This window comes from Cryptomeria japonica, chromosome 6 (genome assembly GCF_030272615.1).
Source record: "Cryptomeria japonica chromosome 6, Sugi_1.0, whole genome shotgun sequence".
Classification (NCBI taxonomy): domain Eukaryota; kingdom Viridiplantae; phylum Streptophyta; class Pinopsida; order Cupressales; family Cupressaceae; genus Cryptomeria; species Cryptomeria japonica.
In genome coordinates, this window is record NC_081410.1 from 539417079 (window position 1) to 539489167 (window position 72089).

At 36.2% G+C, this 72089-nt stretch overlaps 1 protein-coding gene across 1 annotated transcript; it reads right to left on the minus strand.

The window, feature by feature from the left end:
- Positions 1 to 20997: 20997 nt before the first annotated feature.
- LOC131030248 (cyclin-U2-1) lies at positions 20998 to 22514 on the minus strand. The gene is made up of 2 exons (XM_057960976.2): positions 21826 to 22514; positions 20998 to 21715 (listed from the first exon to the last, which is right to left on the minus strand). Exons 1-2 carry the CDS (start codon positions 22212 to 22214, stop codon positions 21454 to 21456), a joined length of 651 nt encoding a protein of 216 aa, XP_057816959.2. The 5' UTR covers positions 22215 to 22514; the 3' UTR covers positions 20998 to 21453.
- Between the last annotated feature and the right edge of the window lie 49575 nt (positions 22515 to 72089).

Sequence of the window (72089 nt, forward strand, 5' to 3'; positions counted from 1 at the left end):
GGTTTCTGATTCTTCAACAAGTCACCAAGTTCTTCTGAGCTTTTCTTGAATTTTTCTTTGTGCTGATTTGCAGCAGCCAGTTCTCCTTCCAAGATACCTTTTTGTCTCATGAGTTCATTTGAGTCATTCTGTGCATGCATCAGATCTATCTTCAACATAACATTTTCATAACTAAGTCTTGTGTTTTCATTTGCAACATCATTCAATCTTCTAGTCAAGTCTTCTTCATTCTTCTTTCTATCTTCAATTTCTTTACAAAATCCCATAGTCATATCTTGCATCTCATTCTTTGTTGTCATGTTTTCTTGTTTCAGCTTATTCATCTGGTCACTGAGAGTTTCCTTTTCATCATTCTCATTTTGCATCTTTTCACAAAGTTATCTTCTCTTGTTTCTTGCAATGGTAAGATTTTCTTGAAGTGCTTGAATAATATTCTGTGTAGCTTTTAGACCATCTTCAAGTTTGATATTTTTCAATTTTTCTGCATCATAGTCTGAGAGAGTCGCTTCTAATTGCTTCATCAAGTTTTCCATCTCTACTGGTGTCAATATCTTCCTGAAGCTATTAGGCTTCTGAAAATAGAGGACCAAGCTTTGATACCAATTGTTAGGATTCCCACAGATACTTAGAGGGAGGGGGGGTGAATCAGTATCTAACCGGTTATAAGATTTTCTTAACTTAAAACATGTAGAGCATATCAATACTATATACCGGTAAACAAGAAATAATGCAATAAACAAAGATAACAACAACCACATGAAAAACACACCATAACATAGTATTTTAATGAGAAAACCCGGTGTGGGAAAAACCTCGATGGGATTTGTGACCCACAATATTCACTTACTAGCCAATAAGAGAATATTAATGCTATAGGAGGGGCCTACACATGCAGGTAGGCCAAGTGCCTAGAGCTCACTGCTCAATTACAAAATGGGAAGTCTTGCTGACTTACAAAATGGATTATATAAATCCAATGTCTTGTACTGCTTCAAAATAGCATCTACTATGCCAGATCCAGTACCAGTTTATAGCTCTGCTTCATACATAAACCCTTAGCCTATAATTCGCACAATAGGTCTACCTTATTTCGCCTATATATTTTCTTCCATCTATTATAAAGTGTTCTACAATGATCGCTTATATAAATGAGTCATTTTACAACTTGCCAAGTCCGCTTGCAGTGATTTTACAATAATTAACAAAATATTTTACAAACAAAATTCCTATCGGCTTCTGTGTCGGTATGCTTCCTTTTACTGTCGGTGGTCTTTGTGCCAGTGTAGAGTCTGTCTTTATCGGTGCTGATAAATTATCTTGCCAGTGTCATAGGATTGTAAGGTTGCCATCAATGACAAAACCTTCAATCACCTACAATATCTCATTAGAGTGTGCATTTGCCAACACCCTATAAGGACCACTCTGTGGGATTCTTTGTAGGTTGAGCTTACTTATTGTTTCTTCTGACACTATGTTATCAGTGGACCCTGAATCCACCACCACTCTACATACTTTACCCATAATCTCTCATTTTATCCTAAATAAGGATCTTCTTTGGTTAGGTTCCTCCTTAACCAGTTCTTTGATCAAGACTCTTCTCATCATGAGATTCTATCCAATCTCTGAATCTAAACTCACTTCTGATGCCTTCATATTTTCTGCATCTTCTTGAATATAGCTTACTCTCCTTTCACCTCCTTGGGATGAAGAAGACTTCTCAGGACATCTATTGGGTAGGTGTCCAAGTTGATGGAAATTGTAGCACTTCATTGTGGCAAAATAGGACCCTCTTCCTAATCCACTAGACCTTCCTCTACTAGAGTTTCTAGATCCCCTTCCTCTATAGCTGCTCTTGCTATTGGAATCCCTACTTTTCTCTACCAACTTGGATTCCCCTTGGGATATTTGGTCTACACTCCTTCCACCATAGCTACCTCTATGACCTCTGCCATCTCTTCCCCTACCTTGGCCTCTGTTGCTTTGCTCTTGTTTCTTTTTACTCTTCTCTTCCACCTTGAGTGCCAATTGATAGCACTTATGAATAGTACTAGGACACAACAAACTCAACCCTTCTTGTATATTCCATCTCAAGTCATTCAAGTACCTAGCTACCTTGATGCTTTTGTCTTCCACCACCTTGGATCTAAAACACAACTTCTGAAATTTCTCAGTGTAGCTACTCACATCTAGTTCTCTATGTCTCAAGTTTTGTCTCCTCTTGTGCAATTGAATTTCATAGTCTTCAGGGATATATGCTTCTTTCACCTTGGCTAGCATTCCTTTCCAAGTGGCAATTGGGTTCTTACCCTCCTTTTGTCTCTCCTCTTGGATGAACTTCCACCAAGTCAAGGTTGCTCCTCTCGATCTAGATTTGGCTACCTTCACCTTTTGTGCTTCACTAATCCCATCATATTCAAAGTGATTCTCCAATTCTTCAATCCATTCCATGACTACTTTTGGTTCCATTTTTCCACAAAAAAGTGGCTCTCCCAAGGACTTCCCTCCTAAGGCTTTGATGGCTCTAAGGAAAGGTTCTTCAGGTATAATAGGATCTAGTGCAGGTGTGCCATCCTCTTCTACTACTTATTTGCCCTTCCCTTCATTGATTTTGATTGTTACTTTCTCAGTCTTGTCTTCAACTGCGTCTACTTTGCTCTCCAAATGTTGTAATCTTACCCTGAGGATTCTTTTCTCTTCCTCTTGATCTTCTACCTTCTTGGCTAACTCTACATTGGTTGCCATCCTGAGGCTATTTTCTCCTACTGACTCAGTATCTGACATGAATTGGATTCTTCCCAAATCTTAGCTTGCTCTGATACCACTTTGATGGGCAGGGATTCTCAAAGAGAATCATACCTTGCTCAATAGGTAGTTGAATGATTTTTTAGTGGGCTCCTATCACTCTTCACTTGTCCATTAACAAGTCAAACACTCAAACTCTCTTGGAGTGTTCCCTATCAAATTGTGCTCAATAGTTGCTTCAAGCATGGTTGAGATTCACAAGGGTAAATCCAACTACTAAACCATCTAAACCTCCAACATGTACTTGCAGGGGTTTTAGGGGGTGTTCTATAGATGTTTCAACTCCATTCAAGTGGTTCTTCAATCGGCTTTTCACCATTTTCTCATCGCTCCCTCTTCCTCCTATTTTCTAGGCCTAGTAGCCCTAGAGCCCCCAATTAGCCCTACCTTGTTGGTTTTTGGGCAATTGCTCAAAAACCACTCAAAGAACCTTCCAACACATTTGGTGATCCGAGTACCCTTTTGGACAAAATTTTGGATCCACTAGGGTAGATAGTTTGGTCTGTCCATACGGGTATGAATCCCAAAAATGGCATTTTTAGAGGGTTTAGGACTTAGTAGTCTTCTCCAATGGGTTTTGTTGTTATCTTCACTCTGTCACACCTCTGCCTTTTCATAGAGACTCTTCCACACATCACTCTTTCATTCCAAACACTTGGCACCTTCACAACTGCTCATCCCTACAAGCAAATACAATATTTTCAATCATTTTCCTAACCGGGCTAGGACAGAGCTTGCCTAGGAAATGATGGCAAGTTTCTTCCCAACAAATTCTAGGACATTACAAAGAATATATAAATTTTACATGTGTTCCATGACTTGATTTCCAAGGGTCATTGAGCAAAACTCAAGGGATTTCAAGTTGGAACGATGACTGGGCTCTTGAACCCTTGCTAAGGCCGAGAGAAATTCAAATTTGTAAACACACTTCAAACCTGCACTAAAAGAAATTAAAAACACCTTCTAAGAAATAAAATAACATACATTAAACCCCCATGAAATAATGTTAGCAAGGTCAATCCATTTGGTACAGACTGCTACTCCAAAAATGAGAAAATACAAGGTAAAATCTAGAAAATGTCTTCAAAATCTATTCAAACTTGCTCAAGGATTTACCAACCCATTTACAATCATGCTCAGAGCATTTTATATTCCATTTTGGTCCTAACCAACTCTTCATTGGTTTCCTAACCACCAATTTGCTCAAAAATGCAAAGTTGCTCAAAAAGTTGCAAAAAGTTGTCAAGCAACAATGACAACTTTTGCTCAAATGTGCATTTTTGTCTTTCATGCATTTATATTCATGCTAAACCTCCTAGGATGACTCCCTAACATTAAAATGGCATTCCTAAATGCCTAATGAGGCTTTACAAGACATTTTACATCATAATGCAAATTTATGCCATTTTAGGCTTGCAAGGGCTCATAGGCCAGATTTGAGAAAACAAACAACCTAGGTGAAAATCATCGTTCAAATAACTATCAAACACACATGTAGACCTCTAAGTAGAACATTATTCAAACACTAATCCAAAAGATGGACTATCACACCAAAATTTTAAAAATGCATCCACAAATTGGTTAAAAACTAGGTGCTCCTACACCAAAGAGGCAGGTAGAGAAGAGTGAAGCAGGCAAAGAAGAATAAAGCATACAGAGAGTGTGTTGAAGGAGATCTGAAAAGGTGAAGAATAGAGAAGGGTTGAGCTGGTACTAAGGAATTTACTGGTAACCAGGTGCAAAGATAGACAACCGGTAGAGCCTGAACCGATAAGGCAATAGTAGCAAGCTAAGAAGAGAGAGGAAGAGAGTAGGAAGAGATCATATAGGAGGAGGCAGTGTGACAGGAGATGGCAGTGAACCAGTAAGGTAGTGGAGTGTGAACCAATAGAGAGGAGGTAGAGTGGAAGACAGAGAACACTACCAACAAAGCTGAGTAGGAGAGAAACCAATAAAGAGAGATTACTTGCAGAGGTTACATAACTCATTTGTAACCAGGATTCAACTATTGCATTATTTTGATATAATGTGTTGTTGTCATTGAGTTGGAGCTCGGTGCAGGCGTTGGTGCTCTTTGGGTTGGTACCCTAAAATTAGGGGTTCGTGCTCCTAGGTTGGTGCCCTAAAGAAGGAGTGGTACTCCTTGGGTTGGTGCCCTAAATGTTGTAACTGAGTGTTTCATTGTGAGGTTAGATTGGAGCAGTAGTCTCCAGTAGGTCTTCTCACTAAGGTTTTTCCCATCTTGGGTTTTCCTCATATATATCGGTGTCATGCGATATGCTTGTGTGATTACATTGTGAAGTCTTGCATTATCTTACCGGTAGGTTTACTTATGTTTGCTTTGCTAACCGGTACTCACTCTTAGGATCAAAAGGTTAATGAGTTTTGGAAACCATTAATTCACCCCGCCTCTTAGTGGTACATTATGTTCAACACCTCCTTCATCTAATTTGGAGACATTTATGGACTTGGATTCAGAACTTTCTAAAATTGGATACAATAGAAATGGTTTAAGGTGCATATAACAAGAGGTAAAGCTCTTGTTAAACCTACACCATACATTTTCAAAAGAGGTTTAGGTTTCCAACCTTTTCCTTTGTCTACATTCCCTATCCCATATCTCTATATATTCTTATTGTAGAGAAGAGAAAATGTTGTTGAAGTTGCTCAAAGTCCACTTGATTACTCTTCCTCCTTTGTGTAAAGCGGAAAATCGCGATCGAACCCTAGTTGTTCTCCCCTCTTCCAACTCCGAGGAGAGAGAAGGGAGGTTCGCTAGGATTCGATGGTTTTCACTTAGGAGAGAGACTTTACATTCAAAAGAGGGGTTGAAGCCCACAAGATCCAATCCCACGCAATGCAAGATTGGATGCTAAATGAGTTTCAAGGGTTAAGACAGCAAGGCTACCCTCTTTTGTAAAGAATGTTGATAGAAGAATTAAACTAAGCATGCATAGAAAATGACAAAGATTTGCTTATAAACTAAGTTCGGATTATAGGATGAAGCTGCGGACCTAGAATTAGCAGTAAAATGTCGATACGGCACTGTCCTGCAAATTTGAGCAAAAGTTGTCGGGACGATGGCGCCCGGCACCACGGTCCTCCGAAAAATCCGCGAAATGAAGGGGGATCTGTTCGTCTCTGCACAAGGATTCCAGATCTTCAATTTCAGCCGCGTACCTGCAACCTACACATAGAAAAGTGAAGACGATTGGGGGGTTAGGGATTAGGGGTTTGCCTTTAGGTCAAACCCCGGTTTTGGAATTAACCAAGAAATGAGCAAGAGCTGTAAATGTAAATGACTGTAAAACAAGTACTAATACCTTGTTCTAAGGATGTTTGTATCCTTATGTGCGAAGGTTTAGATGTTGTATGTTGTATGTTGTATGTTGTATGTTGTATGTTGTATGTAACATGTAGTATGTGATATGTGATCTCCTCTTCAATGGTTGAATCCTTGTCTTGAATGCAACACTTAGCCTTGAATGGAGACTTAGAAGGAATGCTTGAATGCTTGAATGCTTGAATGCTTGAATGTTTGAATCTTGTTTTCGCCTTTTTTTCCATCTATCCAAATGAGAGAGGAAAATGTAGTTTATATACTTGTCATTTAGGGCTGATAGACTGATTTTCCTGACCTTAGGCCGACCAGGAAAGTTAATTTCCAAATTGCAAACAAAAAGACCCGAGCCCCTTAGGAGACCGGGCCCAAAATAGGACCCAGGGACCAGGGCGCTGGGCGCCATGGTCCTGGGGACCAGGGCGCTGGGCGCCTTGGTCCTGAGGGACCAGGGCGCTGGGCGCTCTGGTCCCACCTCTCGGGACAGCAGGGTGCTTGAAAAATGCAGTTTTCAGTGTCGTGAGCAAGTTTCAGGGTCTCCATTCAGGTTGCGTGTTGCGTCGCCATCGTGAAGACCAAAATGCAGTCGAAATTGCAAGTGTCGCAATTTTAGGATGCTACATTTAGCCCCCACTTTAGCGGGAGTATGTATGTGCATACTTCCGGTAAAGTACAAGGAAACAACATTGAAAGACTTTCACCACGTCAAGGAGGCAAGATACACCAAGCCCCCAGTGGACTAAGGATCTTACGACTTCGATTGACAAAGTAAAAGGGAAGATCAGGAGGAAGAACCATGACTGTCAGTAGTAAGGTTCCCTCACTATGAGTCATGCAAGAAAGATATCAAAAATTTTCAAGGCAAGGTTAAATTTACCAAGAAATTTTCAAGTATCTTGAAAAGATATGAACGGGATGTATGCCCCCCTACATTAAAGCGATCGCACACGCCTCACCGGGGGTGATTGTTTTAACGTAGTGATACACATAAGAAATGAGAAAGGAAAAGGAGCACGTTATCACAAGGATTTAGCCCCCAAGTGTGAGATAAGCCCAAGGATAATAGACACAAAACACAAAGCATGAGGTGACTTCGCTTTCCTCGGGGTCAGTATGCTGTATGATAATTCATGTATATCATATGTATGTATGCATAATTGTTCTTCATTCCCCAATCAAGGAAGGTCACCTAGAAGAAGGGAACACATGTGTCTTTTGAGTCAACATGAGAGAGACCGAGAGATCTCAATGCTTTGCATCGTCCTTAGGTAGACAACACTAAGGACAACAAATAGAAGAATGAGAATAACGTATAGAAGAAGTGACAAAAGAGAGGGGGAGAGAATCTGCTATACTAATGTAACTAGTCTAGCACGTCATCTACCCCCCGATCTTGCTGATCAATGTTTCGGGAAGGCAGGGAACACGCTAGAGGAGGAACATCCAACACAGTAGATGGAGCTATCACAAGATCCAAACAAGGGCTATGTTCATGTTCCAAGCCACATTGTTCTTGTCTAGGAGCTAGGATAAGTGCTTTAAAAAATTCATTAGATAAATGGTTATCAATATCAACAAGTTCATATTCACTATCAGAAGCAAGAGGAGTAACATTTTCATCATGAATAACATTTTCATCTATATCATCATCAAGATTTATAAAAATAGGATCTTTAACTCGCACAGGATCAAGACCATCATGCATCTTATGTTTAGGAGATTTAGGCTCAATGTCCGACTGAGGAGAAAATGGAATAATGCTTGTTGAAGGTGTTTTTGGAGATTGCAAAGTTTGAGCTCTAAGACGACGCTTTCACCGGCGTTCACGTGCAGAACGATTTCGTCTAGTCTTAGTAGGAAGTGAAGAAGATTGAGGAGAAGGAATGTTCTCATCCTTAGCACTTGGGTGTTTAGGTTGTGGTCTCTTAGGCTGGATAATAGGAGAAGGAGAAGGTCTCTTCTCTCTATAAAAAGAAGGAGGAGGAACTACTCCATATAAAGGAGGAATATTTGGTTTAGGAAGGAGACCAAGTCCATCATGACGAGGAGGTATAGGTCTACTTGTAGGAAGTTTATTAGACATAGACATAGTCACATCCATAGGGATGGGTTGGGAATCTTCTTGAGGAAAGACATTAGTTTTATCTTTCAAAGGAAGAACTTCCTTCTCAAGAATGATAGGAATGTCAAGTTTAGGTGTTCTAGGTTCACTTAGAGATAAGATCATATCTGTTTTCCACTTTTGATAAGATTTGAAAAGATGATCACTTCGCAGAGGAAGAGATTGGAATTGTTTAGGCCAAAAGTAGTCAATAGGAACGCTAGAAGTTCTTTCAGCTGGTTTAAAGAGACTATGATTGACAGTAACAACTTCACCATTATGGGGAAATTTCAAACACTTGTGAATAGGAGAAGCAATAGCTTTCATGGAAGATAGCCAAGGATAGCCAAGCTTCACATGAAATTGTTCGGAAGATGGAATAATAGCAAAGTTCACATCAAGAGATTTGTTATGGACCTCAATAGGCAATGTAATAGAACCAATTGCAGGAGAAGAAAATGCATCAAATAGTTTCACAATCACATCTGTTTTGTCATAGATCACTTGATTCAATTGCAAAGTAAAAAGGAATTCTTCAGTAATAACATTAATCATGCACGAAGGATCAATAAGCACTCCACGGCAAGGTGTATTCTTGACTTTTGCAACTATGTATAAAGGACCATCAGGTGCCCTAATGGTTTCATTGGAATCAAATGTGATGGAAGGTTCTTTAGGGTTTTCTTGCTGCTCTACAAAGTTAATCACATTCGAAGTCATAGACACAAGACCATCAGATGAGAGAGAGGAATCATTAGCCTCAATTGCATTAGAGGTATGAGAAGGCAATGGATCAGTGAAAATCTGAAGATTTTGGTTAGGAGGAGCTACAGATGTGTTGCCTTTATCATTCACTCCAGAAACAGAGATAGTATTGTTATCAATCAAATCTTGAATTTTACCCTTTAAAGAAAAACATTTTTCAGTATCATGCCCAGGCTGACGGTGAAAGTGACAAAAAGATTTGTTATCAAAATAAGGTGAAGTAATCTTTGCAGGATCAATTTGTCTTATAGGAGGAAGAGTAAGCACATTTTTTTCCAATAACTTATTCATAATACTATGCAATGATTCATTCAAAAGAGTATACTTTCTTTCCTTCTTGAAAAATTTAGAAATAGGAGGCACCCCTGATGCTGCATTCACATTGTTGTTGATGATGTTTTCATTGAATTTGATGGAATCTCTGTTCGGTTTAAACTTCCCAAATGGTTGTTGACTGCTATCACCCTTATCACTCGGAGCCATAGGATGTGATTGTTCCATTTGACTCACGGTCAGTTGATAATTGTGAAGAGTTGCACACAACTGTTGGAAAGAAGTAAACTCAGAAAACAGAAGTTTGTCTCGAATATCTTTTTGTAAATTAGAAATAAAGATTCTTTGAATATCATTGTCAGGCACTGGAAAAGAAATTTGAGCATACAAATGCTTATATCTACCAATGAAATCAGTCACTTTTTCTTTAACACCTTGTTTACAATGCATTAAATCAATCAAAGTAACCTTAGGACTTATATTGTTTTGAAATTGTTGAATGAAAGCATTTGCAAGTTGTTCGAAAGAAGTAATAGAATAGGAAGGCAACGAGCAATACCATTGTAGGGCTTTGTCTCTTAATGTTCTAGTAAACAGTTTTGCAAGCAACCTTTGGTCATAAGCAAAATCAATACAAATTGTTTGAAAAGTCTTAACATGTGTTAGAGGATCTCCTTTACCATTATAAAGTTCCAAATGCGGGATTTCAACATGTTTAGGAGGGATAGCTCGAACAATGTCAAGAGAAAGTGGGCTCGCAACATCAAATGTGGGCACACTAAACTTAGATTGATTCATAGAGGCAATTTGTTGCTGTAAAGAAGAGACAGTTTGTGCTAGATTGTTAATGGTCGCTTCAGTCGAAGAATTCATATTGGATGTGTTAGATTGAGATGGAGGTGTTATGTTATTGAAAGAGGGTAAAGAGTAAGGTGGTGGGACTCTATGATAATTAGTCATAGGAGATGATTGGACAGGAGGAACACTACAAGGAGGAATGGAATGGTTAAATGAATTGCCCCCTTGCGTCATGTTCATTTGTGGAGATGTAATAGGAACACTCATTGAAGGAATGAATGAAGAAGTCGGATTTAATGAAGGAAGAGGGTTAATTGAAGAAGAAGGGTTGCCCCCATGACTGGTGATCATAGGAGGAATGTCTTGTGTAGAAGTAGCCATTATGTTTGATGTAAAGGTAGGTATACTAGCAATAGGAGTCATCAAAGGGATAGAATGATTGACTTGAGTAGGAGGTTGTGTATAACCCAAATTTTCAGCACAACTCTTCATAGGCATCACATTCGAATCCACGATGTGTGCAATACCACGCAAAATATCAATTCCATTCTTATCACTTTGAAGCATACGTTTTAGACCCTCAATTAAAGGAAGAGCTTGACTATCAGGGTATTCTTGAGACATCCATTGTCGAAAATCGTCAAATTGGTTATCCAATTTCGAAAGTTGTTCTTCAGAAACCTCATGGAGAGCTTCTTCATCATTAGGAGGATTAGAGGAATTACCCATGTCCTCGTTAAAAAGGCTATTCAAATTAGGTTCCATCTCCTCAATAGTTAAACTTTGGAAAGACTTAATTCTACGGCTTCGTCTAACGGGAATAGTGTAAGTAGGACTTATTGTTGTAAAACTCATGCACTAGAGAAGGAGAGAAAATTTTGAATTTAGAGGTAGCAATTTTCAGTAAAATCAGCCAATCTTCTGGATTTAAGCTGTTAAATGCAATCACAACAGTCTCTTGAAATTTCGGAAAAAATGTCCAGGACCGTGGCGCTCGGAGTGCAACACGGTCCTTGCAACTTTTTTCGAAATTTGCAGGGATGAAAGTTATGATGATTTTAGAGCTAATCTGAAAAAATTGAGTGATTTTACGATCTGTAGATAGGCCAAATTAAAGTTGCAATCTCAAAATTGAACCCTACCCAGATTGTCGAAAAATGCAAAATTTGAATTTTGAAAAAGAGAGGGAAACTGAAATTTTGAATTTTATGATTTTAGAGGGAATGCCAAGAGCAATACAAATTTTGAAATTTGAAAATTGACTCAATTTCACGCAAAATTCAATTTTGAAAGCGGAAATCAAAGTTGTTGTAATTAAGCACTTAATTTCAAAAGTCACAAAATGCAAGAATTTGAATAAAGCACTGAAATTTTTAATGAATGATAACACACTTTTCAGATTTAGGATAGTAAGAACACAATTTTGACACAAAATTTCAATTTCAATGATTTTTAAATGTTTAGAAGCCTTAATCCAAGCAATCACAAGACCAACTTTGACTGTAATTTTGAAGGTGTTATAATTGATAAAATCAGCCAAAATTCTAGATTTTAGCAGGAAAATACAGTAAGATCTAGCTCCCAAAATTTCGGAAAAAATGTCGGGGACGATGGCGCCCGGCGCCACGGTCCTCGCAACTTTTTTCCAAATTTTCAGGGATGAAAGATATTGTGATTTTATTGCAGAATCCAAAGTTACAGCTGATTTGGAGATGTTTTGATTGGTGAAATTGTCGAACAAAGGTTGAATCAAGAGGGTTTCAAAAATTAGGGTTTTGACACTTAACCACTTAATTTTCAAAATTAAAACATAGATATGAATTGATAATTTGTAATAGAAAGACAGATCTGAAACAAGCATTAACAATTAAAAATTTCACAAGCTTAATTACTAAAAAGAAATTTTAGGGTTTTTATGCAATCACCTCTAAAATTTTGCAAAAGATCAAACATGGAAATGTAATCAATTTTTTCAGATCTAAGCATGAAAAATCAGAAAGGATGTTCACGTCGGGTTCACCAAAATGTAAAGCGGAAAATCGCGATCGAACCCTAGTTGTTCTCCCCTCTTCTGACTCCGAGGAGAGAGAAGGGAGGTTCGCTAGGATTCGATGGTTTTCACTTAGGGGAGAGACTTTACATTCAAAAGAGGGGTTGAAACCCACTAGATCCAATCCCACGCAATGCAAGATTGGATGCTAAATGAGTTTCAAGGGTTAAGACAGCAAGGCTACCCTCTTTTGTAAAGAATGTTGATAGAAGAATTAAACTAAGCATGCATAGAAAATGACAAAGATTTGCTTATAAACTGAGTTCGGATTATAGGATGAAGCTGCAGACCTGGAATTAGCAGTAAAATGTCGATACGGCACTGTCCTGCAAATTTGAGCAAAAGTTGTCGAGACGATGGCGCCCGATGCCACGGTCCTCCGAAAAATCCGTGAAACGAAGGGGGATCTGTTCGTCTCTGCACAAGGATTCCAGATCTTCAATTTCAGCCGCGTACCTGCAACCTACACACAGAAAAGCGAAGACGATTGGGGGGTTAGGGATTGGGGGTTTGCCTTTAGGTCAAACCTCGGTTTTGGAATTAACCAAGAAATGAGCAAGAGCTGTAAATGTAAATGACTGTAAAACAAGTACTAATACCTTGTTCTAAGGATGTTTGTATCCTTATGTGCGAAGGTTTAGATGTTGTATGTTGTATGTAACATGTAGTATGTGATATGTGATCTCCTCTTCAATGGTTGAATCCTTGTCTTGAATGCAACACTTAGCCTTGAATGGAGACTTAGAAGGAATGCTTGAATGCTTGAATGCTTGAATGCTTGAATGTTTGAATCTTGCTTTCGCCTTTTTTTCCATCTATCCAAATGAGAGAGGAAAATGTAGTTTATATACTTGTCATTTAGGGCTGATAGACTGATTTTCCCGACCTTAGGCCGACCAGGAAAGTTAATTTCCAAATTGCAAACAAAAAGACCCGAGCCCCTTAGGAGACCGGGCCCAAAATAGGACCCAGGGACCAGGGCGCTAGGCGCCATGGTCTTGGGGACCAGGGCGCTGGGCGCTCTGGTCCCACCTCCCGGGACAGCAGGGTGCAAGGAGGTTCAGGCCAGGGTGCTTGAAAAATGCAGTTTTCAGTGTCGTGAGCAAGTTTCAGGGTCTCCATTCAGGTTGCGTGTTGTGTCGCCATCGTGAAGACCAAAATGCAGTCGAAATTGCAAGTGTCGCAATTTTAGGATGCTACACTTTGAAATGTAAGAAATCTCAAAAACATGATCAAATAAAATCTCATTTTTGTGCATATCATTGAGTTATTTTCCATTCTACTATTGAATGTTCGACATTGAGGGATAAAGAACAACTTCTTAACTTTGGTGCTATCACTCTCCCATTGGTTGATGCAAATGATTTCTTTTTTTCACAAGCAACATTGGGTTTCTCCCTTGTCCTATCACTCATAACTGCTATTTTTTTCTATCATGCTTATCCTCACTATGTGGCATTCATAGCTCTATATGGGGGCTCATTTTCATTCATGGTGATACAATCTCGTACACAATTGGATTATTTGTCTATGACCTATCAACACAATAGTTTCTAGTGTGGTTGTCCTCACCCATTTGGGGAACAAGGATAATTGGTTTTTGGAGGTGTGTATCCTTCTCAAGGATCCCCTTCTCTTCTCACTCATATTCCTTAAAATATCAACATAATAATATGCTAAAATTTCATGTGAGGGCATATGGCCTCCTAATTTATGATCTCATTGATGCACCCTGTCAATGGTGGTTCTATTTTCATAACCCTCCCTAAGGCATGGTTATCAATATATCTCTTGCAATATTGGTGGTGTATGAATCACCCGACATAACACTTGACCTACTAGACATTGGAAATTCTAAGACTCGCCTTGATCACCTAACATAATGCAACTTTGAATTCACTCTTTGGTAATGATTGGGATTTGTAGGCTTTACACCTTCTTTTATTGAAGAATATAAGGTATCACAATTAGAACTTGAGAACTTGAAGGTGGATTATAATTTATTTGCACAATCTATTTTTCTAAACAAAAAAAATATTATTCCAAAAATATCATCATCCCACAATGATGTACCTTCTTCTTTGAGCACATCTCTTTATTATTATTTGGGATATTTAGATTTCACCCCTCATGGATTGTTTACATATAAGATTGACACTCCTCATCTTGACATCTCAACACCTAAAAAGGATTTATGTTCTTGCAAAAGGATCAATCCCTCTTCTCATGTTGATTCTACTACTACTTCAAAATTTGATTAAAATGCTCCACATTTAGACAAGGCTAGTAATGTAGCATCTCCTCTTTCTTCTAAGTTAGACACACATTATGGACTTGGCTTCAAAATTTTCTCCAACTGGATACAATAGAAATGGTTTAAGGTATATAAACCAAGAAGCAAAGCTCTTGTGAAACCTGCACCATACCTTTTTAAAAGAGATTTAGGTTTCTAACCTTTTCCTTTGTCTACATTCACTTCCCCACTGTTTAATATCTCTATATATTCTTCTTGTAGAGAAGAGAAAATATTTTTGAATCTCCTCAAAGTCCACTTGATTACTCTTCCTCCTCTAAAACATAAGAAATCTCAAAAACATAATCAAACAAACCGTTAGTTTTGTGCATGTCGTTGAGTTCTTGCGCATTCCACTAGTGAGCGTTGGACATCGAGGGATAAAGAACAACTTCTTAACTTTTGTGCTATCACTCTCCCATTGGATGATGCACATGTTTTTTATTTGCATGACAAGCAACATTGATTTTCTCCCTTGTCTTGTCACCCATAACTACTGTAAAGTGGAAAATTGAACCCTATTGGTTCCCCACCTAGGAGAGAGAAAGGAAACCACTAGGATGATTTTCACTTTGGAGATACTTTACATTCAAAAGAGGGGTTGAATCCGCTAAATCCAAATCCAAGGGGAATAAGTATGTGAATACCAAGTGGATTGCAAGGGTTAGCATGCAATTTGCCCTCTTTTGTAAATAGATATGTTGACTTGTTGACTATGTAGAAAAGGGAGATAAAATAGATGAAACAAGGAGTTACTAGTTTGAGATCGCGTTGTAACTTCAGATCTAAGATATTTAGACTGATACGATCTTCCTTGCAAATTTAGAGAAAAGTCATCAGGACCAGGTTGTAAGTGTACTTGGTCCTCTGAAAAATCCGTGCCCAAAAAAGGTTTTTTTGTCTCTATAAATTAAGTCCAAACTTGCAATTATAGCTACACACCTACAACCTACACATAGAAAAGAAGGGAAAAAGGGTTGTGGATAGGGGGCCACCTTAGTCAAACCTCAGTTGAGGAATCAACCTTGAAAGAAAGTAATTGCAAATGCTTAAAGGTAAATGATGGAAATGTATACCCTGTAGATATGCAATTTTTTGATGATGGTTTCTTTGCTTCTTGAATGTAATCACAAATGTTGTATGAAATGGAATGTAACATGACAAAACTCTAACATGCACAAATTCTTGTAAATTAATGTTGTAATATTGCTCCAATGGATGAATGAAGAAGACACATGAAGAAGAGAATTTGATGGATGCTTGAAGACTTGAATGCTTGATGACAATCATGAAGTCCTTCCTCTTGAATTTTTGTGTATGCTTGTATATATCAAATGAGGGAATGGAATCTCCTTTTTATATATGCCTAAGAGAATTATTTTTCATCTCACTGAAGGCTGACATCGAGGAGATTGAATCCCAAAAGAAAAATGGGTTCAAGGGTCGAATGGACCTATCGTAGGGCCACCTAAAGAGGAGGGGACAAGGGAGTCACACCCCTGTCCAAGGGGGATAAGGGTACCACACCCTTATCTTGGCCTATCTTGGGACCTAGACAAGGTCCTAAGGTGTTATCAGGGTTGAGACAGGAGAAGTTCAAAATGAAGGTGTAGAGAGGGGTCTCAATCGAGTAGAAAGATGTAGTCGCATATGTGAGGGCCTAAGATATGGTCAAAATTGTGAGGATTGCAATTTTATGATGCCACAACTACTAATTTTTCTATTATGTTTCTCCTTACTATGTGACATTCACAGCTCTATATGGGAGCTCATTGTCATTCATGATGGTACAACCTCATATGACACTAGATTATTTGTCTATGAACTAGAAACATAATAGTCTCTAGTGTGGTTGTCCTCACTCATCTAGGGGCCAAGGATAACTAGTTTTGGGGGGTGTGTATCCTTCTCAAGGATCTCCTTCTCTTCTCTCTCATATTCTTTAAAATATCAACATAGTAATATGCTAAAAAATTATGTAGGCACATATGGCCTCCTAAGTTATGATCTCATTGGTGTGCCCCCTCTATGGTTGTTTTATTTTTATAATGCTCTGTGAGCCATGGTTATCAATATTTATCTTGCAATATTGGTGGTCTATGAATCACCCATCATAACACAACTTCTTAGCCAATGGAATTCAGATGACTCACCTTGATCACCTAGCTTAATGCAATTTGCTAGTTTGAGATCAATTTTTTGTTTACTTTCTAAGGCATTTGTGGTCTATGAATCACCCAACATAACACTTGACTTGCTAGCTAGCAGCATTCATAACACTCACCTTGATCACCTAGCATAATGCAACTTATTGGTTTTTTATTATTTTTTTGTTTACCTTCCCTAAGATGTTGGTGGTATATGAATCATCCAACATAGCACAACTTGATAGAAATGGAATCATATTAGAAACCTTGATCACCTATCATGGTACAACTTGCTAGTTTGTTATTTCTTTTTCATTTATGCTCCTTGAGGTGTTGGTTGTCTATGAACTAGCCAACATAACACAACTTGTTGGCTAGTGGGATTCATAGACATGGTTTGGCATCCATGATCATCTAGCATAAACAAAACTTCTTAGATCCATGAGGGACTTATGATGTGCATGATCCTTAGCGATAGAGCAAGATAGTATTCAAGTCATGGACCCAAGTGCATGTTTTCATTAACTGAGTTCCTGCATATGTTCATATTCTTATGTATATTTGTTATATATTGAGTTCTTGCATGTGTTTGATATATTTTAAGGATGGAACTTGGTATTGAGACAAATTTTCATATTATTGATACCTCATTGCATTGAAATCTTTGTTTACATTTTAGTGTGTATTAATATTATCATTATATGTTTCATAATTGTCATGTGTATCTTGTGTGTATACTTTGTGTCCTGCAAGTATACTTTGTGTCTTGGTAAAGTGTATGCTTCATATATTATTTATGTCTTGTGTGATTTGTTGTGTGTCTTGTTTTTTTACTTCATGTGCATTTTCAATGTGTTTACTTAAGTTTGTTTCAAGTATGTAGCATACTCACTTTGTACTTGTTCTATACTTAAGCTTCTTGTGTGTCTTATATGTGTATGGTTTATGTTGTGTATCATTATTAAACTTTGTGGATTGATAATTGCCTTAAACTTGAATGGTCTATATTTTACCATATGTATGGGTATACTTTTATACCCCTACTAATGTAGGGGCTAGATGTAGCATCCTAAATTGTTGCTACTTATAATTTTACACTAGGTTTAGCACCTATTTGGTGGTTGTGTCTAATCTTGTGTAAACAAGCTTATCTCAGGGCTTGATTGAAAATATTGCTCACATCCTATAGTGCTTGACCTTTTGAACAACCAAATAGAGTTGGACATTAGCACCCAACTCTAGTGTCTCGTTAAGCTGGCTCCAAATTTAAAATTTTGAATGTTGACTTTCAACCCTTAATGATCATGACCTTGTTGTCAACCTAAACATAAAAGGTTATTTTGTAAAGGTATAAGTCACATATAAATTCACCTCCTTTCCTTATTTGACAATTTAACTAACACTCTAACTATCTAGAAGAACATTATCATGATTATTCAATCTATCAATCCATCAAGAGAGTCATTGTTAAGCATACTACAATCTGTAATCTTCTTTTAGATAAGCTAATGTTTCTTATCTATTATTATTATCATGCTATGTACCAACATTTGTAGGAATTCATCAACCAATTGTGTGGAGCTCAAGTTAGGGCTTCATATCTAAGGTATCAATGCCAATTTAGTATTTATGTTATTAGTCTCTACGAGCTCTCGAGGGAACACAATTGCTAGCATCATCATCATTGTTGTTGTGTAGGTGACAATGCCAACATCATGGGGGCTTCACTAGCTAGGCAATATTAAATCACATGCATTCATATTAGGGGGTTTAGTATCCCAAAAAATGAGGGTACAATATATTTACCTATCGGTGAAAAAAGGGGGCTTTTTAATTCAGAATATTAAAAAAAAAAAAAAAAAATTGGAGAAAATAGGGGGGCTTTTAATTCAGTCTGTGTATGGGGAGGGGGTGACAAAAAAGGAGTTTAGAGCAATATTTTTTGAAAATAGGGGGATTCTTTAGTATGTCATGAACGTGCGTACAACAACCTGGGTTCACTAAGTGAAGCCCCTATGACCAACATGAAGTTTGACTAAGGCAAGCCCCTATACAACACAATCTTTTTCTCTTCTTTCATGCATGTAGTTGTAGCTCTAAACAATTTAGATTGTGATAGTGACACCGACAGATAAAGTGCAACCCCATTACTTAGGCTGTGACAAATAGTTCCAAACTTTGAACAACCCAGAACCCTAGGACTATAGTACTCAATGCTAGTGGCTTGCTTATTTGGCTCTATATTTTGAGGACAACTACCCAGATTCATGCTCATACTATCCTCGACATTAGCTCCCATATATACAAATGTTCAAACACAAGCAACTCAGCCAACCCCAAATTTTAGTCACAAGTTCCTCTTTGTACCTCATTCTTGGATTTGCCTTCCTCTTTTATACTCTCATTCTGTATTTTTTGCATTCTATTAAAATTATTTAATTTAGTCATCTTCAACCTAGTTGATTGCACATGCTAAACCAATCCTCAACCACTAACAACAAAAATAGAAAGGGTGAATGCAGGACAACTTGGCTCTCCCTTGAAGATTGTAGTCAAGTCCATTCATTCTTCTCTAATGTTGTATGGAAGAAGGATTGGCCTAGGTAAATGCATCGTTAGTCTAGGATCACTTTTTCCACACATCAACAATCATAGCAATTACACTATGCATAATTATCATGACTCCCATTATTTAGCCACATTACTAGGGAGCCTTGGGTTGTCCAATAATGACAAGGTTCCCTTATTAGTTTGACTCTCTCTCTCTCTCCAATAAGAAATGACACACAATTTAACAAAGAATAACGAATCATTAATATCAAATGAAAGACAATTCCTAATGACCATGATCCCTTGATAGCCAAGGCTAACCTTTTAATTATACTTAAAAAAATTTCTTACCTATCTATTTTAAGATAGAATTCCATTTCAACTATTTTAAAATTACAAATGAAAACCCATTTATTTTATTTTATCTATATGACTATTATTATGTGGTAGTTGAGAGTAAATGTCCTTTTATGGACTCTGATACGGTGATCTCTGATTAGATTTGCACACCTTTTTCCCACACTTACAGCCAATGGGGGCCGTAGTCGGTGAAGTGATAGAGATAATGTTGGCGCTTAGTGGGGCAATTTTTCTCTTAGATAGCAATATTCCTTGCTCTCATTATAGTGTGTATAATCATCAATCTTCCCACATCCTTTCATCATTACTCACTTTATCGGGAGCATCGTTATTACTTGTAATTATGGACTTTCACTTTCCTTCACTGTCTTTTCTCTCCGTTTTGTGTTACGGTGGACAACCCTCCATTTATGTCTCTTTTGTCTTGCCAGTAACCTTTTTTTGTTTCTTAGTGTATTTAAGTTTGTTTGCATTTAATCAAAACAAAAACTGCAAAAAGTACTTATGATCTGTGATTCATAATGTAACCTGTACCCAATCCACCCGTTTATGTTCAAGATAAAATAAGACTTCATTTTCAAGACTGGTAATGGCTGGCTTACCTGCCATTTGATTCCCATTGTCAACTTGTTCAGCTATTCTGCATGATTTTTTTGTTTGGTGGTTAGGTGTAATGAGATTTCAATTTAATGTTGAGGATTGAGGGGATGATTCTAATTTATTTTTAACGATCAGTTTTATAAAGGTCAATTTTACAAATTATGTAAACAAATTTATAATTTTTTTTCTTTTTTAAAATGATGATTTAGAGTTAGATTTAAAAATGGATTGTTACTATTTTATATATGTATTGATGAAAATTTATCTGTTATGATTGAGGTTACTAATATTAATGAATAATTTATTTATACAAATTTAAGATTGAAATATATCTAGCTCACATTTTAATTAAGTTAATAGAATTTTTTTTAAGATACTATTAACTTATGCATTCAATTGAATTTGGGATCCATCAAGTATAATAATTATGTAAGCAATGTGTGAATTAAAGTTTATTTTAAATGATTATCTATTACATAAATTTACAATTAGATTTTTTTAAGAAAGATTTTATAACATCTACATGTTCATTTTCTATTATCCAAAATTAGAGAAGATTTTTTTTTGAAGATTTTAAATCATTCATGAGAACTATTTTCTATTATCCAAATTTAGAAAAGATTTTTTGGAAGATTTTAAATCATTCATGGGAGCACCAACCAGATATTTATTTGACTGAGAACTATGAAGGGAAAAGTGTCTGTTCCACCAAAGCTACTTAAGACATGATCTTGGTCTCATCCTTTATATCATACCTCTTGAAATTTGAACGTCAATAAATGACAGCAGAATTAAAATACCCTTAATTAGATATTAAAATAATACATTATCACCATTTTTATTTTTAAGTAATTTCTATAATAGATACCATCTTTTGAAAGCCTAATTGCAGACATGAATATGGCATAGGAAACGAAATACAATCCGTAACAAGTTTTTTATTGCTTCTAAAGTAAATAATCCCATGAATAATGAAATAGATGGAAAGATATAGAAGGAAAACTCATCTTGCCAGATCATCCTATCACACTTACTGTACCAAATAGCCAAACCCAAGAAAAGGATATGATGATGGATGGAAAATAGAGAAGCATGGCTGGTTCATGTTTCTCAAAAACAGGTCCTGCTCTGTTTTCCTCCTGTGATGAACTGCACCACATCAGATTGTGTAGTCCCCTTTTTTCTTCACAGATACAATATAGGTTTATGGAATAAAAACCAAATCTTGCCTGGTTGTAGCATTACCGTATATGTTTGTTTTCACCTTCCGATTATCTGATTGAGTCAGATCTAAAGAATATATAAAATCAAAATGTAATGCCTTTTTAGTAATTTGTTTCATCTTTATTACAGGTCCCACTATGTTCTTCACATCTACTTGTCATATTTGCGTCTTTCTACAGAAAGTTTCTTTTGAGAATCCTGTCTCCTTGATGATACGAATCCAAGGATTCTCTCAATTTGATACCCTCCCCCCAAAGCAACCTCACGCTCAAGATGTGCACAGTAGCTCTGGAAAACACTAACAGTGACATGCAATTTAAAGTTTAGCTTGAACAGAAACTCCAGTTCAAGCGTATTAATCTCCCTGGTTTTCATGCCTCCAATTTCTGCATAATACGCATTGTTGTAATTTCTGCCGGCCACAGCAAAAAACTTTGCTCAGATTTTTGCCAAAAAGCGAAAAAAATAAAATAAAACCTAATCTTAAAACACTTGAAACCCTAGAACCTACCAAATACTTACACATCGTCAAGAAACTTGGCAGCGATCATGACGCTGGTAATAAGAAGCCTGTGCACATTCAAAGAAGTGACACGAAACGTTTTTGAATGGTAATAAATCAGTCTGTCTATATAAGCATACGCCACAACAAACACAGAAGGACTGCACCTCACATACTTAAAAATCCTTTCCAAAAATTCCTCTATGCTCAAATCAGGTATCAAATTTGTACTGAAAAGGCAGGAGGAAGATAAATCTTTAGAAATCTCCAGCTTCCGCTCATTCCTAACTATAATTCTATTCAGAAGAGATGAAACTACAGACAGAATGCACGGAAAATTCCCGCGCCGGCCTGAAAACGAATACAAATCTGATCGAATATGAGTTGGAGTTATGATCGAAGAAGCCATGAAAATTTCGAAGATAAATTGAAATGAAACCCTAATTACGGATAATGTGATTTAGGAACGGGCTTTATAGCAACGCCATTAATTAAAAAACCCTCTACAATTTCATTTTCCCTTTTCACAGATAAACACTTGGCATGCAAGCATTTCATGGTAATGGACCTGTATTGTATGTCGTATAAACAGGCTTTTGCATATTTTATTTGGTATTTTGGCAGGGCTTGCGGCTGAAAGCCGTCTATTGCCGGCAAATTAAAACGTCATAATGATACTTCCAGGGTTTCATGAAAGATGTTACAGTACTCTAAATATCGCCATTAAAGCTGTAATTATCCGTTTGCAATTAATTACACCTAAAAAAGATTCGTGAATTTTTTCACGAAAACCGTTGAAACAGAAAAAATTCTTCCGACCTACATTCTCCCCTTCACGTGTATCCCTGGAGTACGTATGCCGCAAGAAAACATTTAACTAATTAAAGTTTAGACAGTACAAAAAAACCCGTGATAAAGATAAAGTAAGAAGTTACTTACTTGGCATTGCTTTTTCCTGGGGAAATTACAACCCATTTTACTTTTTACACGTTTTTAAAGTTACTTAGTAGAAGGGCTTGGCTTTAGCCACGGATTCGATGAATTGTCCGGCTTTTCATTTTAAATTGAATTTAATATATTTTGAAATCCTTAAATTTTTCATTACAATCTCTCTCTAGTACTTTAATGCCGTATAATTTTTGTGTCCACTTTGTTAATTTTTCTACTTTTAATGGACTTTAGTGTGCTTTCTACGGCTAGTGCTTTTTTTCAAGTAAATGGTTTCTGTTATGGGTCTTCTTACTTTTCATTCACAAAAGATAACAAAATATATATTTAATTGTCCACATTAAAAGTGGATATGATGTATTAAAAAAAAAGAATTTTTTTTAAATGTAATAGTTTAGTATTTAATTTGTGTATGTGTCAGAATTGATATTTAATATGTTTTTAATTGGCAGAAATACAACAAACATTCTTTCATTATGTAGGATAAAGTAAACCCACCCACCACCCAAGCAAAGTTTTTACAAAAATTACATCATGTATGCACGAATATGAACAAAACATTGCAAAACAAAGTCTCAACATTAATTCACCTTATCTTATCTTTCCGCCAAGGTGACCTCACCCGCCGTGCAAACGACCTAATCCACAAGCCAAACTTAAATTATCCCGATTCAAATAGTAGTTGTTAGGGGGTTGATGTCAAACTTGATATTGCCAACTTGGATATCAAAGGCTTTATTTGCTAGAAGATTTGCCTCCTTATTTCCTCTTCTTAAAACATGTCTGGCTTTGAAAATGTGACAATAAAGCTCTAATCCTCTAAATTTCCCTATCAATTTTCTAGTTCAGAGCCTCGCCTTTGATAATGGCTTGAGTGACAATCTGTGAGTCTCCTTCCAAATGGAGATTAGAAACCCCTAACCTTCTTGCCATATGAATTTCTAGTATAGCCACTTGGACCCCTGCTTCATTGTTTGTACCCGGAGGTAAGTGTTGTATGCCCTTGGTAACAATTTTTCCTTCACAATCTCTAGCCACACATCCCACATTAGCAGGATCAATATTGACATGAGATGCACCATCAAAATTGACTTTCACCCAACCATGATATAGTGGTCTCCATGTAGACAAAATTTCTTTCGACACCATAGGATTAGCCTTATCAGATTCATTAACGAGTCCGAAATTGGTTCTTTTTAATAGTGTGGACTTGTTAATTTTTATTAATCGTAGAAGAGTGTTAATGTAATGATTCACATTAGATTTAGTTGAAATTTTATAAGGACAACTGATCTAATCTTATTAGATTAAAAACTTGAAAGGACAATCTAATGGAGATCAATAGTGAAACTCACAAGGACAATTGATCTAATCCCTTTAGGTTGAAAACTCTCGCAAGGGCACCGAAGGTTAGAATTAGGATAGCTAATCCCCGCATAGTTAGAGATAGTCAAAATTCTTATAGGACAAAACAATGATAATGAAATATATTCAACTAATTAGTGACAACTTCAAGAAGGCATGGCCATGAAAGAACAAGGTTAGTGACATTTCCTTATATGTGGAGAAGATATAATAGTGACATATTCACATTGCATGTGTGGGTCTGAATGGCGTAATGTGAGATAATATATAATTTATATAAGATGATAAAAGGTGTGATAAATGCAAATCTTATTTAACATGGAGAACATATTATAACATATTACAAGAAAAATTAATTAATAGATGAGATGTTGAGTGTAGTGAATAAGGAAAATGTACAAGATGTTTATTATAACTCATCACATGAATCACCTTTTCCTTATTCACTACACTTGGGTGATCACTACAACACATAATAAACTCATACGAATAGTCTGCATTTTCTTGTTAATATTTGGCTCCATTGTCACGACCTTAATTGTTGGTAGTAATGAGATGACCAAATTTAGGGTGCAAGGTACAATGAGTGATATCATAAAGGAAAGTGGTTAAATATGGTTATGGAAGCAATTACAATATTGTGGAGTAGCACAAACTAGTTCATAACACTCAAAAAGTTAAGTACCTAAGGGGTGATGATGGAATGTTGTGTGATCCTAAAAACCTGTGACTACGAAGTGAAATCCAATCTAGACTATGAAGACATTAATAAAAAGATTAATATAGTACCATTCCATGTTTGATCCCTATCTTGTTTCTATTGGACTCGTGATTGTTTCTATGTGTGTGTGGTTATCTTTTGTATCATTGTGTGGACGTATTTAGTCAATTCATGATGATGGATTATTCATGTGGCATTTCTATGTTTCAAAACATTGATGATTATGATGTTTTATTCTCTTGAATAATTATTATGATTTTAGGGTTTCATGTTTATGATATCTTGATCCAGTTATATGTTAGATGATGTAATATGCTTATGATGGTTTATGATGTACTAACTGTGTGTGTGAAATTTGGGGAACCCGCAAGGGCGCAAACACTTCAATAAACCATTATTTGCATGGGTTAGTTAATCAAAAACAACAAAATAAAATCTATTGGAATTCGACTTATTGCCTCCTAGAAAGTGCGAGTGTGGATTGCTCTCAGATTGCTAAACTATCCAGTGGCTAGACTACACTCAAACAAAGGATTTTTAAATGCATGCAACTAGGCGAATGCAATATTGATAATTAAATGCAAGATTGAATGCAAGATTAATTGATTAAGTGAAATGAGATTATGAAGCTAAATGATCAAAGCTCTAAATGAAGCTAAGCTAGATTATATGCAAGAAATTGAATCTAGATAAGATAAATGAATCTAAGCTAATGAACTAGAAATCTAAATGATTCTAAGATTAAATGAAAGCTAAATGAAAACTAAGTCGATTGATGAATTAACTATGCAAAGCTTCTTCAATATTTCCTAGATAACCTGCAACACAATATTAGCATAATAACGATGTAAAATTCTCGAGGGCTGATTGAAGAATGAGAGCCTGAATTTAAAGGAAAATCAAGAGGGAGACCAAAGGTCAGGATTGATCTTTAATGAACGGTCAAGATCGATTTGAAGGAAGCACAATCCCATTTTTCTTGAGTTCAATCGATTTGTTTCCTTTTTTGAAGATTTGTGCTCATAATTTCCAATTTATTTTTCAAATCAATTCCTCTTTCTTGATTTGTTTCCTTTTTTGAAGATTTGTGCTCATAATTTCTGATTTATTTTTCAAATTAATTCCTCTTTCTTGATTTGTTTCCTTTTTTGAAGATTTATGGCAATTTTTATTTATTTATTAAATATGCAAAAGATATTTAATTAAATAAATGAGATATTTGATTTTAAAAAGATTTTCTATTTTGAGTTTTGAATTTGATCGATTAATTAAATGAGAATTTAATTAATTGTAATTGCCATGTTGCATTTTTATACCTTAGGATTTAATTAATCAGGCTCTCATGATTGATTTAAATTGATTATTTGATTCAGGACCTTGATGAATTTTATTGAATTTAAGCACATTAGTCGAGATTAGGGGCCCATGGTTTTGGATGACCACTTTTAGGATATTACATTTGCCCCTCTTTGAATTGATGTGCGAGCAGTGTGTTTAATCAAAGAACAATTGATATCTAGGAGATACCAGTTCTAAACTTGATTGATCACGAACCAAATGAAGAGCGAGGTATTCAATTTGTTTTGAAGCGATGAAACTAAACAGACTGATTGGAAGTGATACCGATCCCAAACTTGATTGAACAAGGACTGATGAAGAGCAAAGATACCGAACTTGAACTTGATGGATAAAGAAGTGGATCTTACTGATCTAGAACTTGATTGAACTAGACACAGTAAGAAAAGATAAAACCGATCTTGAACTTGATGGATCAAGACACGTTGAGCGAAGATAAACTGTCTAGCTTGATTTGATGCGATGAAACTGAACACCTTCTTAGATTGAGCATGCGATCAAGGATACTCTTTAAACCCTTGATTGAGTTTAAACGAATAATCAGCTTGATGAAAAGCGATGAAACTGATTAACGTTAAGAGACTGATTCATATGAAGACAATATCAGCTTGATTTGATGCAATGAAACTGATATTCCCCTAGAGATTGATTTGATTCAAATGATCAAGAAATCTCAACTTGATATGAAGCAATGAAGCTGAGATGCCCCTGGCGATAAGGTCTTGTTTGATGTTCGATAAAGATTAGCTACTTGACTTGTAATGAAGATTTTGGAATAAATTCTCGACTTTGTGGATGTGATCATTGATGATGATGATGTCATGAGTATGCCCCCTCGGGAGCTAAATCGAAAGATCGGCAGGTTGCGTAGTGATTTCAAGCAATTTGATAAAAAGATTAAGCGATTAATGATTTGAGCGTAAAGAATTATTCAGAGGGCCATTTGAAGATTTAGCGTTGATTGATGAGAAATTGAGCACAAATTGAAGAAAAGAATGAGCATTTGATGAAAGCGCTAAGTGATCATAGTTGTGCAAAATTGACTAGGAAGATGATCTTGGATTTCGATTTCGATCTCGAAAATAGAATCAAGACGATCAAACTAACCAAGGGTGCAATTTTCACGCCAATCGGAGCAAGTTGAAAATTAGGGTTTTGACCACTTAGTCATGAAGAGAAGGTTGATTTAAATTCAAGCTCTAGGTGAAGAAGACCAAAATCATCGTTAGTATGCTAGATTCACCATGCAATGCACAAAACTTAGCATGAATGCAAAAGATGCAACTAGGACCTAGTCACTGGATATTGATTCACTTTCTTATCATCATTGAGTGTTAAATGTAGGAAATAGACATAAGCATCAAGGCATAAAGAGACAGGATGACCTAAATGTCTTGTCCTCTTTGATATAGCAGTCAAATATAAGAATCCTCTTTGATATAGCAGTCAAATATAAGAACCAAGGCAAATGGAGGCCAAGATGATCTGAATGCTTCTTGCATGCAAACACATCAGACACTTAAAATAGACAAGGAAATAGTTCCGACCTCACTGAAGCATGCATATACACGGAGTCGAGGTATGTGAGGCCATTTCACCTTAATCTGAAGGCTCTTATCACAGACACCCAGTTTATAGGTGTTGGCATATGGACACTCCAATGAGACATTGTGTGTGATTGAAGGTTTTGTCATTGATGGCAACCTTGCAATCCTATGGCACCGGCAAGACATTATACCGGCAAAGAATTACATAGGCAACCTTGCAATCCTATGGCACCGGCAAGACATTATACCGGCAAAGCATTACTCAAACACAACAGTGCACCAGCATCAACAAAATCAATCTACACCAGCACCGGCACAGAAGATGTACATCGGCACAGAAGGAACTATGTATACCGGCGCAGAGGCCAACATGATTTTTGATATGTAGTATTTTGTTTATCATTGTAAGCCGACTTGGTAAATTGTAAAATGACTCTTGTATATAAAAGAGATCATTGTAGGCATTTGTAGTATATGGATAGAATGTAATAAATAAATTATAAGGCAGACCTAATGTGCAAATTGTAGGTCAAGGGTATATGTAAAGAACAGAGCAAGAATTGGTACTGAATCTGGCATTGAAGATGCTATTGTAAAGCAGTACAGAATATTGGATTTGTGTAAATCCTCATTGTAAGTCAGTGTGACTTCTTATTGAGCAGTGAGCTCTAGGCAGTTGGCCTTCCTGCATGTGCAGGCCCCTATTGTAAGTAATATTCTCTTATTGGCCAGTAAGTGAATATTGTGGGTCACAAATCCCACCGAGGTTTTTCCCACACCGGGTTTCCTCATAAAACATCTTGTGTTATGGTGTTCTTTTCATGTGGATGTTTTTGATTCTATTATTTGCATTAATTCTTGCATACCGGTATACTGTTACTTTATATTCTGCATATTCAGTTTTAAGAAAATTTCATAACCAGTCAGATACTGATTCACCCCCCCCTCTCAGTATCTGTGGGAACCCTAACAATTGGTATCAGAGCTTGGTCCTCTATTTTCGAAAGCCTAACAGCTTGAGGAAGATCTTGACACCGGTAAAGATGGAAAATTTGATGAAGCAACTTGAAGGAGCTCTTACTGACTATGATGCAGAGAAGTTGAAAAATATCAAATTAGAAGATGATTTAAAAGCAGCTCAGGACATTATTCAGGCACTTCAAGAAAATCTTACTGTTACAAGAAACAAGAGAAGAGAACTTTGTGAAAAATTGCAAAATGAAAATGATGAAAAGGAATCATTAAATGATATGATAAGCAAATTGAAACAAGAGATCATGACAACAAAAAATGAAATGCAGGATATGACTATGAGATTCTGCAAAGAGATTGAGGACAGAAAGAAGAATGAAGAAGAATTGACCAGAAGACTAAGTGATGCAGCAAATGAGAACACAAGACTTAGCTATGAAAATGACATGTTGAAGACAGATCTGATGCATACTCAAAATGACTCAAATGAACTAATGAGACAAAAAGAGATCTTGGAAAGGGAATTGGAAACTACAAATCAACACAAAGAAAAATTCAAGAAAAGCTCAGAAGAACTTGGTACCTTATTGAAGAATCAAAAACCCAAAGGTGACACTTCTGGAGTTGGATTTGAAGTTGGAGAAAGCTCCGGTACTGCAAATACCCAGGATCAAAGCAAACCGGTAAGACCCTCTAATACTTACAAATTCAATGGAAAATGCTTTAACTATAATAAATATGGTCATAGGGCAAATGAATGTAGATCTAGGAATTATCAGAACATCAATCCTCCCACCGGTCAATGCAACAAAATTGGTCATAACTCTGAAAATTGCAAAATGAATGTAAGATGTTATGTTTGTGGAAGATTTGGTCATTTATCAAATAAATGCAGAACACAATCCGACATAGGTTATGGGAAAGCTATTCAAAAAAATAATGTAACTTGTTATGCATGTAACAAGATTGGTCATATTGCTAAATTCTATAGAAGTAAAGGTACACTAGTAGATAACAAAAGTACTAGCTTGAAAGGTAAAGAAAAGGTTGAAGATGTTAAGCAATAATTTTCAAAGCAATGGATTAGAAAAGGTGATCTAAATATTGGGGTTACTCCTCCACCAGTAGAACCAACAAATACTTCACTGGCAGGACAATATGATGCTCCACCGGCAGGACAGAGCAATGCTCCATCGGCAGGATGTTCTTCATCAAATTGAAGAAAATTATCTTGAGGGTTTGGCAATTTAATGACACATGTGCTATTATTCCCTCGGTTAGAGAAAAGAAGTTGAAAATTCTTCATTACAAGCAAATAAAGTTGAGTTAATACATTGCCGGCAAACAATTAATGTGGTAGGTGGCAGAAAAGACTTTATAAAATAAGGTTTTTGGCTCCATTTCATTTCACCATGAATTCAAACCTTCAGAGAGCGTGAAGATTTCCGAGCTAAGGCATTCCAAGCAAAGAGGCAAAGCACTTCAGCAATCAATCCATCCAAAGGCAGAAAAAAGGTATTTATCATCATGGCATCCTCCTTTGCACCTGAATTCATAGTAAACCCTACAGTAGTCGAGGTTATAAAATGACCTAGGCCAGTGTTTGAGCTAGTTCCCAAGGTAGCTAAGAAATATGACAACACGGGTGCTTTTTCCCAAATTCCAAAGGGTGTTGTTTATGAAGAAGACCCTAGAATGTATATTCATTGTAACATAGAGGAATTAGGTGATGAAGAAATCAGAAACATGTACAAATCTGTTATATGTGACAATGCCAGAAATGTGAAACCTGAACATAAAATTGTTGAAACCCTAGGATTCACTGAAATCCTCTGCATTCCTGAATTTTCCAAGGAAATAGTTAGGATAGTTCTTAGAAGGGTACATGGCTCATTCTTTTGGCTTGACTCAATGCATAAAATTACAAAGGTAGCTGTGAAAGTAGTAACAGGGTTACCTTCCACTGGTACCAGACCCGACAAAACCAAGAAGGTCTCAAATGACCTAGTAATGAAATTAACTGGTGCAACATCCGACAAAAGATCATTGAGGGTTAATGATGTGACCGATACAAATGTGAGATTCATTAGCATGATTCTAGGTTACAAAGCAACTCATGCAAATAGGCTTAACTCTGTTTCCAGTTTATGCATAAAGAGTGCTCATGACATGGTTAAGAACAATGTAAAAATTGATATCTGTGAATGGTTAAAATATGAGTTAATTAACAATTTGGCAAAAATCAAGAAGGATAAGAAAGGAAACTTTAGATTTGGAAATTTGCTTGTATGCTTAATGTTACATATAACCAAACAGGCTCTCGGTATAGGCTATAAGGATTTTGGATTCGACATACCAGTAGGAAAACAATTATCTGACTTATTCAACAACATGGGTGAAAACAAAGAAAAGAATATCCATGAGTATTTTCAAGCACTAAAGGTCAAAATGAATAAGAGGATCAGACTATCACAAGAAATCGTCAACAAATACAAGGATGACATATGTTTTGTAATAAAAAAGGATGAAATCTGGATGGAAGCAGTCATCCCAAGAACAATCTGGGTTACAAAAATGGGGTATGAAACAGATGACCACATAGTGGAAACTTATGCCAGAGCACTTTTGGAAGCCCCGAATGAACCAAAGGAAGAAGTATTTGGTAGTGTTGAGCACATTGAAGGTCAAATTCAATCTAAAAAGAGAGTAAAGAAAGTTGAGGCATCTGTGAGGAAAGGAAGCAGGCAAGCAAAAGCCTTAAAAGATGATGTATTAAAGAAAACTGGCATAACAGAAGAAGAGTTGGCAGCCCAACAGCCTGAAACTCATTTATCACCAGTAGATACCTCCTCAGAAGGAGATATGCCAGCAACTTTCAAAAGAGTTGTTAGGAAAAGAGACCCCTCACCAATATCCACTCCTTCACCTAGAAGGACAAGACATAAGCAACAAGCTATAAGGTCTCCAGTCAAGAAAGCCACACCTAAGAAAAAGCTGACCCCCAAAAGGAAGAAGAAGACAGACACTGACTTGGCCCCTTTTGACATATTATTGAATGAAATCACAGAGGAAGGTAAATTGAAAAACATAGGGAAAATCTATGACACCCTATTAGAAGATGAGAAAGGACAAGTTGAGGAAAGTGTTATACTACACATGGACATGTATAAAAAGTTTTTGATGCAAGTCCTAAATGAAATTCCTGATGAATTATATAAAAGACTTGAGGCCAGAAGGCAAGGAATAATTGAGTTGGATAAGAAAATTAAAATAGAAAAATTACTTGCAGTATACCCGGCCAACTCACCTAAGGAAATTGATGATTTGATAGCTCAAGCCAACCGGACAGTCTTTTCCACTACGCACCGGCAAAAATCATTAATGGCAGGTAGAGTTACTGAAGTTTCAACTGAAACAGAAGATGGTTGGGATAGATTCTTGATTGAAAAAGAAAAACAAGAAGAATATATGAATCCCAAGCCCATTCTAGTATATCAAAAGGACAAAGGGAAAGGTAAAGTTGGTGGACCGCCAAGTATCAATATTAGAGACAACTTACCCCCACCTCCTCCACCGGTAAAAACAACTACAGAAGATCAACCGACAGCTGAGAGCATGGACACAAAGGATAACAATCCTAATCCTGAAGTCCTATATACTGTGAATGTTGATACTCAAAAAATCAACATAGTGGTAGATAAGGATACCACAGATAAATATGATAATAAAGAGCAACCGGCAACAGGAAACCAGGAGCAACTAGCAGCAGATTCAGAGAAAAAGATGGAATCTAGAACACAAATAGAGCAACCAACAGAGCTAAAGGCTCCAAAACAGATGCCACCGGTAAGAATGGATGCAAGAAAAACTATGCTTAAAGAGATGGAGACACAAACAGACCTACCAGAGGTCAATACCAGCATGGTCCCCTCTACTGGCACTCAATTTACTGGGTCACCATCAAATGTAACAGAGGTATTGCTTGATTCTATCAAGAAAATAACTGATTATAGCTCACAAGCCTATAAAGCAATAGATGATTCAATTCCAGTTTTGAAATTAATAGCTCCAAATTGTAATATAGCCAACAAAGATTCTTTAGGCCAGTTGGATACACTTTGTAAATATATTTCTAGAAATTTTGAGGAATCAAAGGTAGAAACTGTAAAGGAAAGTGTAGAAAAAGAGAAACATAAATTCTTTGAGGAAGGAATAAAGAAGTGTAATAGGGAATTTGACACACTTCTACCGGAACTGTGCAATTTATTAATAGAGTACAAAACTCTGTATAAAGACACCTGTAAGATAAACTTTTTGACCACAGATGTAGACAAAAAGATGAGCAAGGTACAGGAAGAGATCAATAAACTTGCTGATAATTTTGTTAACTCACCTGATACATTATCAGTTTTTGAGGAAAAGATAACAAATTTTGAGGAAGAATTGCTCAAATTAGAAAGAGAAAAAGAGAAAATAATAAACAAGGCAAAATTTTTGAGATCTAAACTAAGTCCAAGATTGGACTATTTAGCATCTCTGTGTAAGGAAATCTCAGAGGCACTAACACAGGGTAGCAAAACACCGGCAGAGCACTTGCAGCATCTCATCGGTATAGTACACAGAACTGAGATAGCAATAAAGGAGAGCAAGAAGTTTATGGATGGTATAAAATTTAGTTTTGGGAGATATTCTTCAGATAATAACTACCCAACTACAAGGTTGAGGTTATGAATTGGTACAACTACAAATCTACAAACCTTTTTCATTGATGCCAAAGGGGGAAGAGTAGATGAGAAAATTCAAAACACAGGGATCACATGCTCAGGGGGAGCCCTCATATTTTTGGTAACATTTTTTTTGGTATACACATTTTTGGATATCTTTTTGAAATTTCTCATGAGTGTTGCCATCAATGTCAAAGGGGGAGATTGTTGGCATATGGACACTCCAATGAGACATTGTGTGTGATTGAAGGTTTTGTCATTGATGGCAACCTTGCAATCCTATGGCACCAGCAAGACATTATACCAGCAAAGCATTACACAGGCAACCTTGCAATCCTATGGCACCGGCAAGACATTATATCGACAAAGCATTACACAGGCAACCTTGCAATCCTATGGCACTGGCAAGACATTATACCAGCAAAGCATTACTCAAACACAACAGTGCACCGACATCAACAAAATCAATCTACACCGGCACCGGCACAGAAGATGTACACTAGCACAGAAGGAAATATGTATACCGGCGCAGAGGCTGACAGGATTTTTGATATGTAATATTTTGTTTATCATTGTAAGCCGACTTGGTAAATTGTAAAATGACTCTTGTATATAAAAGAGATCATTGTAGGCATTTGTAGTATATGGATAGAATGTAATAAATAAATTATAAGGTAGACCTAATGTGCGAATTGTAGGTCAAGGGTATATGTAAAGAATAGAGCAAGAACTGGTACTGAATCTGGCATTGAAGATGCTATTGTAAAGCAGTACAGAATATTGGATTTGTGTAAATCCTCATTGTAAGTCAGTGTGACTTCTTATTGAGCAGTGAGCTCTAGGCAGTTGGCCTTCCTACATGTGCAGGCCCCTATTGTAAGTAATATTCTCTTATTGGCCAGTAAGTGAATATTGTGGGTCACAAATCCCATCGAGGTTTTTCCCACACCGGGTTTCCTCATAAAACATCTTGTGTTATGGTGTTCTTTTCATGTGGATGTTTTTGATTTTGTTATTTGCATTAATTCTTGCATACCGGTATACTGTTACTTTATATTCTGCATATTCAGTTTTAAGAAAATTTCATAACCGGTCAGATACTGATTCACCCCCCCCTCTCAGTATCTGTGGGAACCCTAACAATAGGATGTTTTCAAATCACCAAAATCACCTCCACAAGCAGAAAATAAAGAAAGGTATTATGCCCCCAGTCCTTGTACCTCTTATCAAGATAGACTTCCTTGAGTTACTCAGAGGGAATAATGAGCGAAAGGCAATATAAAAGACAACATACAAAGAAAATGTTAGGATAGCTCAAGCGGTTTGAGTTGTTGTTTTCATTTGTTCTTGTTTTGCATGTTTGATAGGGTGTTAGTGATCAAAACTTTGTATAAGGTAGGAGACAGATGACTGACTCAGAGTGAACGATCCAGTTTTGACTGACACGGGGATGGCTTGGTTGAGTTGCTAAGGGCTTTAAGATTGAAGTGCCCTAGGACTATAATGTTGATCGATTGCAAGCCATGAGGGTTCTAAGGAGAACCAAGGGGGGTCACGAAAGTGACTAAATATTATGCACAAGCAAAACCAAAGCGGAAAAGAAAGAAAGTGATTTTTTTTTTAGTGATTTTTAAAGATGAAACACGTTCTGCCATCAGTTGATAAAGATAAGAATAACTAGGACAAAATCCAACAGTCACACTAATCTATGTCATTCTTTTGATTGTTTGATGATTGATAAGAGTGTTTGGTTTCAAAGAGTGAGTACCTCGTATAAGACCGATCTGTCTGGTTTCGAGCGTACACATCCTTGTATAAGACATGTGATCATTTTGATTGTAGACTTTGAGAGTTTGTCTGTTGTTGGTTTGATTTGATAGGCAATCCATGCTTTCATTCTTTGATTTTTAATATTTTTTTTGATTTTTTTTTAATTTATTATTATTATTTTTTTAGGGATTATTTCAGGACTTTTTCTGATTTTTAGAGTTTTTTGTTGTTTGCCCCTAGTGTCTAACAAGGAAAAAGGGATTTTGAGTGCATGAATGGATAAGCGAATGATGGTGGACGCTTTCAAGGACTATCTCACAATGTTAATACAAGCACAAGGACCAGATATAGCAATGTAAAGCAAGGATTTTAGCAATGTCAAGCAAGGATATAGCTCAGTGAAGCCAGGATATAGCGTAACGATGACATATGGTCCAAAGAAGTGGCCATGTCAAGAGGTTTTCAGAAAGCATGTTTTTCCATTTTGTCCTAGTGTTGATCAAGATCAAGGAATAGATCCGGATAGGGGACAAATAGGATAAGCAAGATCAAAGGTGGTAATGAAGGATGTAAGCAAGCAATGGGTAGGAGCTAAAGGGTCTAGATCAATTGTAATAGATAGGACACACGAAGCCTGCAAAGATCCTTAACCTTGTCAAGATCAAAGGTAAAAAAGGGATATGTACACGAGGGATGATAGAACAAGGAAGAGGTATAACAGGGGTATGATAGGATAATGAAGGGCAATAGGATATGAAGGAGAAAACCCGCCCCCCAGTGTGGTTTGCAAGAAGTTCATAAATTACACATGATGCCTATTTGCCAGGTTTTCATCATGGTACTTGTCCAAGGTGCCACAAGAAGTGGTTTTCACACAAGGACGAATTTATTTCTCTTTACTTTTTCTTTTTTTCACTTTTTAATCATTTTTTTTCTTTTTTGGAAGATAATGGAGGCATGATAGGGGTTGGAAGAAGGACCCCAACGTCTTTCTTCTTTGGATGGTACCATTGGAATATGAGTTACAATAGACCATGACTATGAAGGTATGCTCAAAGATGTTGGCAGGATAATGAAATGGAACTAGGGCAAGGATTTATGCAAAGGACTAGATAAGAGGGATGAAAGGGTGAAAAAAGAGGTGTTGGATAATGGATGGGATGTTGGAAGAATTTTGTATGGCTAGATGGAAATGTTGGAAAGATCAACATTGGCACACACCTTGAGGGATGGTGGACATATGGAAGAGAAGTGAGTCTCAAATTTTGAGATTTGGATGGACGAAAGGTTACATATTTTAGGGCATAAGAACCCAAAATGGATGAAGGAGGTGATGGAGGAATAGACTCGGAAGGTTTGGATGGAGGAACAACAATTTTGGATGCCAATTTTGATTTTACTTTAGACTTTTGTTCTTCAAGCAGCCGCTTAGGGATCCACATGGTTTTTTATTTTTGATGTTTTTGTAGTTCCTTAGAGCGCATTGCTTGTACAAGTGCCTTAGGAACCCATATAACTTTTAACTTTTCTTCTTTCTTTGTGGGCCTTTGTTGCATTTTGTATTTTTCTTTTTCTTTTTGGATCATATTTTGCTTTGTTTTGACATGTCGATTAGATGGGACATGTTGATCCTTGAATACATGTGGATTGCTTGATTTATGACTTTTATGCTTGGCATCCAAATTGCTTGGAGAAGGAAAAAAATGTATTAATGGATATGAATGATATGGAGGTATTTTGGATGGATTGAAGATGCTCAAAGATGTATGCCTTTGTTGATCCTGCATAAGGAATGGAGGGATATAGGGTCCTAAAATGGATGGAAGGGATGAAGGGAAATGTATTTGGATTATGGTCTAGTAGGGATACCAACATCTTGAGGAATGTAACTGAGGCCATGACACTTAATATTTACTTTAATATGGAGGGGTTCTTTCTTGTGAAGGTCTACCCCTTTTCCTTTATAAATATTTTGACTTGTAGGATACACTTTTCTTTGGGAAGAAGATGCGAGTCCATTATGAGGTGGAAGTGGAATGTAGGGAATGATAGGATCATGAGAGGGATTTGTAGGCATGATGGATCCTTGAGGTGAACATGGAGGATTGTGACAAGGAGATGAAGGGATACTTTGATTTTGACATGGAAGAGGACCATTGGATAGAGTAGGAAGGGTGTTTGACTCTTCATTTTGAATAGGATCATTTGAAAAGGTGGAAGAGGCATCATGATCTTGCTTAGGAAGTGGATTGGGAATGGGATTTGGAAAGATGTTTTTCTCTTGAGATGGAAGGAGTTCTTCTTGGAAGAAATGGAAAGGTATAAAGGGATCACCATGGGATTCTAGGGAGGTAGGATCTTTTTCAACCATTGGATAGGATTGGAGAGTTTTGGTGTCTTGATCTTTTTTTATGATACAACTTGTTTTTTCATTCTATAGATTATTCTCTTGACATGAAGCCATTTCTAAGGAAGAGGTAATATTGTTGATATGCATGGAGGAATCTTGGAAGTTGTTCATGTTTTTGCATGATGGTGAATCATTTCAGATGGGACTCTCTAGAGTGGGAATGTTTGGAATTGGACTACATGATGGCATAGGATCTGGGATTTTTAAATCATGTGAGGAACTTGTATCAAGATTGGGATTAGCTTGGATTTCCATAGGAGATAGCCCTTGAGAGTCAACATGAAAAGCTTCATCATTAGGCTCATTATTTGAGGAATATGGTATGGATTGTTGTTCAGAAGCCTTAGGAGATGGAGGCATCATGGCAGAGATGGAGGCTACATGTGGGCCATTTCTAGACACAGGTTCATAATTTTGATCATGCTTAGTAATGTCATCTAGTTTCTTCTTAGGTGAATTATTAGGATCTTCAATTTCAATGTCACCATTATCAATGAGATATTGAATCTTATGTTTTAATTCCCATGTAATTCAAAGTCTTATGTTCATTTTGTCTATGATATGCACAATACTTACTCAAAAATTCACATCCCCATGTGGTCTTTTTAGGCAATATGATAAGATTATGCTCAAGAATCTCTTTCAAAGTCGACTCAATAGATTGCCCCAAAAGTGTAAATTGTCTATCTAGAGGATATTAGGAGGAAATGTCTTTATGTCTTGGTGAAGGTGTCTTGTGATCTTGTTTGAGATTTGGCTTTTGATTGTTAATTATTTGCTATTTTTTAATTGTCAAATCATATAATCGTTTTAGCACTCCTTGAAGTTTCTCACTCTTGATATCATGCATTTGTTTCTCAAATGGAGTCATTGATTTATTTTGTTGGATTTTCATGTCATATATTTCTTTCTTGATATCTTGAATCATTTGAGCCAAGGCAGCCATGGGAATTGGAGCCAAGGTAGCCATTTATAGTTAATAGCAAGAAGTGTTACAAATGTCAAGGTGAGATCAAAGCTAGTTGTTCGTTGAGGCCAGAGGTCGATATTCAAACTTATGTAGGTTATTTAATCAATAAACCATTATTTGCATGGGTTAGTTAATCAAAAACAACAAACTGAAATCCATTGCAAGTCGGCTTACTGCCTCCTAGAAAGTACGAGTGTGGATTGCTCTCAAATTGCTAAGCTATCCAGTGACTAGACTACACTCAAACGAAGGATTTTTAAATGCATGCAACTAGGTGAATGCAATATTGATAATTAAATGCAAGATTGAATGCAAGATTAATTGATTAAGAGAAATGATATTATCAAGCTAAATGATCAAAGCTCTAAATGAAGCTAAGCTAGATTATATACAAGAAATTGAATCTAGATAAGATAAATGAATCTAAGCTAATGAACTAGAAATCTAAATGATTCTAAGATTAAATGAAAGCTAAATGAAAACTAAGTTGATTGATGAATTAACTATGCAAAGCTTCTTCAAAATTTCCTCGATAACCTGCAACACAATATTAGCATAATAACAATCTAAAATTCTTGGGGGCTGATTGAAGAATGAGAGCCTGAATTTATAGGAAAATCAAGAGGGAGACCAAAGGTCGGGATAGATCTTTAATCAACGATCGAGATCAATTCGAAAGAAGAATTCTAGGTGAAATTATTTGATTGGACAATTTAATTCCATTTTGGAGAGATAAGATTGAGTTCAAATTAGCAACTCAGATTCTTTCCATTTTTCTTGAGTTCAGTTGATTTGTTTCCTTTTTTGAAGATTTGTGCTCATAATTTCCAATTTATTTTTCAAATTAATTCCTCTTTCTTGATTTGTTTCCTTTTTTGAAGATTTATGACAATTTTTATTTATTTATAAAATATGCAAAATATATTTAATTAAATAAATGAGATATTTGATTTTGAAAAAAAAATCTATTTTAAATTTTGTATTTGATCAATTAATTAAATGAAAATTTAATTAATTGTAATCACCATGTTGCATTTTTATACCTTAGGAATTAATTAATCAAGCTCTCATGATTGATTTAAATTGATTATTTGATTTAGGACCTTGATGAATTTTATTGAATTTAAGCACATTAGTTGAGATTAGGGGCCCATGGTTTTGGATGACCATTTTTAGGGTATTACACTAACAAATGTTAATATGATTTTATATGAGGAATTATTATGGTTACTAATGCTATTTGTTAGATGTATATGTGTGCAGGTGTTTGTGCTTAGTTGTGATGCAAGTACTAGGCATTGACTCCACTTGGTTACATAGGTGTGAGTGTGTAATCCCTGATGGTGGTAATAGAGATAGAACAAAGGCCCAAATTGACCTAGCCCTAACCATTGTGTCATACTAGGACAATCACCTTGGTCTTGAGTTCACCTGTTCAAATTGCCATGAAGGCAATTCTCATATCCTCGAGTCAGTTGTCTCGGATTATGTGGCAAATGATGTTTCTTTCTTGGCCATGTCTTGTGCTTTTATGTGTGGTATTTTTCATTATATTTGTGAGTTGATTATATCCTTTTAGGAATAAGTATTTATTATTATTAATATTATTGTTATGTTAATGCTATAATATTTGTTCTGATTTTGGTAATTATGAGTGTATTAATATGTTAATGCATTATAGTGGTGATATAATACGTATAGAATGCTTTTAATGGTAGAACTATATTTGAGTGGTGAATGAATTTATACCTTGGAATTTCATTATGATATGTTATTTTATTGGTGGAAATTCATTGCTCATTTATGAGCTTAATTTATTGATTTATTGATTTGTTTTGTATAGTTTTATTTGGTGGGATTGTTTGGTATTCCCATTCATGTTTATTAATTGAAGAGTTGGGTTTTTAGAGGGAAAAAGGTTGGTTATTTTTCTGGAGTTTTTGGAGAAGTTAGAGAGTTTTTGGTAATTGAGGATATTTTTTTAAGAGATCTTGTGGGATATCTTCTTGTTTTTGGTTTATGCAAATTTGAGAGGGCTATTTCTTGAAGATAGTTTTGTTGTTGATTGAAGAAATTTCTAGAGACATCTTTCTATTCTTTGACCCTACTTGTTGGTTGAATTATCTTGATTGTTCATGGTTTTCTTCCATGTATCATCCCTCCTTTCTCCTTCACTGTTGTTGTCTTTGTAGGACTTGAGGTAGGGGTTGAAATCCCTCATTGATTTCTATATGGGTTCCTTGTTTTGTAGAAGGAAAAAATATGATTTTCATTGCATTTGATTGATATTTGAAAATATTTTCAATTTTGGTTATGCATGTGTATATATTGGTTTGAAAGCACCCTTCTTCTCTAGGCTTGTAAAGGGATTGTTTAGGATTTATGATTCTCTTTTTTTATTAAACTTTGACTTTCTGATTTTTGAAAGTGTCGAAAGATATATTTAATGTATCTTAATGACATCTAAAAGTGTTTTCTACTTTTGGTTATGTCTATGAATTTTTGTATTGCAAACCCCTCTCCAAATGGAGTTTTTAAGGAGTTATTTTTAGTGTTTTGAGTCTTGTTTTATCTTGCTGATTCTTTGGGGCCAATTGAAGGGATTCCTAGAAGGGAAACATGCCCCTCTCAAATGAGTCTTTTCCTATTTCCACTTTTAGGGCATGTAGATTGGCCAATTTTGCTTCCCATTAGGACCCTTTTCAACTTTGCATGGGTAGGCTCAACTGCGCAACAAGATCTTTCAACTGCACAACAAGAGCCCTCAACTATGCAACAAGGGCTCCCAAATGTGCAATTTGAGGCCCAAATTGTGTAGTTACTAGGTCAATTCATAGGGATTAGGGTTAGGGTTGGTTTGGCCTTGTTGGCTATAAATGGCCTACAAGATGATGATGCTCTGCCTTGGCACAGTCATAACCCAGAGGATCTTCAAAGAGAATAGTCCAAATCATGCATCAAGAGTAACACAATGGGAGAAATAACATATAACATAGAAGTGGAAAATCAGACATCCACATCATCATATATTCATCATAGAACATCTGATGATATTCGGGTTACATGTAGGCTAACATGCCTGGTTATAGACTACATCCCATAATGCAATTCATCTGGAAATTCCAAGAAGTATCCAAACTTCCAAGAAGTATTCAAATTACCATTTTACGAATCTAGATCATCATACAACTTCCATCTATCTTAAAGGATCACATACAACCATATATATACCATTTGGAATACATCCAGATTGGCCACAAAAGATTACATTTACCAAGGAAGGAAAATTAAATGTGTAAAATAGGTCGGCCCCAAAACATGAAGTGCGGACCACATGGTAAGGTTGTCCAAGGGCCTAAGAACATCGTCTGTGGTGCCAAATTGATCCACAAGCCAAGAAACCACTCCGCACAAGAAGAAATCTCCAACAAGCCGTTAAGCTCAAACTACTCTGAAACCAAGAAACAGACACTCCGAAAGGAATAAATTACCGGAAAAGAGTCCAAAAGAACTGGAAATCTAGAACAAGGAATAAGAATATGCTTGAAAGACAAGAATCTGATCCACAACAAAAATAAACAACTACTAGAGAATTCTGGAAGTAACATAGAAACAACAACAAAGAATAAGAAGAAATGAAAAGCAAATATATTTTTGGTTGATGCAAGATTGCTCAATGACTAAGGATGATCCTGCATCAGACATCCCAAGTGGAAAAATATGTTCCATGAGAGGCAAGTCATGAACATCGAAAAGGATTCAGAATATAGATCCCATGCTCATTTATGATCCAATTGTCTTCTTTGTCTGTGAAGTTATTCCTCCTTACCCCTTCTAGTAACTCAGCTGAATTCCCCAACTTCTTTTCCTCTTCTCCCATTTTTCCTTGCTTCATACCTGCACACTATCTCTCATTCACACTCGCTTTGCTTTGCAAATCTGATCTTTTCCTTCCCTTGGAACTCATCTTTTTTGCCACCACAACTCTGACTTCATTATCATCTGGTACCATCATGCTAATAGACCCACCCACAAGATCCTTCTACAAATCCATTCTACCATCCGGTGTAACCTCTACAACCCACTTCTCAGCACTGCAACTCTTCTCAAGACTCAAGTTCTTCATTTCCTTCTCTTTCTCCTTTAAAGAAACCAAAGTAAACTTTTGTCCATCCTTCTCAATAGTGATTAGGTTTCTTCTACAATCATAGATAGCTCCTCTATCATACTGCCAAGGCCTACCCAACAAAACATGACAAGCACTCATAGACACAATATCACACAAGACTTCATCTTTGAAAGATCCAATGTTAAAATTCACCAAGAAATGCTCTCTTACTTCCACCTTATGATCATCTTGCAACCAACTCACCTTGTAAGGACAAGGATGCTCAAGCCTCTTCAAACCAAGCTTCTCTACCATCTCTTATGATGCCAAATTATTAGTACTTCCAATATCCACAATAACCTTACAACACTTACCTCCTGATTTGCATATAGTCTGGAAAAGATCCTTCCTTTGTGCAGGTCTAGTTTCCTTTTTGCTCTGCTCCACTAAGACTCTTCTAAACCTAAGGGATTCTCCCTTTTCCAGTATTATCATGCTCTCATTTGCAGCTCTAGTATCTGGTTCCTCACGAGCTATGAAATTTCTTGCCATTCCTTTATCAGTCCTCAAGGAACACTCATAAGATCTGTGTCTAGTTTCTCCACACTTGAAATATTTTCCCATGAATTCCTTGCTGCTACTGTCATTCCCTTTTATTTGTGTCTTTTGATCTGGTTCTTTACTCCATTTAGATCTTGACTCATCTTTAGTAGTCTGCATCTCCATACTACCACTCATCTACCCTCTATTCACTACATATCTCTCTCTTCCCTTAGAGTTATTATGTTATCTTCTTTTCCCTTTGTCTTTAGCCTTCAAAGCATATTGCTAAGCCTCCTCTACTGTAGAAATGTTTAGCATACTCATCTCATCTTGAATGTTAAATCCAAGTCCATTTATGTATCTAGCGACCTTTTCTCTATCCATCTCTCTATGTCCAGATCTGATCATCACCTTGTAGAATTCCTTAGTATTCTTTGTCACACTCATGTTCAACTGCTTCAAGTTCTACAACTTCTTAAACAATTCCAACTCATAGTCTCCCAGAGCGAATTTATTCTTCAATCTTGCAACCATATGTCTCCATCGAGTTATTTTCATCTCATCATTCTCCACTCTATCTCTCTGCAAATATTTCCACCATAAAGAAGCATGCCCTTTCAACCTAGTTTATGCTAACCTAACCCTTTGTGGATCTCTAATATCCTCAAACTCAAAGTAGTCCTCCAATTCTCTGATCCAGTCTATCAGGTCTTCTAGATTCAACGAACTTGAAAAGTTAGAAATGTCCACTTTGTGAGCTTTACTCACTTGTGCCACTGATTAAGGAATCTTTCTTCCCTTTAATCTTCTACTCATTCAACCTCTTCAACCTCCAGTTCCTCTCTAGCCTCTTCATACTCATCCTCCAATTCCAAATTCCTCTACAAACCAGCCAACATGTTTAGGATCTCATTCCTCATCTCATTTCTAAAATCCTCCATCATCTACTCTACCCTTGGAGGGTTCATTCTTCTTAGAGACATCTCCTCCTTTGCTCCAATGCAACTTCCTCAGCTTGATGATCTGACTACAATTTTCAATTGCCTCTCCATCGATAATCTATTGAACACACTTGCAGCCTGCCTCAAATCAACAATCTGTTCACCCAAAGGAATTCCTCAAGATTCTCAACCAGCTCTGATACCACTTGACGCAGTCATAACCCAGAGGATCCTCAAAGAGAACAGTTTAGATCATGCAGCAAGAGTAACACAACAAACGAAACAACACAAAACATAGAAAGTGGAAAATAAGACATCCACATTATCATATATTCATCATAGAACATCTAGTAACACCCGACTTACATGTAGGCTAACATACCCAGTTACAGACTACATCCCAAAATGCAATTCATCCAAACTTCCAAGAAGTATCCAAATTACCATTTTATGAATCTATATCATCATACAACTTTTGCCTGTCTCAAAGGATCACATACAAAAATATATATACCATCTGGAACATATCCAGGTCGGCCACAAAAGACTACATTTACCAAGGAAGGAAAATGAAACGTGTAAAATAGGTCGGTCCCAAAACATGAAGATCTCATCCGCCAAGAACAAACATGAAGTGCGGACCACATGGTAAGGTTGGCCAAGGGCCTAAGAATATCGTGTGTGGTGCCAAATTGATCCACAAGCCAAGAAATCACTACGCACATGAAGAAATCTCCAACAAGCCATTAAGCTCAAACTACTCTGGAACCAAGAAACATACACTCCAGAAGGAATAACTTGCTGGAAAAGAGTCCAAATGAACTGGAAATCTAGAAAAAGGAATAAAAACATGTCTAAAAGCCAAGAATCTAATCCACAACGATTGGAGAATTCTAGAAGTAACACAAAAACAACAACACAAAACAAGAATAACTGAAAAGAAATATATTTTTGATTGATGCAAGATTTCTCAATGACCGGGGATGCTCTTGAATCATACCTTCACTCTTTGACACTCCAAACATCTGTAGCATTCTAAATTTTACTTGCCTATAATTTTTTCCTCACTTAGGCTTCACTTTGGTGTTCATCCTCTAAAGGCCTGACAAAAGCTCTGATTCTGCTCACACTAGCTACCAAACTCAAATTTTCACTATCTACACTTTCTCCCCTTTAATCCTAGAGCCTTGATGTCCAAGACCATGGCACTAGACGTCATGGTCCTCTCAAAAAGGGCTCATTTTGGGGCCTCATAATGGTCACCCAATTTGTGCAGGAACCTAGATCTCATGTCGGCTTGTGTCAAAAATTCAATATTTTTCGACCAACAAGTATAAAAGGAGGTCTACCCCTGTCATTTCAATCCTAAGTCAAATTCATAATCAACTCAAAAGAGCAAAATTGAGATCCTACAATCAAGTGAGAAAGAAATCACTCTTCTATCAATAATTGGGGCAAAAGTGAAGTCAAGATTCAAGCATTGTAGATGACATTCATGTTCTATGTTTTATGAAGATTATCTACATGAAACCCTAGTTCCTTATGAAGATAAACAAAAATTCATTAAAGGTATATCATTAGTGTTTCAGATATTTTATGTCTTTCCTTCAAAAGGAAATCAATTTAAGTTATAATAATTCATTTACATTTTAATTTTATTTCTTGGTTAATTCCAAAATCAGGGTTTGACCTAAGGCAAACCCCTATTCCCAACAATTTTCCCCTTTTCACTATGCAGGAATAGGTATAGAGCTACATTTCAAAGGAATGATAGGATTCACAAAGACAAACAGGTTCCCCTTTGGATGAAAAAAAGTTAGGAGGACCAAGGTAACCACCACCATGGTCCCTACAATTAGGGAGTAGATCTGAATCATATTCCTTTGACTAGATCTAGGTTTGTGTCTCCATACGGTGATTGTAGTTCACTGTTTATGCTTGATCCCTTCAAAAATTCACTATTTTACTCTAATCCTTTACAATTCAATCTTAGGGAAAGAATAACACCGTTTAAGAGGCCTAGAATATGATTATGATCTTGTTCTATTAGGCTTAGATCTATCAAAAACCTATCTCTCCCTAATGTAATGACAATTAAGCAAAATTAGTGGTTTTATTACATTTTATGATGAAACCCTACTTTTCACCCATTATATTTTGGTGAACTTGGAATCTTTCACCTTAATTTATAATTTATGTTCTTAAACATGATTATTTATGCATTTTCAAATTCAAATTTACTTTTGCAAGTTTGATTTCCAATTGAATTACATAAATTTAGAGGTTAAATTCACACAAACCCTAATTTATAATACTAAATTTGAACTTGTGGATTGTCTAATTTGGATTTATGATCTTAGATATGATTTTTTATGCAATTCAAAATTCAAATTTTCACTCATACATCTCATTTTCAATTGAATTACATAAATTTAGAGGTTGATTTCTCAAAATCTCTAATTTATAATTCTAGAATTTTCTTGTGGGTTGCATAATTTTTTGAATTTATTTTTAGAACTGATCTTAATGATATGTTATGCTATGATTTAGAGGCATTTATCTTTCAAATTCACAAATCAAAGTGCTTGATTAATTGGTTAATCAATCACTTTTACAAAAAAATGCATTTAATAATCACAATCTTCAATTTGTGCATTCAAATTCCCCTCCCGCATGAGTTTTGTTACCATTAGTCCTACCTACAATATTCCCATGAGAAGAATTTGTAGAATTAAGGCTTCCCAAGGTTTAATTACTAAGGATATGGAGCCTAATTTGGATAACTTATTTCATGAGAATGTCGGTGGTTCCTTCAACCCAACAAATGATGCCATTTATCCCCATTCTTTTCATAATTCTCATCATGTGGATGAATCACTAACTAGGGTTTCCATTGACCAATTGGAGAAAATTGATAATGAATTTGAAAATATTCAACAATGGATGAGTCAACAATAACCAGAAAACTTGAGATAATCCCATTGAGTGAAGGATTAAAAAGAATGGTACAAAGTGATAAAATTGGTGTTGATTTGTTGCGTGGCCTTGCTCATATTGTTGGCACTAATCTTATGCCTATCAAAATTTGTTCCAAAGTCCTTGGTTACACTCAACCCACTAGTGAAGTCAATCATCCCATTCCTATGCCTACATCCTTTCCTAGTGTGCCTACATTTACAACTTCAATCATAACTACTTCAACACAAAATATTAATCCTACACATGTTAGTCAAGGGAGAAACCTTGTTAATCAAAATTATTATATACCTCCTTCCGCAAGTCTTCCATTTGTATCCCAATCATCTCTCATACCCACATATCATAGTGTTCCACCTCCTTAATTTCAACCTCCACTCACATACAACAATGTTACTCCATCCCAATCCAATATGTCTAATTTCAAACCATCCACCAAAGAAACCATCAATAACTTAGCCCAAACTATTTCATCCCTAAAATAACAATTGGCTTCCATTACCCAATCCAAGTTTAATGTGCCCACATTTGATGTAGCAAGACCATTATCTGATGACATTGTCCGTGTCATCCCTCCTAAACATATGGAAGTCCCACAATTTGAGCTCTACAATAGAAAAAGTGATCCCTTGACTCATGTGAAAATATTTCAAACTTTGTGTAGTGACTTTTCTCATGATCAAAGACTTATGGCTAAATTGTTTACTTGAACCTTTGGGGATAAAGTCTTGCAATGCTATTTTTCTTTTCCTTCTTATTCTATTACATCATTCCAACAATTAGATAATGCTTTCATTCAAAAATTTCACAATAATATTGGTCCTAAGATTACTTTGTCTGATTTGATTCATTGTAAGCAAGGTGTTAAAGAAAAAGTGATTGATTTTATTGGTAGATATTAACATTTGTATTCTCAAATTGCTTATCCTGTGCCTGATCATGATGTTCAGATAATTTTTATTGCTAATTTACAAAAAGACATTAAGGATAAGCTTCTCTTTTTTGAGTTTAATTCCTTTACATAGTTGTGTGCAGTGCTTCATAACTATTAGCTTCAAGTGAGTCAATTTGAATCATCTCCTTCAATGGATCCGGTTGATAAGAATGAGAGTGCTCGACAATATTTTGTGAAGTTTAAGATGAACAAGGGATACATCAAGATAAATGACAACATAAATACTTAAGTGACAACCATGACATCGGGTGTGACCCCTTTATCCAAATACTTTAGAAAAGAATTTACTCCTCTTTTCGAGTCTTTGCATAGCATAATGACAAAATTGATAAATAAAAATATGTTGAAACTTCCTCCCATTAAGAAAATTAATACCTCCAAACCTTTTCCACCTTATCATGAGCCCAAATCCTTTTTCCAATATCATCGTCAACCCGTTCATGATACTAAAAAGTGTTATACCTTAAGGAGTAGGATTCAAGGCTTTATTGATAACAATACCATATGTGTAGCCAGTGTGAATGAAAAAAGAAAAAAATGTGTAGCTCCTCCTAATTAAAACCTCCAAATCTTTACAAATCCTTTACCTTCCCATTCTACTAATGTGGTTGAGTCTAAGCCTCTGGCATATTCTTGTTGGAAATTATTGGTTATTGTTGCTGCTAGGATAAGTTGTTGTCATTGATGTCAACATATTCCTGTTTATTACTCTAGTGATTGTAGATTGGGAAGATCTTATGATTCAGTTTGTAGTGTGGTTCTGTTGATCACTATTTATAGAATTCAATATTATGATTCAGTTTGTAGTGTGGTCTTATGTATCTTAATTTCATATGGATTGTGATTTGCTGCTCCACAAGTTATCTTTCTTCGTGATAGTTGCTGATTGGTTGTGTTCTTGAGCTTTCAGACCTTGAACGATGAAGATTTGATAAGTGGTGCTAGTGCACCTATTCTTGATGATTCTAACATGCTTGCTAGTGTTTCCTAGTCATGTCCTATTTGTTTTGGTGATCTGTATTGATCGTTGTGCGAGTTATTGATGGTTTCTATGAACCGGTGATGTTTTTCATGTTATGTGGTTTTTGTGGTGGTGTAGCGTGTTGTGATTGATCTTTGTGTGATTTCCGGTGAAGATGAGTGTTTGGGAATTTGATTTAGGTCCATGTTATGCTATGTAAATAATTATATTGGTCCGGTAGTCGATCTTTGTATCGTGTGATGTAATTTTGCAATTGAGGGTTTAGGGTTTATCCGACCTTGTTATCAATTTTGATGAATTGTATATATAGGTGATATATTCAAGTAATTTACGTGTCGATGTTATGTCAACATTATCAAAGAAAGGTTCATGTGCGAACAAGTGATTTATCCTTTGGTGTTGAGTTTGAGGAGAGATTGGTGTTGCAGGGAAGACATGTGTGCTTAACCAGAACTATAATCAGGCATTTTGAGATGCTATTCTTTCAGTTCATTTCTTTCGGATTATAGTCTGAATCTTATTGTAAGTCAATGAGACTTCCCTGAGGGTTGTAGCCTTCTGGGCCATCACATTTTGAGTAGTGAGCTCTAGGAAGTGTGCCTCAATGCATGTGCATTCCCCATTGTAATATTTTCACATAATACTGTAGAGTATCATCTTACTGTGGGTAGGTTCTGACCGTGGTTTTTCCCTTAACCGAGTTTTCCACGTCAAAATTCTAGTGTTGTGTGTTGTGCTTTTAGTTTTATTATCTGCCTTATTACTGTAGTTTATCATATCTTTGTTTTGTGATTAATTTTTATATTCTAGTGAAGACTAATTCACCCCCCCTCTTAGTCTTCCTTCTTGGTTGTTGCTAACATTTGGTATCAGAGATAGATCCTTGGGTAGAAGCTTAATCGCTTGAGAAGATCTGGGATGGCAGCTCAAGGTGTTATCTTTAAGAAGGACAATCTGAGATTTGATGGGAGTAACTATGCTCTATGGAAAGATCGGATGGGCACTTGAAATGTCTTGGTGAAGATTACTGGAAGATTACAAAGAGTGCCTATACTGTTCCTCCGAATGGACCAACCAAGGAAAACTTTAAGAAACCCCCCCCTCGGACAAGGTGTAAAAACCTGGCGAAAGCTGTATAACTGCCGAGGAAAATTTTAATTTTACTAGAGAAATTTGGTGGTTTACGGAGAAAAAATAATAATCTCCATTGGTGAATCATCCGTGATTGCTCAAAGTTTGTGAAAAATCCTTGCGAATTGTAATATTTTTAAAACCAAAAAAATATTTGCATGGGCAAATTGTAATGTTTTTAAAACCAGAAAAAATATTTGCATTGGCGATTTCAACCTATTTTCAAACCATTAAAAAAATATATTGGCAATTTCAACCTATTTTCAAACCATTAAAAAAAATATTGGTGATTTCAAGCTATTTTCAAACCATAAAAAAATATATTGGCGATTTCAAGCTATTTTCAAACCATAAAAAAAATATATTGGCGATTTCAACCTTTTTCCAAATCGTTAAAAAAATATATTGGCACCTCAATAGTGCCCGTCAAGTCATTAAAACACGTGGCACATAGTCGTCAACCCTCTACCTGAAAGACTTCCCATTAGAAAATCTCGCGACCTAGCGACAAGACCTTATGACTCTATCTCTAGCTCGCAAGATGAAAATGCTAAGCCTTCATAATCTCGAGATCTAGCAACTAAGGGCAACTGAACCGCCACTCGCCAATTCTCGACCACAAAATGTTAAGTCCTTGTCACCACAATGACTCGAAGATAGTGGTAACTTTAACCCTTGTCGCATTCTCGCCAACATAAAACTGTTTATCTCTTAACCGCTAGCACTTCACTCGCAAGCTTGCGGCTTGATTAGGTCTTCAGACATTTAACTTCGCGAGCTGGCGATAACCATAAAACTTAACCACAAATTGTCTAGTCGCTAGCTCGCGACCTACAAATGCTAACATTAAACAAATATGAGAGCTAGCAACAATTATATGAAATGAGTTACTCGCTAACTCTCACTGCTATAATGTATGACATCAGACCAACTCGAAACCTCGTGACCAAAGCAATTTCATTAACAATCTCCAGCTCGCTAACATAAAATGCTAACACCCAAAAAGCTAGAGACCTCGTGATGCAAACCCGAACCGACTTGTCGCTAGCTCGCTACTTGATCACATATTTAGACATTTTACCTCGCGAATTAGCGATAACCATAAAACTTAACCCCAAACTATCTGGTCGCTAGCTTGCGACCTAAAAATGCTAACATTAAACAAACATGAAATGAATTTTGACTCTTTTACTCTCTCTTGTAAATTTTTCTTTTCCACCTCATCGAGACAATTTTCCATTTCCCATCTAGTGTTTATTGACTAATGTGACATAGGATAGTGAGGAACATTCAAAAAAGATAATAAATTACTATATTCTAGGAAATCTTTCATAGGACGCCCTCTCATCAGAATATGAAAAATAACATTGATCTGAATAGTCTTTGCCAGGTTTGCATCTTTTGCTGCATGTTCAAGCCCATCCTTGATTGTATTCCCAAATCCACTATTACCAATCAATGTTATTTTGTGGTTATTCTCTTCATATTCCGCAGCATAATTTGTTAGGACCCGGAGGCAACTGAGAGGGAGGGGGTGAATCAGTTGTCTATTAATTTCATCACAAATATAACTTAACCAAACTTAGTGCATAATATCGGTAAACCAAACTTAATGCCGATAGACAGTTTAGCAGTTAATAATAGTACCGGTAAAGTTTAATGAATGAAACAAAAAACAAATAACATCCACAACACATAACATAGTTATTTGTACGTGGAAACCCTGTAAGGGGAAAAACCACGGTGGGAAACCTTACCCACAATTAGATGATACTACTTCAGATAGTATGTGTGTACAAATGGGGTCTGCACATGCAAAAAGGCCAACTGCCTAGAGCTCACTGCTCAAACACAAAATGGGAGTCACACTGACTACAATTGGATGGTTAAATCTAATGATAATGTACTGCTCAAAATAGCATCTTCATATGCTGGATTCAGTATCGATTAAGCTCTGATTGTCTTCTTCATACCTTCCTTGAATCTTCAAATGATGTCTGCATGTATAGCTCTGCTTATATTCGCATATACTTTATTACAATCCTTTTTCCTCATTCCTAGTAATCTCACAAATGAGATCTTACATATATACCAAAACCTAAGACCAAATGTGTAGGTCGGCTCACTAAGATATTATAATAAAATCAATTACAAATGAATCAATATGCGATGCATGACATCGGCTCAATGCATTTACAATAATAACCAATCAATAAAACAGTTCCATAACATGTCGTGCTGATCTGGAATAGATAATGCTTGCCGGTCCATACCCTAGACCTATTTTCCAGTAACAACAAATATGCAAACTCAATTAGACCAATAATCAAATCACCAAAACCAAGTGTCCAAACATTGTCTTTGACATAAACAAGTAATCTCCAGATGATAACAGATCATCCTCAGTGCTGGTGAATAATATAACCTGGCGGTGAACTAGATACCGATGACTGTGCATAAGTCACTGAACATGCTGGTGAACATAACCAAAGATCTCCACAAGGATAAGTGTTGGTAAGTGTTGACATCAATGAAAAAACCAATGCAACACATCCATAATACCAACAAGCTCCCCCTTTGGCATTGATGACAACACAAGATGGAAAAACCATCTAAGTGCCAAAGCAGAAATGCCAAAAACCAAAAACCAACAATCTCCCAAAGAGATCATTAACCAGAAATCAAAATACAGATACAAAGAGTAACAATCTCTCCCCCAATGAATAATCTCTCCCCAAAAGATAATGTGTTTTTCCATAGATATCTCTCCCCCTTTGACATCAAATACCAAAGCAATACAAAACCAAATACAATTAGTTCATAGAACTTATTACAAATCCCAATTGTTATAACCAAATTTATTCAATCTACTCCCCCTGAGAAGTATCTCCCCCTCATCAAAGCCGGAAAAAAAGGTTTCTTATTAATTTTGCTGGTCTGATGCCATGCTCCAATTGTCTAAGTTTCTACTGGTGAGGGTATAACTCCAAGCTTCTCTCTTAGATATTCAAAAGTTTCCTTAGGCAAAGGCTTAGTAAAGATAGCTGCAATCTACTCTTTAGTATTCACATAAACATGAAGACATTCTTCCTTTGATTTCCATCTTACTACTGGTGTTTCCTTTCCATCTATGATCTATTTTTCATAAACCTTTCCAATATGCTTTTCTATGGTGTCAAGTTTTAGCTGCATCTTCTTCTCTCTTTTAGTTTTCCAGCTACAAATCTTACACCTGCATTCTATTGGTTGTTCATCATTGTTTGGGACTGGTTCAATGAATGGGTACTTTTCTACCCAATCAATCTTAAAACTCCTTGTCATCTCCCACTCTTGCCCCAATTTTACTTTCCTTTTTCTTTTCTTCCTTCCAATATCATCTTCAGTACTAGCATTTGATTCTGAGTGAATTATCTCATTATGTGTATCCCTTAGAACGTCTTTTACCGTGTCGGTATTGTCATCCTCATTTGATGCATTTAACTCAATGAAAATCCCACCTTGTGGTGGTGGTGAGCTACTGTGAATGGCTTCTACAATTGCAGATGTTGATGGACCAGAAACTTTGCCAATTCCAAAGTAAGACTTTATGGTAGTATCTTTAAGTTTAAGTTTTGGACATTTTGATGGCCTCCCAGTCCCTTTAGTTTCACCACCCTGAGGAGTCTTGCCCTTGTCTTACATCCCAATCCCTTCACCACCCTGAGGAGTCTCAGTCTCACCCTTGTTTGACATCTCAATCCCTTCACCACCCTAAGGAATCTCACTCATGTTTGACTGTGACATCTTGAGTCTTGACCTCTCACTATTAATTAAAAGTTAAAACTAATACTATCAAGTATGAATAAATGATTACTCACCTTTATGCCTTCTCAATTCTCTGAATCAGGAATCGAGAATGCCTGGGCCTATGTTGCAGGATTGTAACTCTAGCCCTCCGCCCTACAATGAACTTCAACGTTCCAACTCAAATTATGGAATGCGAATCAAGATCTCCCAAATTTACTAATCAGACATGAACAAATTATAAGAAAGGGTGTATTTATATCAATTCATGATTGCATTTTTGGCGAATTGCGCGGGCATTTGAAAATGCATCTTGATTTAAGCGGGGCGAAATGGGTCCTCGAATGCTTATAATGTTTTAATTTATATTGGCGAATTTGGTCGACGTGTGCAATGAACATTTAATTTACCATTGGTGAATTAGGTCCTGGGTACGTGGTCGTTTTACTATTTTTGGAAAATTTTAGAGGTGATCTAATACCCACGTCCGAGTGATTCCAGGCGAATATTATGGGCATGCACGTTGAACAGTGTGTGGTCAATGGCGAAGCCAGAATACAATGTACCGTTAACCCCGAAATTCCAGGCGATATGACAACTATGTTGCCTCAGACTATTTGCCATTTCCTCAAAAAAAATGCAGAATTTGCCAATTGGTGAAGATTCACCACTAAAAAACTCTCTAGGACCAACTACTCTAGATGAGATCAAGGAATTTGAACATAATATTAGAGTGAAGGAAGCATTGCTTAGTGCCCTGACTGATTTTAAGATTACAAATGTAATGGGACTTCAGACCGCACATGAGGTTTGGGTGAAGCTTGAGATTCTTAATGAAGGTGATAAATAGGTGAAGGTTGCTAAGTTGCAGAGTTTGAAAGGAAAATATGAGATGTTGAAGATGGGAGATGATGAGAACATACACTCTTTCATGGATAAGGTGAATGATCTTGTCATAGGTATCAAATGTGCTGGTGGAACCATTGAGGAAGATTAAATTGTTGCTAAGGTGCTAAGATCTTTGCATCCTACTTATAAACATAAGGTTGCTGCTATTGATGAGATCCAGAGTGTGACTACAATAACAAGATATATGCTAGTTGGAAAAATTGTTGCATTTGAGCTGAGTGAGTTTGGAGAATCACATGGAAAGTCTAAGACTACATTTAGAGCATCTGCATCTATATCCAGTAAGTAGAAATATGATCCCCGTGCTTCTAGATGCCCAAAGAGAATGGCTAAGTATGGCAGGCATGATAAGTTTGATAAGCATGATAGGAATGAAAGATATGACAAGCATGAGAAATATGATAATCCTTACAAGTCTAATTGGAAGTATAGGCATCAAAAGAAATGTTATTATGTTGTTGATGAAGGTATTACATATGAAGAATTAGAAGGAGATGAAGTTGTATTCCTTGGAATTAAGGAAGATGGACCTGTACCTGTTGATTCCACTAGTTGTACTATTGAGGATAAAGATTTAGCTGCTAAAGTTGAAGAAAAAGATGAATGGGTAATTAACAGTGGTTGTTCACATCATATGACTAGTGATAAAAGCAAATTTGTGAGCATGGAAAGATATGATGGTGGAATAGTTAGATTTGGAGATGACAAAGCCTGTGTGATCCATGGGAAAGGTTCTATTTCTCTTGATGGTAAGCATAACATTGATGATGTCTTGTATGTTGAAGGTTTGAAGCATAATCTTTTGAGTGTTGGACAGATGGTTGATAAAGGTTATGATCTACAATTCAAGAATGGAAAATGCAAGATCTTAAATGCCTCTGGTATAGAGATTGCATCTGGAACTAAGATTGAAGGTAACATTTTTCATTTGAATGCTGGTGAGAAAAATTGTTTGATTGCTCAGATTGATGAGAGTTTCTTGTGGCATAGGAGAACATGTCATGTAAATTTTGATTCAATGATCAAGATCAGTTCTACACATTCTATTAGAGATCTACCTAAGATTGTTAATCCTGCTAATATGGTATGTAAGGTGATGTCATTGAAATGGGGACAAGACAACAACAAAGTTCAATGTTAATAAGTTAGTTTCAACCATAAAACCAAAACAAAGAACTAAAAACCATTCCAAACATATCAAAAGAGATTTCAAAAAAAGCATGAAAGAAGTTTAACAAAACAAAAGAAAGGAGAAGAGCCTCCCTAATATGCTTCCATGATTCCTTTTGATGCTTCTCCCTTGTTTCTCCCCTCTCCAAGTTCCAAATGAGTGTAGCTCTCAGCTTTTAGCACTATCTATGGATGCCATATGGAGATTCAAGATGGTTGGATGTGATAAATAAATGCTATGCAAGTGTAGATAGTGATACTATGAAAAATCTCTATGCTAATACCAGTATAACAACAATACTTTAATGCTTCCTTCTTTGCTTGAGGAGAAGGGTTCTATTTATAGAAGAAATAGGGAAATGAAGGGTTAAGATTGAGCAATCTTAACAAGGGTTAGGATTGAAAGATATTCAATCCATGTGAGAATTTCAACCCAATCCCATGTTGACAAGTGTCACCATGAGGAGGCTTGAGAGGAGAGATAAGGAACATTAAATGCTTGAGGGGACATTATGGTTACCCTGGGGGGTTGGGTTAGGGTTAGGTTAATGGATATTCCTTTTATCCAAGGGATAACTGAATGTGAAAGGGTTAAATGGTTATCTTAGTCAAAGAAATAAATGATTTGAAGAGACCCATGAGTCAAAAGGATGGTTAAGTTAGAGGAAAGTCTCTAACCAAAGGTAAAAGGTGAGTTAACCATAAATAGTTATGTAAGAGCCTTTAATGGTTTGGAAGACTTTAAAGGTTAACCATTTGAAGACATAAAGCCTTTAATGGTTATTGAAGACTATGGAGGTTTTTGAGAAGTGACTTCCTTTTATTTAGGAATGTGACAATGATTAGGATAGGATTAGGCTAATTAAAAGGAGTTAGAAGAATCTAGAAGGGATTTAGGCATGCAAGTGGATTTTGTAGGAGAATGCAAGTGGGAGGAATTTTGGAATTTTCAATTGAAATAAAATCATTTATTTCAATTAAATGGTGTAATTTGCATTTGGATAGATATTTAAATAAATATTAATTTATTTAAATGTGAATATGAATTTTGGATTTTATTTAAATAAATCTTAATTTATTTACATGAGAAAAAGGAAGATAAAGCATTAAATGCTTGAAGACTTTGAGGGAAACCATTAAAGGCTTGAGAAGACTCTAGAAGGAAGCCATTAAGTTTGAAGACTTTAAGGGAAACCATTAAAGGCTTAAGAAGACTCTAGAAGGAAGCCATTAAGTTTGAAGACTTTAAGGGAAACCATTAAAGGCTTGAGAAGACTCTAGAAGGAAGCCATTAAGTTTGAAGACTTTCAGGGAAACCATTAAAGGCTTGAGAAGACTCTAGAAGGAAGCCATTAAGTTTGAAGACTTTAAGGGAAACCATTAAAGGCTTAAGAAGACTCTAGAAGGAAGCCATTAAGTTTCAAGTGGGTGAGGATAAATAGGATTTTAAATAAATAATTTATTTATTTAATATAGTTGTGCAACTTGCATTTGTAGGAAAATGCAAGTGGGTGGAGGATAAAGGTGATTTAAATAAATGTTAATTTATTTAAATGTGAGAGATGGGATTTTGGGGGATTTAAATAAATTTTAATTTATTTAAATGTGAGAGAAGATTTAATTAAACAAATATGATTTATTTATTTAATTAATGGTCTGAATTTGGTTAAGTGAATTAAATCAAATAAATCAAATAATTTATTTAATTAATAGGAGAAGAGGGTTAAGATGAATTAATTAAATATTAATTTAATTAATTATTGATTGATGGTTAAATAATCAAATAAATTCTAAATATTCATTTAATTAAGTGGACAGATTTATGTGACTACATAAAGAATGTCAGTTGGGTAAGGAAACAAGAATTTTGTTCAAGAGAAAATAGTATACATCTGATGGACTGCTAGATCTTGTGCATACTGAATTATGTGTGTTGGAAACCAATAACACTATGAGGGAGGGGGTGAATTAGTGCTATACTAGAACTGTAGATTTTAGCCTTAACAAAGCATTCATACACCAACCAGTATACCGATATAAACAGAATTGAAAGAAGTAATGTAACTAATAAGCCAAACACATAAATGAGAACCATAACACACGAATTTATACATGGAAAAACTCAAAGAGGAAAAACCACGGTGGGATTTGTGACTCACAATATCAATTCACTAGCCATATGAAGAGATATTACAATATATGATGGGCCTGCACTTGCAGAAAGGCTTATAGCCTAGAGCATACTACTCATCACAATAGGATCCTCATTGACTACATAACAATCAAGACAACAATCTGGAGAATTATGAACTGCTTAATATAGCATCTCCTATGCCAAAATACAGTTCTAGTTTAAGCTTTATCTGTTCTAGTTAAAACCCTAAACCTCAGTATCGGAATAACCCTTACATTGAATTCCTCACATACAGTCTCTCTAATATATTTCGCATCCTATCACATTTACATATCCATTCCATATGTCTATCCTTATATCAAAATGATCTAATCAATCTCCCCTATATACTCTATACAAATTTATGCCTTATGTCGGCTTACAAAGATATACACAATAATAGATTACATGTCGGCCATATAAAAAAAATGAATAAACATTAAAAAAAGTTGTCGATGTTGGATCCAAGATGTGTCGGCCTCCAATACCAATGACCTTTGCTATACCATGTCAGCCTGCATTGCCAGTAACCAAATAAATCTTCTATCCTGTCGGTGCCGGTGTTAGTGTAGAGTTTGTGAAGTGCCTGTCAATACACCATATGAAGCCAGAACCCAAAATCATGTTGCCATCAATGACAACATAGTGAAACCTAGCCAATAGAGTGTCAATTGCCAACAATCTCCCGCTTTGGCATTGATGGCAACACTCATGTGAAAAATGTTCATGGTTTCAACCAACGGTTGCATCCTGCCTTGCTCCCCCTGAGCTAAATATGCAAAAAGCTCCAATACTCCAAAATTACAAAAAATTGATAACTCCCCCTAATGTATGCAACCCTTCATTCTTTTTCACATCTATACTACTCCCCCTTTGACATAAATGCCCAAAAATTGTAAAAATAATGTCAAAGAATAATAACTGTACACTGAATACCTCCAAAAATGTCTTACCGGAGCTTGACCAATTTCAAGATTTTCGGGTAAGCTTTCTCTAATAACTCCACATAAGTATCCCAACCAGTTTTGAATGTGCCAGAGATAGATATAAGTCCACTCAATAAATATGCAACTGATTCTTTCTCATTAACTTATGTCGGTGTGGGCTTACCAAGCATATCCATGCATTCCTTCTTATATACACCGAGTGAATTCAATCTTGGAATCACCAAACCTCTGAGACTTCTGGCTCTCCGAATTATCTTATCTCTTTCCTTTTCAAGAGCATAAATTTGATTTTCCAAGGTCAAAATTTGTCCATCAATAGATGTGGTCAATGAAGTTAGTCTATCAAAAGAGTTAGCAATATTAGCAATTTTGTCCTGTATCTCTTTTATCTTTTCATCTACTTTTGTTGTAAGAATCTTAGTATTGCAACATACCCTGTATATGTTAGTACCTTGTTTCAAAGAATTTTCAATCAAAATTAGCTTCTCCTCAATCTTTTTCTTCTCTCTCTCAATGATCTGATCAAAAGCAACTCTCTTAGGTAAAGTGAATTTTTCAAGTGCTTGTTGGTTAGAGATCTACTGTAATGATTGACAATCTTCAGAGATGTGCTTTGTTATTACCTTAAGCTTTCTAGAAGGGCTCACTTCATTCTCAATCTTAAATTCCAGGACCAATCTATGCAAAATAGTTATGGATTGATCTATAATCCTTTATCTATGGTTCCTTCCTTCATCAGTTTCTGAGTAGCCACCATCATTAGTTCTGTGGGACTCATCTCTGTGATGTTTTTCTTTTCCACTAGAGAAGTTTCAATTTTCAATAATGATGTGCCAGCAATTAGCTCCCTACCAGATTCTCCTATTTTCTCTGGTGATTTAACTTTTATCACCTCCTCACTTGCATCGGTGGCTTTGCCACTTGGTGCAGTCTATGCAACTATCGCTTTCTCTCTAGGAACAATATCCTCAACCTGTACATTAGTATCCGGAGGACAAGTATCCTCAATGTTAGTATCCTGTACAATGTTCTTAGCATTAACCGATGTTTCAGTATTTGTCTGTGCATTTGTGTTAACCGATGGCTCAATTTCCACTATCTTGATATTCTTCAAAACTGAGGGTGGACTACCCATGATTCCTTTACCTTTCCCTTCAACTGGTGTATCTACAGTATCAGTCTTTGTCTCCGGTGAAGTAAATAATCCTTTATGCTCTCCCAAAAATTTTATCCAACCCTTTTGTGTTTCCTTTATTATCTCATTCATCCTTCCTAACATCAGGCTAGTTATTCTATGTTTGCTATTAAGAACCTTTCTATCAACATCCTCTATTGTCTTCTCCATTTCATCTAGAGTTATGGCAATATATTAGCCAAAAATTATTGCATCTTAATGTGTTTGTCTTCTTGCATTGTAGATAACCTTCTAGCATCTAACATGTTGTATAGCTTTTCCGATATTTGTTTTTCTATTTCGATTAATGCTTTCTTATATATATTTAAATATAGAAGAATTGCTTCCTCTACCTCTCTTTGCTCATCAACTTCAAATGTATCATAATAAGACTTAACATTTTTCAGCATCCCATCCTTATTAATTTCATCAAAAATTTCAGCACAAGTCATTGGTGGTATAATAGTCACATTACCAGTTTCTAGTGCCAAAACAATGTCACTTTTCTTCCTCCTTCTGGTAGTACCAGATGCAATTGTTGATGTGGCCTTAGGTGCCTATTTCTATGCCGGTAATTTGATGGTGACCTTCCTAACTGGTTGTTTCTTTTCTTCCACCTTAGGTTCTTCCAGTTTCTTCCTCACAACTCTTTTGAAAGCTAGTGGTGTGTTATCTTCAAATTCAGATTCAATAGTCACAAGTTCAATGTGAACTACCAGATCCTTCCTCTTTCTTCCTTTCTTTGGGACAACATCAATAAGAGCCTTAATATCCTTTGAAACCTCTTGTACAAACTTGCTTGCCTTACCTTCCTTTTTTTCCCTCTTCTTTCGATTGAACTCAGTTTCAACCTCAAGAGTCTTTTGTTGTGCTGTTCCAGAGGGTTTTTCTGCTTCATCTATATCTACATCAAACATAATTTTTGCATATGCATCAAGAATTAATGCATCCACCTCATAGCCCATTTTAGCTATCCAAATCTTCTGGGGCATGACTTCCTCCATGAGGGTCTCATCTTTCTTGACCATGAAACATATGCCAGTAGAGTATTTCTGTACTATATGCTCAGGTACTCTAATCCTAGACCTCATATATTTCTGAAAAGCTTTGAAGTAACCCCATACCTTATCATCTCTAAGACTTCCCAATGCAACAATTGATTGTTTTAGCTGTCTTCTTATCAGGATGTCAAAAGCCCATTGCTTCCTTCAAGAACTAGGAGTATCATTCAAAAAGTATAACATTAAGAAGAGCAACAGATTTCCATACCGAAAAGTGCCCTTCTTCTCACCTTTAATCTTCCCTAAATTGATCAATAACTCCTCAAGCCTCCAGTCACAAAGATCTAACTTGATATTTTCTCTCATCATCCTATATGCAGCCAAAAAACATGAACTTGAAACTGAATTCAGTCGGTTAGACTAAGTTACCTTGTAGCCTATGATCATGCTTCCAAATTTGATGTCGGTGTCGGTGATGGTGCTCACCTTCATAGATCTCTTGTCTGATATGGCGCTGGTGATCTTCCTTACGAAGTCATTTGATACTTTCTTATCCATATGTTGCCCTACTGATGGCAAACTATTAATTTATTGGATGGCTTCCTTAGTGATTTTGTAGGGTCAGTCTAGCCATATGAACTCCCCATCTACTCTGTTTAGTACATATCTGACTATCTCATCCTCGAACTCCAGAATATCCAGAATATCAATGAACCCTAGATCTTTGATGTGTTGATATGCAAGTTTGATCTTACCAGATTATCCCATGAGTTCATTCATATACATCCCCTTGATCTCTGAAGTGCCTAAGTCCTCTATATGACAATGAATATAAGCCCTAACATCTTCCACATATACCACTCCCTCTGAAACGCAAGAAAATGCTCCAACCAAATCTTCCTTGGTAGCCACATGTGGATACCATTTGAAAATTGGCCTGGGGTAGTCCTTAACCTCTACTATAATTGGATTTACAATGAAAATAGGAGCCGAAGATGATCCTGATTCCATGATTTAAAAAAAATACCTTTAGAACGCTTCTGGTGAAAACCTCTAACAAATCCTTCTAGATGGCAGTGTGATCGCTCAAGAAGAAATCTGATCACCTTTGAATAGATTTTGATTGCACTAAGTCTCTCTGAATTGCTTTGAAATTGCTCTGAATGCTGGGTGAATAACAATGAAGTGTAATCGACCTTTTATCCATTGAGAAAACCCTAATTTTTTGTTGACATAAATGACTGCTGGTGAATGATCTTGGATCTCACTCTGAACATATCAATGCCGGATAATCCTCTCAAATATCTGGAACATCTTTCAGAATCTCTTCCAAAGGCATATGCATCATCTTCCATGAAATTTTCCTACCTCTAAGGCATCTGCCTTAGTTACTGGATGAGCTCAATGTCGGTGCAGGAGCAGCCTCTTCTGTCTGATACATAATCAGGATATTCCCATCTGATGAATGCTCTTCAATCTTCCTAACCCGTCTCTGAGTATGGTCTTGCTGGATTTCACTAACCTTCTCTTTTCCTTTACCATTCGATCCTCCATTGCCAACCGGTGGATTTTTGCTTCTACAAAACTTAGCAATATGTCCAATTTCATTGCATGCATAACATGTAACATTGTTCTTCTGAATTGCCTTGCTAAAATCGGCGAAATTGCTTGACCTGCACTGATTAGTCATATGTCCAAATTTTCCACAAGCATAGCATTTTACATTCATTCTGCAGTCTTCTATCTTATGACCAATTTTAATGCATTTAGAACATTTACCAGGTGCAGAATCAGGGTTCTGATTTGCTCTATTTCTACATTGCCTAGCCATGTGTCCAAATCTATTGCAAACAAAACATCTACCATTGAATTTATAAGCATTTAATTGCCTTACCGGTGCCTTATGATTTTGATCTTCATTAGTAGTACTAGAACTCTGTCCCTGCTCAAATTCAAGTCTACTGGAATCTCCAATCTGCCTCTGTCTCTTCAGTAACTCATCAAGTTGTGTTGAGTTGATCTTGAATTTTTCTTTGTACTCACTTGCAACAGTTAAGTCACTCTTAGTATTGGCATTTTGTCTCTCAATCTCTTGCTCATTACTTTGGGATTGTACCAAATCAGTCCTTAATATCTCATTTTCATGAGTCAACCTACCACATTCTTCAAATTTGTTCTTCAGGAATACAACAAGATTTTCTTCCTTTTTTTTTCTGTCTTCAATCTCCTTAGACATCCTCATAGTCATAGCTTGCATTTCATTCTTCATAACCATGTTCTCCTGACTCAATTTCTGAAATTGTTCCTTAAGTGCATTTTTCTCTTCATCATCCTAATTTTGCAAAAGTTCCTTCCTCCTAGCTTGAATAGATGATAGCCTCTCTTGTAGGACAAGAATAAATTATTTAGCAGAATTCAACTCATCTTGTAGCATTAAATTCTTTAATCTTTCAACATCATAATCTTCAAGTGCCATCTCAAGCTGCTTCTCCAAAGCCATATTCAATGATTTTAGTTTCAGGATCTTCCTCAAGCTGTTGAACTTCCTCTGAAGCACAAGGATCTGATACTAATTTTTGGAAACCAATAACACTTAGAGGGGGGAGGGGGGTGAATCAGTGTTATATCAGAATTGTAGATTTTAGCCTTAACAAAACATTCATACACCAACCGGTATACCAGTATAAACAGAATTGTAAGAAGTAATGCAACCTGTTAGGCCCAATATGGAAAAATAATGTACTGAGAGGGGAGGGGTGAATCAATACTTCAAAAATTTTCTTCAATAAGAACTTTTATTGTTATGCATAAACCAATTGAAGAAAAGTTTTGAAGTATTGATTAGAGTAGTAACATAATATAAGTCTATAAAACTTTTCTTCAATAAGCCTCTAATCCTTTTCTTAACAATATCTTTACTGCTAAGCATAAACTGAATAGTGTAGTAACATAATATAATGCTAAAACAAATAAATAACAATCATACATGATTCACTCCATAACACATATATTTTGGTTACGCAGAAACTCTTGGTTAGAGAGAAAAACTGTGGTGGGGATGGAACCCACAACTTCACTATTGTAATAATAAAGAGTGCTCGGTTAGAGCTACATGTTTAGCTATTTATGATAGTTTACCCTGTTAGGAGTAATAAGATCTGTTAGATCTACCTTGCTAAAGGATTTTACAATACTTGAACTAAATGCTGCACCTGGTTAGAGGCTTTACAATTTATAGACTTGATTAGAGTCTTTTACCCTGTTAAAGGTTTCTCTTACAACTTCAAAATATTACAATAAAAACATTACAATATCTGCAACTTTACATCTAGAATGTTATAGTAGATTCTATGTGCTCAGAATATGATTACCTTGCTTATAGCATACCTCGGTAACCCATATAGTAACTCAATAAACCCTTCTATTTACTCTATTCTTTAACTGTTCTCTGAAAACCTTCTCGGTGACCTCTGTGTCTCTGTAACAGTTTTCTTACACTCGTGCACACCTGGTTAATTCTTAACTCATGTTGTATAAATAGATCTCTTATGTCGGTGATCCATTCATTGCTTCGATCTTACAAATATGATTTATCGAATGAATAACCATGCAAGATATTTCATTGGTTAGATGACCTCAAAATCATACACAATCTTTAAGTGCAATTTCCAATGTGATAACGGTTAGATGTTCCTCGATCTTGTAACACATTTTCAAATGTATGTCCAGGTTCAATGAATCTGGTAACACGTTTAACTCAGTGTATATCAACTCGGTGTGTCATCTTTGCTACTCGGTAGACATGGAATGATACTTGGTAGACAGCTCGGTGTAAACTACGCTCTGAGACTACTTTCTTTTGTAACCGACTAGACTGTGCATACCGACTGAATATTTCGGTAGTAGTAACTGACTAGAGTATATAGTATAACTTTGACATGAAACTAATGGCAACTTGATAAGTAGTAACAATCTCCCCTTTTGACATTAGTTGAGATGTTTGACAAAAAACTACTTTCAAAGTTATAACTCAAAAATCTATATACTTGCAAAATTTGACTATACTGATAGTATGTACAATAGTCAATAAAATAATATATCCAGATATACTCCCCTTATCGATATACTATACAAAACTCTGATTTTGCATGTTCGGTGATTAATGTTCCATGTGCTACTCTTGATCTTTGCTTACTGTCCTGTTCACTGCTCGGTTCACTGCTCTTGGATACTCTTCTTGCTCTGCTCGGTATACTCCCCCTGTATACTATACTCCTTTTGTTTGATACTTTGAATACTATATCACTCCCCCAATACTCTATTACTCCCCCTTTTTGACAACATCAAAACTTAATTACCATTCGGGGGTGGTAACTGATCAAAAATGGATTTGTACTTGGTCCAGGCTTCGGTGAGAGCGACAAAGAGTGCATTCTTTACACTGTCCATTAAAGAATTATGTGCTTGAATATCAGCCAATAATGATATTAAGCCATCTAGAGTGCTTCCCTCTTGTATAGTAGATAGGGAGGTGGCTCGGTTGATCTGTTCTTGGATGGATGAAAGATGAGGAAGGAATAATGTTTGTAGTGTCATTATATCCGTCCTGATCTTGTGTTCTTCATTTCTTAAGTCCAATTGTAGAGCCATGAGCTGTTGTGGCTTGGTATAAAAATTCTGAACTGAATTTGGCTCTGTGGTCAACTTATTTGAGAGATCGGTGATCTCTTTCTCAATTGCCTCTATTTTATTTTTAATGTGTTTGATGAATAAAGAAAATGTCCAGAGTTTTTGAAATAAATAAAGAATGTGCTTGAGTTGAGGAGTCAACTCAGCAATAAATTTGACAAGTTTAACTTTGCCAATAGCTATAGCTTTCTGTACCTATTCTATCATTTTTGTAGTGAGCTCTTTGTCTTTTAGTTTGCTCAAATACTCCGATGCATCTACTCCAGATGTCTCTATTTTTGTTAGGAGTTCATCTAGTTGAATGTGGATGGCTACATCAGTGGATACTGTAGCTTCAGGTAGCATATCTATTAAGAGTGCTTTCACCTTCTAAAGTACTTTATTTTTCTTTTGAATGGCCATTTGCTTCTCTTGTTCGGCCTTTGCTTTGCATAGTTCACCAAAATCAATGAGTGCTTGCCCCTTTAATTTTGATATATCAATATTGGGCAACACTATTGGTTTTGACAAATCAACTTTAAAACTATTCTTTTTCATCTTCTTTTCTTTACCTTTCACCAATGGAACTAAGACAATGGCTTGTGAGGCTTGATGACCCTCAGTAGGTTGCTCAGTAGAGGAAACACTTTGATCATTTTCTTTAGCCTTTGTAGTGTCCTTCGGTGTCTCGGTACTTTGTATCTCAGTTGCAACATTCGCAGTGCTAGAAGGTGCTTGAGATATCTGTTCTTCAGTAGTACCTTCTCCTGTTATAGACTTGAGACCTTCGGTGCCTTGATCCGTGTCATGAGGGATTTTAGTTGAGACAGGTTGCTTGACTGGTTGATAAGGCTAAACTTGTTCCAAGACTGATTCACTAGATACAAGTTTTGCATATGCATTGCCTTCTATCATTTCCTGTTCCAGTGCCTCTGTATCCATGACATCTTCATCTATTTGTATGGTGTTAGTAGGGTCTTGCTAGGTGACATCAACAATTTCAACTATAGCTTGCTCACCGACATCCTTGATTTTAAAGATTTCCTGCCACTTTGCTTTTGTCTCATTTTCAACTTGAATGTACAACCCATTCATCAGTTTTAAGGCTCTCTGTTTGACAAGAAACTTTGAGTTGTAGGTTGTCAGATGTTCTTTTATTTCAGCTACTGACATGTTAGGAAATAGATGAACCAAACTTCTCTCTTTGATCTATTTCTCCAAGTCCATTTCATACTTCCACCTATTATCAATATGCAAGTAAAGTTCATTTGGAAGTGACTTTGCTAGTTCCAATGGAGCTAACTGGAATTTTAGAAGTGTGCAGATGACAACTTCTTCAATTTGTTTCTTCTCATCATTATTTCTAGTTTCATACTTTGCATATCTGAATGAACCAAATCCTCCATATTCTTTCAGATTAGCACAAAAGTTTTCAACACTATGTACATTTACCTTCTTGCTTTTGACAATCTGAAATTTGCTTGCATCCTCCTATTCGGTATCACTATACTCTTTTGCCAAAATGAGTCTCCGAGTAGATTTCTTGTAGGTCTTTGTTACCTTGGGAGCAGTAACACTTTTTATTTTCTTACTCAGTGAGGCTACAACTGCTCTTGTGTTAGGTCGCTTTGGAGGTGGAGTCGGCGAGGCCTTTGATGTGTCCTATTTGTTTCTCTTCAACACTTTACCCTTAGGCAATTCAGTGCTTAGTGTTATTGCTGCCTCTTGGGCTTCAGATTCCTCTTTGGTAATGTCAATGGTGCCTTTGACAGGTGTAGAGGAAGAGTCTTCTCCGAATTTCTCTGACAATGCCTTTATCATTTTTGTTTCCTTTCTTGTAGCTTTGGGTACTACAATTCTCATCTTTACCTTTTCCTTTACTTCCTCATAGGTTCCATACCTTAGCTCAGTAGCATGCCTCGGTAATGTGAGAAATGCATCAATTTGCTATTGTGTGATGTCAAAATCAATCTTGTATCCCATAGGTGACAAAGATTGAGTTCTCGGTTCCACAACATTCACATAACAGTAATCAGTGTCAACTTCAAAACATATATCATTTTTGTATTTCTCTACTAGCTGGGGTGGAATCCAGTATCTGTTATGCATTTTCTCTTGAAATTTACTGAAGTGGTCATCCATAATATCATTGAAATTATCACCTAACTTCTTGATGAAGTCATTTATCTGATGGGTGATTGGTCGGTGTAGTTCCCAAACAACTTTACTAACTGATGGAAAGAATTTTTCAAAATAGAAAAACATGCATACAAGTAATGATCCAAACTTTAGTGTATTAGCTGAGTTGTTTTTCTTTGGTTTCCTAATGGTGTTCAAATTCTCAAATAGGTTCTTTAGCAACACCTCACATAGATCAATTTTCATTCCCTTTTTCACAATTTTGTATGCCAAGTCTACTGCTGCATAGGGTACACTGTTTTCCCTTGCTGATTGGAAGAAACAGTAACCCATTACTCTTATGGAAAATTTTAGTTCTTCATCAGTGGCATTATTCAGTTTCAATCCTCTGCAATCTGATTCCACTCCGGTTAAACTGATCAATTCCTTCTGTGATATCATCTTTTGGGCTCGGGCATGATCATAAATGGGGTAATCGGTAATCAGATGAATGATCTCCTTGGTAATCTTAAATGGTTGTTCTTCTAGCCACATGAAATCATCATGAACTCTGCTTAGAAAAAACTTAACCCACTGGGGTTTGAACACACGGGGATAGGTTAGGGCTTCAGTTAATCCCTTGATCTTGATGTGTTCATACTTGCTATTCAATTTACCATCTATGCACAGTTCATCATAGGTGTCTTTAATTTCAACATGACTGAGTTCTTCAACATGATATTTGGTGAAGAATCTCACATCTTCGACTAACAACACTCTATCCGGGATGAGCGAAAAAGTGGTTTTGTCATCCGGTTCAGATGCAACTTTGGGAGTCAAAGAGTATTTTAGTGAGGGCTTCTCTACATTCTTGACAACAATGGGATCTTGGATCTTAGGTGCCATTGTAGATTTCAGATAAAAGCTAACAAAGAATCCTTAGGGTTTCAGGATTTTCAAACGACAGATGCTTTATACTTAGCAGATAATGGCAACTAGATAAGATTGGTAAATCAGCTTAACAATGCATTGAGATTGATGTAAATACCTTGAATTTGCTTTGTAGGAGGTTTTGATTGCCTTGGATTCGCTTTGCTCTGCTCTCTCAAAAACTTGGTAAGTGAAAATGACCGCGAAAATGCTTTTAAGTACACATGATACCTTATCGGGCTCCGTGCGGGTTAGGTCAAAAACATTAAATATTCTCAGTTCACTTTAACTTTCTTTCCTTTTTCCACTTTAACCGAGTAACCAAACTTCCTTCATTCACCGACTAGACAGGTTTCCTTTATTCACCAACTTGACAGTTTTCCTGTATAGTGCTTTAAAAGACTTTGATAGAATTTCAAACTTTACTATTACATCTTAATTATGCAGATTTTGAATTAAGTACATAATAAAATAGGAACTGTTAAGATTTAACCTTGAGATAATGCAGTCTCTTCATATGTTTATCGATTAATTTGGAATAGGTGCACCTAACTCGGTAGGTAAGGTGCTTACTTCATTTGACACAATTTCCATCTTTTTCCAAATCATCTTTAATTTGTCTTTTATTTCTTCAGTGTCTTTTCTAGGTTGATCTCTGCAATCTCCAGCTAAATGTCCAACTTTGTGGCAATGAAAACATGGCATACCAGGATTTCTCCATGATCTTTGGTTGTTCATTCCAAACCTTATAAAGTAGTTGGCACTTATATGTCCATATCTTCCACAATATTCACACCATATCCTTGTATTGTAATCCCATGGTACTGCAGAGTACTGTCGGTAAGGATCTGTGTGAGTTCGGTAACCTCTAGCATTTGCTCAGTGTGCATACCACATATAGTTCTTTTGCTTAAATCAACACTTCTCAGTACTATGTCCATATCTATTGCAGTTTTTACAAAACCCTTTGAATTTTTCCTTCTGATAATTGTTAACAGACTTTGTCCTACATTGATTAGATGTGTGACCATATTTATTGCAATTGTAGCAATAACCATTGGACTTAGTGACATTAGGTTGCTTACCTTTTTTGATTTGGCACATGTTGGCAATGTGACCTTGATTTCCAGAGTAGTTGCAAATAGGCTTCTTTCTTTTGATGTTATTCTTGTTTCCAGCTTGCTTTGATGATTCTCCTCTCTCGGTAGTATGAATTCCCTTCTCGGTAGAGTCTTTTCCTTTGTAACTGAGTCCTACATCCTTGTTGGGTCTTCTTGTATTTAGTTGCTCATCCAACATCTTTTATGCTTCATAACTCTTCTTCAGTGTTTCTTTGGATTTCTTCTCTGATTCAAGTTCATTGGTCAACCTTGATACTTCAAGTTTCAATGCTTGATTCTCATCATTTTTCAGAATTGCTTCATGATGTGCATAACCTAGTTGATCTGACAGATTTTGTTGAATTCCAGTCAACCTTGTGATATCATCATTCTTATCAGATACTAAGACTTCAAGTTGTTGTTTCTCTCTTTCTAGATCTCTTACTTTATCCTCGGTTGTCCTCAATGCATCAAGATTTTCAGTCATCTATGTGCTGAAATGTTCATGTTCTCTTTTCATTGCTTTCAGTTGATCAGCCAGTGCTTTGTTCTTTTCTTTCAATACTCCAATAATTTCTTCAGTTTCTTCAGATATACTGTTCTTAGATGATGTCTCAATTTGTTCCACTAACTCTTGAGAGTCCTGCAAATCATCAGATAATCTTCTTCTCACTTTCAAAGATTTTTGCATTTGCCTTTGCATGTCTGCAATCACTTGATTAGCATGAACTAGTTCTTCTTGCAGATACACAATCCTTTGAGATTGTTTATAGCCTTCCATTGATAAGATCTTTCTCTTTAGGCAGTTAAACCTAACTTTTCTTCACTAAGAACTTTACTGTTATGCATAAACCGAATAGTGCAGTAACATAATATAAAACTAAAAAAAATAGATAACAATCATACATGATTCACTCCATAACACATATATTTTGGTTACGCAGAAACTCTTGGTTAGAGAGAAAAACTGCGGTGGGGATGGCACCCACAACTTCACTACTGCAATAATAAAGAGTGCTTGGTTAGAGCTACATGTTTAGCTATTTCTGATAGCTTACCCTGTTAGGAGTAATAAGATCTGTTCGATCTACCTTGCTAAAGGATTTTACAACACTTAAACTAAATGCTGCACCTGGTTAGAGGCTTTACAATTTATAGACTTGATTAGAGTCTTTTACCCTGTTAAAGGTTTCTCTTACAACTTCAAAATATTACAATAAAATCATTACAAATATCTGCAACTTTACATCTGGAATGTTATAGCAGATTCTATGTGTTCAGAATATGATTACCTTGCTTATAGCATACCTCGATAACCCATATAGTAACTCGGTAAACCCTTCTGTTTACTCTATTCTTTAACTGTTCTCTGAAAACCTTCTCGGTGACCTCTGCATCTCTGTAATAGTCTTCTTACACTTGTGCACACACCGGGTTAATTCTTAACTCATGCTATATAAATAGATCTCTTATGTCGGTGATCCATTCATTGCTTCGATCTTACAAATATGATTTATCGAATGAATAACCGTGCAAGATATTTCATTGGTTAGATGACCTCAAAATCATACACAATCTTTAAGTGCAATTTCCAATGTGATAACAGTTAGATGTTCCTCGATCTTCTAACACGTTTTCATATGTATGTCCAGGTTCAATGAATCTGGTAACACGTTTAACTTGATGTATATCAACTCGGTGTGTCATCTTTGCTGCTCGGTAGACATGGAATGATACTTGATAGAAAACTTGGTGTAAACTACGCTCTGAGACTACTTTCTTTTGTAATCGACTAGACTGTGCATACCGACTGAATATTTCGGTAGTAATAACCGACTAGAGTATATAGTATAACTTTGACATGAAACTAATGGAAACTTGATAAGTAGTAA

What these genes read in the sequence shown, in the direction of transcription:
- LOC131030248 (XM_057960976.2), bottom strand. Translation starts at nt 22,214, where the DNA reads ATGGCTTCTTCGATCATAACTCCAACTCATATTCGATCAGATTTGTAT. An exon ending in GCCAAGTTTCTTGACGATGT is followed by an intron (nt 21,716 to 21,825) that starts GTAAGTATTTGG and finishes TGTGGCCGGCAG; the next exon opens with AAATTACAACAATGCGTATT.